Genomic DNA, 72089 nt, shown 5'->3' with positions numbered 1-72089 from the left:
TTGCCATGTTTTTTCAGCAATCTGACTCGGTAGACTTCGCATAAAATTACAAAATATAAAACTTTCGATTTATTTAGAATTTTGGGCTTGCACCCAACCTTAAATACATAGGTAGTGTTTGTTGGATCAATAATAATAATGATAACGATTAATCAAAAGTTATGATTATTAACAAAGTAATAATGTATTAATAATACAGGTTTATAAAATCTGGACCAATGGTATAGAAAGAAATGACATGGTTCATAGACACACATCTACATTTTGGTTGTTTGAATTTATATTTTTTGCTAAGAGTTAACAAAATCCCCCCCCCCCTCCCTTTTTCAAGTCTCATTGTTGTAAAAATAAAATATGACAGTTAGTCAAAGAAGACAATTAAGAGCCTCAAGATGTGTTACATAACAATGACGCAAGTTGCTCCCATTTTTGGCCTACCAGGAAATGTGGGCTTGTTTCAATAGGCTCTGGGTGTGTCAATAAGACATTAAAATTGACTTCCAAAATCCAGAATAACAAAAATGAATGCAATTGAGGGACTGTCCCAAATCCTTAGACTTTAACCCAATCGAGAATATAAATAAATAAATTTAAAAAATTACACTTTTTGGGAGGAAAACCAAAAAGTGCCAGGGAATCTTGAAATATTTTACACCAGGCCTATCTTGGAATTGCTATCAAATTAGATTCAGCGTAACACGGATGAGAACAAGCTCTCAGAATTGAATATTAGTTCAGTGAAAGTCAAAACAAATAGACAAAAAAATAAGTAAACAGAGGGACTTTTATTCTTCTTTAAAAAACAGTTGACGCTAGTTTTTATGACTTGGCCAACTTTGACACAAATCAAACTGACAGTCAGTGGTGTGACATTGAATTCCTCTTTCTGAAGCTAAACCGTGAAATGCATTTAAATTGTAAAACATATAAAAATAAATCTTCACTCTGGAGCAAAACTTGTTTTTCTCACTTTACTTAGAATTAGAATTACACAGTGTCCTTAGTGCTTTCAAATGGATGAACATTTAAAAAATTGTTTTTCGGGAAGGCTTTGCTATCATTTTGAATTGAATTGATTTGTCTTCATTGTCATTGTCGTGAACATTGTCTGCAATGAGATTGGACATGACACTCCAGGGTAAACACGTGATAAAGACTTAAAATAAGACAGAAAAATGTCTGCAAAAATATTTACAAAGTAGTGCTTAGGGATTGGCCAAAGTTCTAATAATAATGCAATGAAAAAATATTGCATCGTGACAATAGTGGAATTACGTAGTGCGTCAACATTTAGCTCCAAAAAAAATTCAAAATAAGCTTAAAAATAAGTTATGATTACTCATATTACAATTCAACCGGCGAAATATATAAGAACGTGAGCTAGGACAAGAGATACAATGTGGAGCTAATCTGTTTTCTCTTTCCATTCTGTTGAACTGTATCTGAATTTCTGATCTTCTGTTCTGATTGAAATTTGTAACGCGTCTGCAGTGGATTTCTAAACACGTTTTGTACCTGTGTTTTTAAGATGAAATGGACTTTTGAATAAACTTGTTTTTACTGTGCTGACGATTGGCCCGCAATGTCTAAAGAAACTCAAGAGAAAATAACGAATGAAACAACAACTTGCAGTTTTAAATATGACTGGATGTCGCCAAAGCCAGGCTCCACTTGCAAAGAACTCACTGTAGAGGCATTTGCTGTCTACCATTAATCAACCAGAGAAGATTGAGGGAGCCCCCCCAGTCGCTCAAAAAGGTTTTCTAAACTAAACTTCTATATAAATCTCGATTAGTGTGTATGTTCTTGTGTGTGTGTGGTTGTTTAGTGTGTGTGTGTTTGTATGTGACTTATAAGCTCCAAAACAGCTCAACTGATTCTTCAAAAAAATGTACACAGTTGTACTTCGTGCCTCCGTGAGTGTCTTTAGGTAGGTTTTGTGCCAAAACACCCCTATAAATACCAACAAAATCAATAAACATCTGCTTCCGTGTGGTCCGCTTCTGCGAAGTCTCTAATGCCTTCCTATTGGCCAGTTTGAGTACTGAAGCTCCCGACCACCGACTATTCCAAGCAGCCGAATCCAATCTTCTATCCGCTTGGCAATGCCGGGCCATTTTGCTTGTTTGACATAACATAAAAATAACAGGATGTGCTGTCTAAGGTCGTACAAGAAATAATAAAGATTTTAAAAAGCACTTAGATGTCTTCGCAAAAGTTTTGAAGAAGTTTCATCTCATTTCTATAATAGATATGAAATTCATTAACCAAGTTCTTGTATTCAGGTAAACATTTTCATTAAATGATGGACGAGTTGCCTTGAGTTAAATATAGAGTAAATATTCATTCAAATGTTTTACTTTTCTCTTTTTTCTTATTTCTTTTTTATTTTTTACAAATGCACAGTTTATAAACACTATATTAGATTAATTAAATCTCAGTGAAGGAAAAATATAGAGAAAAAAACTGTTAATAATTGTTTGATAATCAAATCTTACAACCCTGAATCATAATTAAATTGTGAGCCTCTGAAAAGACCCCCAACCCTCCAGCTTTGGCACCTTTTTTACTAGTCTGACCTCCGCGACAATGGTTTTTCTACCATGTTGCCTTGAGTTTTAATTAGTTTAACACCCCTGTTGTACATTAAATTAAAGTCAAATATTTTGACTCTCAACGTTAAAATCAGAACATCTTTAGAAGTAACAATGACATTTTAGTCAAGGCCAGAGTTTCATGAAATTAGATAATTTTCACCTCTTTTAGGCCAAAAAATAATATGTTGAAAGAAAACCTTATGCATTTTCTAATACGGTGATACAGTATTGATATAGTTTAGCAACAAATGTGCATAAAATACTATAAAATTGGATGTTGTGCATTTTTGTGCATGTAATTCTGTTTTTTCCAATCATGTCGAATTACAATGTGGCTTTCACACTCAAAATCTGACTACGCTGGTGTCAGTTTGAACAGAATAGTCATCTTAAAGGGACAGTGTTCCATATTCAGTTCCTCCTAATGGTACAACAACCTTTCATCCGGAAATAGACCCCATTGATTTGAAAACTAGGCAAAAATACATAAACTTTTATCCCAAGAGATTGGTATTTCTTTTACACTGTGGAATCCTTGATTAAGTCGGCACCATGTTTGTCCAGCTTCCTGCCGCCATGCTGTCCCGTGTGTCACTGGCCCTCGCTCTTAAAACAGTGCTATGTATTGGTCAAATATTGATATTATACACTGGAGCTTTAATAATGATTAAAAATGTATTATTTGAATACTATCAGGGCAGCACGGCGGCACAGTGGTTAGCGCGTGTGCGGCACAGTTCTACGGTCTTGGGAACTTCCTGTGTGGGTTCAAATCCAGCTACCGGACTTCCTGTGCGGAGTTTGTATGTTCTCCCCGTGCTTGCGTGGGTTTCCTCCGGGCACCACATTCCAAAGACATGCATTTCAGGTGGATTGGCCGGTCCAAATTTTCCCTAGGTGTGAATGAGCGAGCGAGTTGTCTGTCCCTGTGTGCCCTGCGATTGGCTGGCAACCAGTTCAGGGTGTCCCCTGCCCACTGTCCTATGATTACTGGGATGGGCTCCAGCACCCCCCGCGACCCTACTGAGGATAAGCGGTGCAGCTAATGAGATGAGATGAGATGAGATGAATACTATCAGTAGAACAAATTGCTAACACATCTCAGTAGCTATGTTTGGAAAACTGGTCTGGAGAGGGAAGACACACCACGGGAAGGGGTGCTCCGACAGTCCAGGTGGTTAATGGATCCGTGAACAGCTCGGCCACCAATTAGAAAGACGGCAATGTAGTCAATTAATATCACACCAAAGTGTCACCGTTAAACTGTTTTAAGCTACCGGATGCGTTTTCCGTTACTGTAAAACTGGATTTTCTGCAACCCTGACAGACTTTTCAGCAGCAACTGGCTCCCACTCCTAATCTTTCCCCATCTTCCGTAAAGTTTCACTTAAAAGAAAATAAAACAACATCTGGACTCCGCTGTGACCCTTCCCACTTTCTCTCCAAGCACATTGCCACCGCTCAGGAACACCGACATCATTTGATTGCACAGGGATTCCCAGAAGCGTTACAAGATGATAAAAAGAAGATAAACATGATTTAAGAGCTTTCTATCAGCCGGCCTCGAGATAAGTTCACCTCTGGCACCGTTTATTAGCTTTTCAAACGCAAAGCATGGATTGAATGTTCCTTTGTCATCATGCCGCCCACCCAAAAAAGCACCAAACTTAATTCTGTGAATATCTGTGCACAACCAGGAAGTGACACAAAGCCATTCATGAATAAAGACACAACCCATACAGTCTTCTGAGTATTCGAACCCACTAGCGTATTTAATAAATCTTAAAGAGTGAGGGGACTTTTTTTCCCTGTGAATATCATTTAAAATTATTATTTTTCTTCTTCAGTAAATTACAAATCAGGCTAAAAAATATGTACAGTTACATATTAGAGTGGTGTTTTTCAACAATTGTACTGTGAGACCTTGTCTAGTGTGATACAGGAAATTGCCTAATTTTATCCTTGCAAAAAGGCACACCGTTGTTCTTTGCTTTCTTCCAGTGATCAGCCAAGTAGTTGTAACATGCATCCATATCACAGTGTTCATTTTACCTCTGAAAAGTGATGGGTCCCGGGGACTCGCATGCTCAAAAATCTATGGGTCCCAACAGAGATCTATGGGTCCCCAAAATTTCGTGTTATCGAGGTTGAAATTGTAAATTGGTGACAAATGTATAATAAAAATATATATATATAATCATCACGGTTTATTGGTAATACAAATCAGTTATCAATTCAAGATTTTTCAGTTCATATATTCTTTGTGGTTTGCTGTCCCGCCACAGTTGTAATGCCTTCTCAAGGTCCAATCCATTATCATCCTCCTCATAGCGTAACCAGGAATATAATTTAGTCCATTTTGGCAGAAAAGTCCTTTTCTTGCTAGGAGTATTCTTTTGTTTATTTTCTTTTGTCGAATCGTTCGCTTGAACACACGTGTTTTCTATGCTTCTGCGATCTTTCAAAGAATTTCTATACCTGTCAACCACTCCTAACCCTTACAAAATATTGTATTTTCCCTTACAAAATGATCTTACACCATATTTTCTTCAAACTTGTTTATTTATGTAGTTTAACATGTTATATTGTACATGTGTTTCGTTATATCATATATATTTTTAATTAACATTTTGTTGTGAGATACTGAGTTGCTCGACATGAATGAGGTTTATCATAAAAAAGGTTCAAAAATGAAGTAGCTTGGACGTTTACCGTAGAAGGAAAAAATACATACAAATATACTTAAGTAGAATAATACATCTTCTTATTCAAATTATTAATTCATTTTCTGCATCAAATTATTGTTGGTAATATACCGATTAAAGGGATAACCACAAACCTGTCTTTTTTTTCATTTTCTACTTTTCTACTTCCTTTTTTTCTTAACTTCTTTATACAACATAATTCGTAATATCAATCATCAAAGCAGGTGAGCCGTTTGAGAGCCGGCTCTCTTTAATGAGTTGAGACAAAAAAGCCGGTTCTCTAGAAAAAAAGACTGACTTCCTATCACTACACAACTCGAACTTGTTTGACTTGATTGATTTGCAGTTTCGTGATAGTCGGTGTATACCGGATGGTACCCATAATTGACAAATTTGGGTTTTTCAGTACGGATTTTCTTGTACGTCGTACACGTTTTAAAATGCATAATAAACGTACTTTGTACAGCAAAAACGTACAGGTTGACAGGTATAGAAATTCATACCTGCCGGTTTTTCGTGCCGGAATTATTGCCGTTGTTATCACTTTCTGCATTATGTTTCGACTTATTACTGACATTGAAGAAATTACCATTTTTGTGTTGATTTTCACCTTCCCTCGACGACAACCACCACAACAATGACGTGATCTCGAAGCGCCGAGATCGGCGTGCAGACGAAAACTCGAACCGCAAGACCAAAACAACAATGGCGGATCTGCCTGACGAAAAGTTTGGAGTGCGGTAAATCTTTGTTAAAAAAAGTAATCGGGTAATAATGACAATTTTGTGTCAAAAAAGTTGCGTCCCGGGGACGCACGTTGATTTGAGACTATGCTTCCCCAGAGAAAATGATGCGTCTAGGACGCAGGGACACGGGCAAACGAGAACACGATATCAGTAGGAGGCAGCAGATTAGAAATAAGTTTACATCTGGCATCATTTATTAGCTTTTCGAAGACAAAGCATGGACTTGATGTTCGACATACACAACAAGGAAGTGACAAAAAGCCATTTGTGAAATGCTGACGCGACCTAAACAGTGTTACGAGTATTAAAACCCTTTAGCCAATTTGAGAATTCATATCGGGAATTTTTTTCCTGTGATCATGATTTAGATTCAGTGTTTTTTCTCCCTCTGTAAGCTACAAAGTAGGCCAAGGTTAAATATTAGAGCATCGTGGTCAAGTCATGTTTGTTTTTAGAGCCCTAATTACAAGAAGTCTCAAAGGGCTGTACAGACTAAAGACTATTATTGCACCATAATCTATGGTGAGACTACAATGCTTTATATTTTTATTTGAGCAGTAGGAACGAAGTTTTTATCAAAATGGAATATTACTTCTGGGCTTTATTGTTTATACGGTTGGTTGGTTGAATGGATGGATCCCTTAACCCCTAGGTGTTATGATTACTGATGTGACTCTCCTTTGGCGCCAACTGCCGTGGGTTCTGATTGGCTTCCATTCAGTATTTGTAACCAGTCCTGTCTGTCCCCTTTTGTCAGTCCATCTGCGAACCTCAGTAAACACTAGGCAAGCCTCTTTCGACCCTGACTCCCACCTATCCCGTTTTTTGCTCCCGTCAGTCCCCGGCTGCGACCCGTTTTTTTATCCTGACTGCGTCTCTCCCGTCCCAGCTTTCGACCTATTTTTCTCCCGGACTACGTCTTTTCTCCTATTTTGGCTTACGACTCGCTTCAGATCCCGACAACGTTTTTGCTCTCCTGTCCCAGCTGCTGACCCGCTTTTTCCGTCCCCGACACTGCCATCGCTCGCCACGGAAGATCCGCTTCCGCGTTCGGAGCACAATCCAAGTATCAGAGCGACTTGCTTCCCGTGTCCAGCGAACACCGGATCGTGGGCGCAACCCTTTCTCTTTCTTCCAATAAAATTTGTGAGAAACGCAATGCAAGTGGGTCCTGTCTCCGTTCTGGCCCTGACACTAGGGTCACAGGGGGCACAATTTCCTGTGGTGTGTCTTGGGCAAGTATAGCCTGGTGGCCCTCATCCTTCTCCAGGCCAACATGATTATGCTACTTATCTTATTATATATTTTAGATAGATAGATAGATACTTTATTCATTCCCATAGGGAAATTCACACTTCCAGCAGTATCCTTGTGTTGAAAATAAAACAATAATAAAGTAAAAGGAATATAACACATAAATACCCAATGTAACGTGTTAATATAGAGTATTTAAATAGTGCTACAAAAAAAATCACACTGGGTAATATGCAATGTGGTGGTGTGGTTTAATGTGGGCTTTTACGCCCCCGGGTGGAGTTAAAGAGCCTCATGGCATGAGGAAGAAATGATCTCAGTCTGTCCGTGGAACAAGACTGTGACAGCAGTGATGGTTTTGACGTTCAATTACTATTTTAATGTGTTTTTAGTACTCAGAAAGATGTTTCTTATAGCTATTTAGGGTTAACTTGATTTATTTTAAGAACCTGGGAAAGAATGTATTAGTTTTCAGTTACTCTGTATTGGGAACATTTACTCAAGTTATGGGCAATTCAAGATATAAGCATTATCCAGGAACAAGGTTATCTCGTATTTTAGGTATCACTGTATGACATTTCTTTTAGACATTTTTAGGATAATTTATTCCTCGATTAAAATTACGATATGGACGTACTGGTGTGTAGTACTGTACATCGAAAAACAAGGGTGACCAGATGATGAAGGTGCTGTATCTGTTGGGGATCGGGAGGCTTCTCCTGCTGCTGGTATCCATGAAGGGCAGTACTGTCTGTTTCACGTGGCGGAACGAACCCATACCCATAAAAGACGGCCTGGAGAAGGATGGGTGTGGCCAGGCTGTACTCGGGGCAGCAGTAGCTCCGGGACCAGGTTTGATTCCCGGCTCCTGCGAGGTAAATGTCAAAGTTTTAAAAAAAAAGAAAGGTTTAGAAAACGGATTTTTTTTTTAAACCGTCAATATTTCAAAATTAACTTTTTCACCAATGTTACTGGGAATCATGGGGCTCAGGAGGTAGAGCTTCTCTTGGGACAAAAGAGGTCTCAGGTTTGATTCCGGGGTTTTCCAAGTTAAAAGTCGAGGTTTCCTTGGGCAAACCATTAAAGCCCTAATGCCTCGGATAAGCAGGTAGGTGCCATGCATGGATGTCGCCGCTATTGGTGTGTGAGTGTCTGTGTGAATGGGTAAGTGTGAAGCACATTGTATAACGCTTTGGGAGATCTTCAGTGACTTGAAAAGCGCTATATGAATGTAGACCATTACCATTACAACGCATATTACAAGCAAGCACTATGCACAAATGCTTTAATGAGGTTTTAAGTTTAAATTTTACTTGCAGTCATTGTTGATTTGTTTTCCTTTGCTGTGTCTTAGAAGAATGGATATAAGAAATTATTAATATTTATTTTTTTACAATAAACTACCTTCAATAAAGAGCAATTGGTCAAGACATGTGCTTTTAATGTGTCACAAAAGCAAACAACATACTGTTATCACCACGTTTATTTTTTCAACTAAAATATGAAAGCCACAAATGATGCAATGTGATACTCAAAATCTCTTATCTGTAGAATGGTATGATGCTGTGCTTTGAAAAATAACAGCGTCCAGATGATGAAGGTGCTGTATCTGACTCAAATCAGGATGTTCCTCCTACCTGTGAGGGAGAAAACTCCTACCCCAAGAATGCCATAGAGAGGAATATGCACCACCACAGGAAGTAGTGCCCCTACGACCCTGCTGGTTAATTAGAGCAAGATTTTTCAACCAGTGTACCGCAAAACACAAAACACAGAATATTCATAATATCTGGAACAATGGTAAAGAAAAAGATGCAATGGTAAATGGACTGTACTTATGTAACACTTTACTACACACTCGGGCTGTCCAAAGTTCTTTACAATACACTTCACACTTTACCCATTCACACACACACACACACCAACAGCATATTGGAGGTATTAGGGGTTCAGTGTCTTGCCCAATGACACTTCAACATCAACTTGACTTAACTTGGAGGAGCCGGGAATCAAACCTGCAACCTCTTTGGTCCTAATCAACCACTTTACCTCCTGAGCCTCTGTCACCCCAGATGATTCAAAAACATTTACAACTCGGGTGTATGATAGAGGTAAACTACATCTTTCTTTGCAAAGAGTTTATAAAATGCATCGCCTTCCTATCCAAAGTCCCATTTTGGGAAATTGCCCCATTTTCTATTTGCAAAAAAGCCCGCCATTGTCCGTATCTTTGCTTTCTTCTATTGAGCAACCATAAAATTCATCCATATCAGTAGGGGGCAGCAGATTACGTTTTTTCTTTTTATGTACTATTTATCTGCTCATGACGTATTACAGGAAAATATGGATAACGTATTATGTTGATGTAACTGGTTAAGATTGTGCTGAAAAAAAATGTATCAAATTAATTAAGTAAAAATCTGGCACATACTGTCTTTTCCAAACTATAAATTAAAAAAAAAATCTTGCCATAAATTTAAGAATTTGCCTTATTGACTAGAAATACAGTAAATAAAATCAGGAATGCATAATTACAAGCTAATTCTTCTATATATGTTAAGATTTTTGAGTTTTTCCTTGCCCTGATGTAGGTTTTAGATCAAGGGATGGTGTAATTGTAGTCTGTGGTTTGCAATAGTCTGTGGTCTGTAAAGCCCTTTGAGACTCTTTGTGATTAAGGGCAATACAAGTAAACATGACTTGACATGACTTAATGATATGTTAACTCTGTATGAATTAATCAAGTTAATTCAGTTGTGAAACCAGATTTCACAATGCTTATGTTCTATGAAATGTGTGTTTTTCTCAACCCTTGCTTTTACTGTGATTACGTTTTTTACGCCTAAATTATTTTGTTGCCTAAATAAATTTTTTAAAAATCTATTATTTTATCATTATTGAGTGTTCGCGTGTCAAATGATTTCTTGTATATATCATGTGTATGGTTTATACTGGCTGAATAAGTTAATACAATACAATAAAATACAAAGAAATTGACTATAGTTTTATAATCCATTGTGGTCATTGTGGCTCAGGAGGTAACGCTCTACAGGTCATTCATTTAGCTGAATTCTGCCGTAATCTGGGATTATGTCATATTTTTCGCCTGTTTTACTAGTTTCACTATACAGTAGTATTTTTCAGGCAGGGCTTTCCTCTTGCCACTCTTCCATAAAGGGTGGATGTATGCAAAATACGACTAATAGTTGTGTTATGCACAAAATGTTCGACCTTAGCTGTTTATACCCGCAGGTCATCCAATGAGACCACGCACCTCTTGGTTGCTTCTCTGATTAGTTTTTACTTGTTTGGGCCAAAGTTTAGATGGACTGCTAGGTCTAGGTAGGTTTGCAGTGATTTTATGCTCTCTCCATTTTAATTTTCATTATTGCTTGCAAAATGCTCTAAGATATGTGCAAATACTGCAAAATATTCTGGCGTACTTTTCCAGCTTTGAAGATTTCCACCACTTTACCCAGACCTGCCTGGTGTCATCTTTGGTCTTCATAATGCTGTCTTTTCTTTTGGGGGCAATACTATCGTCAGACACTTTATATAATTTTCAATATTGCTCGGGCTGAAAATGGCACCCGAGCTCTGAGTTGGATATCACGGATGCACCCTTGAAACATTAAAAAACACTCAACTACCTCACTCTTATTTTGCTTCCCAAAAGCTACTAAACTCTTCCATTCGGCACAGTTTAGATTATTGTTGCGGGCTGTACACAAACAGATATTCATGAACACATCAGCTGTAAAAGTGTCAAACTCCCCGATCCGGCTTCCCTCCTGGCAAAACTTGCTCCAAAAGAATTATTTTCCCTCGAAGATTCATTGTAAGTGCCCGGTCTACCGCGTAAATCATTGTCCCGCTTTTCCCTGTTAGTTCTTACCAACGAATGACTGTCAACGTTCTCAGAATCTGCTCTTGTGTATTCTGAACACGGTAAAAGAAAAATGACAGTTCATATTGTGAACCCAGCCGGCAGCGGATTCAGTAACAGGACCTTCTTAAACCCTGCCAGAAAAACGCCTCAGGGGAAAAAGAATTCCTCGGAATAGGTTATCTCACATACACACATTTATGAGGTGAGCTTGAACCGAGCTCAAAAACTACTATTTATTTACCTTACTCAACGTGTAGTAATTTGCGTAACAGGAACCCAAATGCTTTCGGGACGTTTTTTTGGTGTCGCATATTCTAGCACTAGAAAACATATTTGCTTTACTGCATCCGGAGAGACAAAAGTCCACAGGCCTTCTGAGAACAGAGCTCGCTTGAGGATTTCTAGGAAAGCATTCCCATTGAGCGGTACTGTATCAGTGCACTGTGCTGCAAATGGCAATGATTAGAACTCTTAAATAATAACATATGTCGGAGTGTGGACAATCCAACATATACATGTGAGCAGGAATATTTGGAAAAGTTCTAACATGAAGGATGTTCCAAAAGGGAGTCCTTTGAAAAAAACAGAAATGTCTTGTTTTTTTTAGCAACAAGTGAATACATTTAAAAGTATCCGTGTAGTTTTCGGAAATCTGTATACAAGAAAAAAGCTTTAAAGCAGGGGTCATCAAACCTTTTGAAGCTGAGAGTTGCTTTTTTTTTGTTAATTAGTGTGAAGGGCTACCAGTTTCATATGCATTCATAAAAAGACAAATTATGATGTTAGTACTGTTTTATTATGTTATTAGTAGGTTGTTACTATTAGAGTTAAATAGGCGCAGTTAACCTCTAAAACATGTCAACTAAAAATCAAATTTCCTGGAAAATCACAATGCCCCAGTATTGTTGAGCATTTTCAGAACCGGTCGGCAGGCCAATCAGCTGACCTTAGGGGGCACCCTGTTCCCACGGGCACTACATTAAAGACCCCTGCATTAAAGGGACAGTGTGATTCATTTGACCACCTGATAAACCTCAGCTGAATGATGTAATGCAACCAAAAATGAGAGCTAAAAAGCACGAAGAAAAAAACAGATTATGGAGACCAAACACACCCTTTACTTCTCTTTTTCTGACCTGCCTTTTTGAGGCTCTTGGGTACCTGTAGAAACAACATGGCGCACAACTATGTCAGTTACCTTTAGGTGAGGCTCATGTTGTGTCAAATAAATAATGATTTTAGGACCTACAAATGTTTTTATAGACTGCATGTTGATACGATAGTTCATGTATTGTGTTTATTATTTAAATCAATATTGGTATGATGAATAAAGTTTTTATTTTACCACTAGGAGGTACTATATAATACACCCTGTCCCTTGAAGAAATGTGATTACCTTTTTAAAATTAAAGACTAAAATTGCCATTCTTAAACCTCTTAGTGATTCAACATTTTAGTTAGAACTGTCATAAAGTTTACATAATTTCAAACATTCTAGAAAACTACTTAATTGGTGAACGAAAGTTAAAAAATATTGGAGAAAAATGGTGCGTTTTTATCACTTATAGTCTCTGTATGTTTGTATTTTCCTAATCAGACTGGAATTGTATTCAAGAAATGGTTCCCTGTCATTGTGCCTTATTTCCTTGAAGTCTGATATGCATACTAGTGAAATGCTTTCTGACACACTGGGCAAAGGTTTTTTGTTCTTATACATTGGTCACTTACACTCCTAAAATGATCTCATAAACCTACGTTAAAAGCCTACAAACATCCAGTTCAAATGTTTTCAGACACATTGGTAAAAGGGTCGCATTTGTAGAAACTGGTCCAATACACTCACTTAGACTACTGACATGCTCTCATAAACCTATGTTAAAAGCCAACAAACATACAGGTCAAATGTTTTCAGAAATATTGGTCAAAGGTTTGCTTTTGAAGAAACTGGTCCAAAACACTCACTTAGACTACTGACATGCTCTCATAAACCTATGTTAAAAGCCAACAAACATACAGGTCAAATGTTTTCCGAAATATTGGTCAAAGGTTTGCATTTGAAGAAACTGGTCCAAAACGCTCACTTACATTACTGAAATGCTCTCATAAACATATGTTAAAAGCCTACAAACATCCAGTTCAAATGTTTTCAGACACATTGGTCAAAGGGTCGCATTTGGAGAAACTGTTCCAAAACGCTCACTTACACTACTGAAATGCTCTCATAAACCTATGTTAAAAGCCTACAAACATACAGGTCAAATGTTTTAGGCTCATTGGTCAAAGGGTCGCATTTGGAGAAACTGTTCCAAAACGCTCACTTACACTACTGAAATGCTCTCATTAACCTATGTTAAAAGCCTACAAACATACAGGTCAAATGTTTTAGGCACATTGGTCAAAGGGTCGCATTTGGAGAAACTGTTCCAAAACGCTCACTTACACTACTGAAATGCTCTCATTAACCTATGTTAAAAGCCTACAAACATACAGGTCAAATGTTTTAGGCACATTGGTCAAAGGGTCGCATTTGGAGAAACTGTTCCAAAACGCTGACTTACACTACTGAAATGCTCTCATAAACCTATGTTAAAAGCCTACAAACATACAGTTCAAATGTTTTCAGACACATCGGTCAAAAGTTCGCATTTGGAGAAACAGGTCCAAAACGCTCACTTACACTACTGAAATGCTCTCATAAACCTATGTTAAAAGCCTACATACATACAGTTCAAATGTTTTCAGACACATCGGTCAAAAGTTCGCATTTGGAGAAACTGGTCCAAAACGCTCACTTACACAACTGAAATGGTCTCTTAAACGTACTATGTCAAAAGCCACCAGTAGGTGCGGAAGTCTCTGACAATGTCTTTTCTTTCACTCTTATGCATGAGAGCATTTCAGGTGCAAGAGTGAGGGCCAATACTGATTTATGGCCCAGAACATATCTGCGCATGCACACCCAAACGCTTGTAATTTTTTAAGTAGGTTATTTACATTCCCAAAAGTGAGTAATGGATCGGGAAGTAGATTTGTAAAGAAAAAAAAAAGCTGGATTTACCTGTAATTCATGCAAGACACAGTAGGACAGTTACGGTATTGTGTTTCCCCGGCAAACACGTTTTTCACATCATAAGAATCATCTTAATTCTCTGAGTTCTTTCTCGCCTTCTTATTGTTTTTATCATTATCTAAAAAAAGGATTTTAACGGTCACAAAGTGCAACGCCGTTTACACAAAAATGATCTTGAATCTCCCCTTAAACAAATGTCTGAAAATGTGGGAAAAATAACATAGAGACAGTAAATAGTCTTGAAAATATTTTAAACTAAGATCATAGTTTAAAGTATTTGTATACTTTATTTTATTTTTAAAAGGTTGTGCATGGTGAGCAAGGCATTCCACCCGACTCAAGAGAATTTTCAATGAAGTGGTGCACGTCTGTGTTGTAATCCAGGGGGAATATGTAGTTGAGGAGTTCTCAGCAATTAAGCTACGATAGTTTTATTTTGAAGAACCCGGCCCATTGGGTGATTTAATCCATCCCGCCGTAAAATACTGAGTTTGTCAAAAAAGAAGCGAGTCTTTAGGTCATTCCTACCAAAAGTTATGATTTTTTTTAAATAAATGTAAATCTAATGCTTCTTCTGACTGCTAGAGGGCAGTAAAGGATTCCTCTCAGCTTTAGTAGACCAGGCCTAGTAGTTCGATCTGATGTAGTCTAATCTTATTGCCCGTGCACTGCTAAAACTTTTATTTTGTATTTCTTTTTTATGCATTTCAAGTCAGTATGACAATTAAGGCGGAAAAATATATTTTTCTGTATAGCGTGGTGGGTTGGTTCAGGTGTAAAACTGTATTCACTCTACTTTTAAAATAAACCAGGTAATACATTCAATGTCTAAAATGGAAATATTTCATCCCTGTTGTTTGTGAAAAAACATGTAATACGTACAGTGCCCCCTTGTTACTTCGTGCTTCAGTTATGGCTGGTTTACTGCTTCGTGAATTTCGAATTGAATAGTTTTCATTGTCATTGATATCAGAGCAATCTGCATTGTGTTCTGAGCAGACACCACACAGTAAATGCTATCACGGGGCAAGTAGCGAGCACTTTGTGTGTTGAGTGAGCGTGAGTTTGGTGGGCATGACTGTCTGTGTTCAGTGTCCTGTGTTTTTATTTGTAGATCTATAATTGTTATTTTGTTACAGTTGTCTACTCTCAGTTGGTAAGGATGTCATCTCGAGGTAAATTTGACCCCTGAGGGCTTAAATGAAGGTGCGACTTTGGGAATTTTCATATTTCGCGGGGGGTTCCTGTTCCTCATTAACCGCAATAACTGAGGGACTACTGTACTTAAAAAATATCCCATGTCATCCATGATTATATATAGGGTATGCTACTCAGTAGTCTCAATGATAAAGCATAATACTGAAAAACGACAGTAAGCTAAAAAGTTGACATTTGTGTACGAATCCGGCCCGCCATAGAACAAGGGATTGAATCCGGCCCGTGAGACAACACTCAGAGAAGTGCAAGAGAAAAACAAGCTGCAGGTTGAAATATGTCAACTTGATGTTGCCACAGCCAGGTTCCTCTCACAAAGACACTGTACTTGCATTCATTTATTTCTCTCTCTCTCTCTCTTTCTTTTTTTCTCTTTTCCACCCCTTTTCTCCCACTCTCTGTCTCTCTCGCTTTCACTCTCTGTGTCTCTATTTTACTCTTCCTTTGTTGCTCTTTGTCTCTTTCTCTCTGTGTTTTTTTAACTTCATTTGCTCTAACTTCCTTTTTTCCTTTTCTCTTTTTTTTTCTTTCTCTCTTCCTATCCTATGCACTTTCTTTTCTCTCCTTCTGTCTTTCTATTTCTCTTTGGATTTCTTTCTTCCTCTCCCTTTCCTTCCCCTTCTCTCACGACTTCTCTTTTTATCTCTTTTGTTTCTCACACTCTCTCCCTCTCTCCCTTTTTGTCTTTCTTTGCCCCATCCTCTCTTCTTTTCCCTCCCTCTTTCTCTTATTTCTTTATCTCTCTTTTTCTTTCTCTTTAATCTACTAGTCTGGCCCCCGACAGAATGTTTGTTCTATCGTGTGGCCCCCGAGTTAAAATGAGTTTGACACCCCTGCTCGAGATGGTGCTATTGCTAATCCGTAGCCACCGCAGGCCATCGACATGAATGTTGTTTCCGTGTCGTCTGGCTGTTACTTGGTAACGGTAGACCATCACCAAGCAATAACTAAAAACCAAGACCATAGCCCTAAGTTTTCAAAGCATCACATCATAAAACACAGTTTTTTTAAAGCTGACATAAAGTAGTATCCTTTTTGTTAACCAGAAAATATGTTCACATTTTTTATGCTGAGTTTGAATCATAGAATTAGAATTGAAAGGATTTACACAAAAACAGCTCAACATAGGCAAGGTCATTTAGTGCATGATCAAATTTTATATAGCCTCTGTGTATGATTTCTACATTTCTATAAATCTGTGTTTGTGTGTGGAATGTGGGAGGAAACCCCAGAAGAACATGCAGTTTCCAAATCGGAAGGTCGAGCAAGAGATTCCAACCTTCAACCGTGAGTACTGACTGATCTGTCACACTTCTAGCATAAATCAAAGCATTTTCTCAGACGTGCTTTTGGATTTTGTTTGATTCACTCGAGAGAACTAACTAGGAATGTAAAAAGGTTCTTTTCTGTCGTTTTTTTGTATAACAGCTCGACAAATCATAAGTAGGGTAAGGGGCAAGGTCATTGAGTGCAAGATCTGCCTCATGTTCTGTTCCCTGGCCAACAAAAGACTGAATATACGAGTTCCAAAAGAAGTCGCCCTGCGCTTTTCTATTTGAATGAAACATTTTTGTCCATGGCAAATACTAATAGTTTAGTTTTACTTCAAACAATCCATCGACAGGGTTGGGTAGGGTTACTTTAACTTGATTACTTTCAATTACTTTTGGATTACTTCAATACCAAATATGCAAATAAAAGATAAAAGAAACTAAATATGAATAAAATTATGACTCACAACACATGGTAAGCTTTCTTTACTGGCTTTGATCTCTTTGATCTCCAGCAAAACTAACATAAAATGCGACAGAAACAAAATGAAAAGAAATCCAAACAGCTTGCCAACATCATTTTTGCCGTTCCATGTATACCGATACTCCCCAAGCCTGCACAAATCTTAATAATTTTATTCATATTTAGTTTCTTTAATCTTTTATTAGCATATTTGGTATTGGAGTAATCCAAAAGTAATTGAAAGTAATCAAGTTAAAGTAACCCTACCCAACTCTGTCCATCGAATATTCACTAACACTAGTCAAGTCAAGTCATGTTTATTAATCACAAAGAATCTCAAAACCACAGATTTTTGCAAACCTCAGACTATTATTACACCATCCCCTGATCTAAAACCTACATGAGGGCAAGGAAAAACTCAAAAACCTCAACAGGAGGTAAATGAATAAACCCTGAGGAGGGACCTCACACGAGGTAATCCCGCTTCCTGGGTGACCAGGCTGCACTGGATGTTGCAATAACAAACAATACACAGATATTGTCAACATCAATACTACCCCCTTAACGCGTTAGAGTACCGCTTTTGTCCCCCTAAGAACAGCAATCGATTTAAAAAACAAAAACAGATTATTTCAAATTCAAAGAACAAAACAATCTTCACCCCAGACGAGTATTTGGAATATACTGGAGGCGGATTGTGCTTTAGGGTTAGGGTTAGGGTATAGTACACGATAACACCTACCACTTGACTTGATTGTCAAAAGGTTGGCATAAAGGTTTCAACTACTGTATAAAATGTCACCGTGTCAAATACTAATAGTTCACTATTACTTCAAATATTCATTCATTCATTATTATCCTCAGTAGGGTCGCGGGGGTGCTGGAGCCCATCCCAGTTATCTTTGAGCAGTGGGCAGGGGACACCCTGGACTGGTTGCCAGCCAGTCGCAGGGCACTTACTTGAAACAATTCGTCGCTATACTTCGATGGAAAAACTTTTGGGGGATTAATAATTTTACATGAACAACAGACTTTTACAAAGTATTTTCTATTTGAAAGTATGTGATTTTAATCATCGAAACTTAATGCAACAATGGCTGGTTTCAGATTTTAGATCACGCGTGCCGAACCCATGGCCGAACCCAACATACTTGACTGGAGAAAGGCACAAAAAAAAAACTTGCTGCATCACGTTAAACAATGACTTGCAGTTTTAAATATATCCACTGGATGTCACCAAAGCCTGGCACAATTTGCAAAGCACCCACTATTGCTGTATTTGGTGACTACTATTAATCAACCAGAGAACATCCCGATGTTATTTTACGGAAAATAAAAGTCACAGATGCGCTTTATAAGGCAAAAGAAAAAATACAAAATTTAAAAAAAAAATAGCAGAAGTTTAAAGAAGCTTTTGTTCCATTTTATAATAGATATGCAATATACCAAGAAAATTCCTGAACACAGGTTGACATTTTTATATTAAAAAAAAAATCATAAATAGATAAAAAGCAGATAGATTTTTAAATCATTAAATCAATCACTCAAACGAGTTTTCTTGAGTTAAATAATCAGTAGTGGAAATGAATTCAATTCTTGATTTTCTTCTTTTTTTAACCAAAGAAAAGTTGATAAACATTTCAAGAGATTCTATCTCAGATAAGGACAAACAACATTGTGGAGGAAAAACTGTCAATAATCGTATTTTTGATCAAATCTTAAATACCCGAAAAACAATTTAATTGTGAGCCTCCAAAAAGACCACCAGCCTTCCAGGACTAACACACTATTTAGACCCCGTGGGAATGTTTTTTCTACAATGTGGCCCCGGAGCTAAAAATTAGTTTGACACTGTTTTAGATGATGCAGGTTTTTGGTTGATTGCAAAATAGAATAGTATTTTTCGACTGTTTTGGTCGCGACCCCTACTTGTTATTTGCGCTCTCTAGTGGCTAAAATTTACCAGACAGATGATGGCAATCCGACGACGCTGTTGTAAATATCTCTTTCTTAGATCTGTTTTTGTTCCGGTCGGAAAATATTGCCAACCAGGTCTGTTTTTCCCGTGCCCAGGAAGTGTAGAAAAGAAACGCCCCTGCCGGGCACGAGAAGTGTCTTCAATGTCGAGGCGGTGAATTCCCAGAATGAAGCGCTCCTCACCGGGGGCGGTCCGGGGTGGGGGGCGGAGTCAACGCCAGCTTATTCCTGGAAAGCGTGTAGAGAGAAGCCAGCGCTGTTTCCCGGGAGCGCGCACGGCTTCAGCGAACGCAGCAGCCGGCGGGCGCTCACACAGAACAAGAGGAGGGGCGCACGCGCCCTCACGCACACGCGCTCGTAAAAAAAAACCCAATACAAACAAGTGTAAAACGGAAATATATAAATCGCTTTACCAAAGAATTGTCGTCCTTTTCCCCGTCAAAAGTCGCCTTGTAATCTATTGACGCGTGTTAGAAAAGACCACTTGTCGGCAGGGGGTGGGTCGATCCAAATATTGATATTATCGATATTAACCCTCGCGGGACGCAGGTCCATATAATAATAATAATAATAATAATAATAATTTCCTTGTATTGTCATTCTGTGTAACAATGTACACAGAACGAAATGTCGATTGCACCTGACCCGATGCAGCCGCAGCCAAGAGAGGGCGCCGCCGACCACTTTTTAAGTCTTAGGAATGACTCGGCCGGGGCGCGAACCCGAACCTCCCAGTCTCAAAGCGGGCGCCTTACCATCTATTATGTGCATTTTCGTGTTTTTTTAAATTACCAATCAAAGAGAGAGCATTGAAAAGTAATCATTTTGGTTGTGAAAACATGTAGTTGCTCAAAATGGCTTCGTGCTATGATTTATATGTGATTGCAACCACATGTTATAAACAAAACATGCTATCTACGTGATTTAGACGTATAGACATCGATTATAATCCAGAATATATTATATATGATAATCCTAGTGAATTACAATGTATCTCCCCATCCTTTCAGTTTCAGGGAGTAGACTCCTAACCCCCCAAAACGACCTGAATAAGGATGGGCCACGCTACATTACCCAATACACACCACAGAAAGTAGTAGCGTGGTGGGTTGGTTCAGGTGTAAAACTGCATTCACTCTACTGTTAAAATAAACCAGTTAACACATTCAATGTCAAACATGGAAATATTTTATCTCTATTGTTTGTGAAAAAATATGTTATACAGAATCCCCTTATTACTTTGCGCTTTGGTTATGGCTGGTTTGCTGCTTAGTGAATTTTAAATTGAATTGTTTTGATTGTCATTGATATAAAAGCAATGTGCACTGTGTTCTAAGCAGACACCACACAGTAAATGCTATCATGGGGCAAGTAGCGAGCACTTTGTTGGATGGGTGTGAGTTTGGTGGGCATGTCTGTGTTCAGTGTCCTGTGTTTTTATTCGTAGATCTATAATTGTTATTTTGTTACAGAATATTTGATATATAATAAACCTAGTGAAGTACAATGTATCTCCCCATCCTTTCTGTTTCATGTGAGGGAATAGACTCCTAACCCCCCAAAAGGACCTGAATAAGGAGGGGCGCCGCCACGCAGCACTTACCCAAAACACACCACAGAAAGTAATGCCTCTACATCCCAGCTGTAAACTGAGGGTTGTGTGACCTTTAGCAACTCAGATTTTACATACGTATTTTCATCTTTTACGGTAGGGTATCTGTCTGACTGCCAGTAAAAGATGGTGTTGATACTCAATGTTGTTCTGGCCTTGGAGAGTAGAATGTATTTTTGGGAAAAAGGTGCCAATAATGCCAAAAGAGCTGAGCCAGCTTTTGGGGGCATTTTTCACATCTAGGGTAACCTACTTGACTGCCTGTAAAAGATAATGGTCATATATAAACTCCTTCCTCCTTTTCTAGGGTGGACAGACACACAAACCAGAAACAGAAACACAAAAAATGCTGAGCCGACAAAACCAAAAGTGCTGAGTCAGCTTTTTTGTGGCATTTTTCACATCTACGGTAACCTATCTGACTTTTTGTTAAGGATGGTGGTCATTTATAAACTCCTTCCTCCTTTTCTCGGGTGGGAAGGCACACAAAAAGAAACTGAAAAACAAAAAATGCTGAGCCAACCAAACCAAAAGTGCTGAGTCAGCTTTTTTGTGGCATTTTCCACATCTACGGTAACCTATCTGACTTTTTGTGAAAGATGGTGGTCATTTATAAACTCCTTCCTCCTTTTCTCGGGTGGGAAGGCACACAAAAAGAAACCGAAAAACAAAAAATGCTGAGCCAACCAAACCAAAAGTGCTGAGTCAGTTTTATTGTGGCATTTTTCACATCTACGGTAACCCATCTGACTTTTTGTGAAAGATGGTGGTCATATATAAACTCCTTCCTCCTTTTCCAGGGTGGGTAGACACACAAAAAGAAACAGAAAAACAAAAAATGCTGAGTCAACAAAACCAAAACTGGTAATTCAGCTTTCTGGGCATTTTTCACATCTAAAGTAACTTACTTGACTGCCTGTGAAAGATAATGGTCATATCTAACGTCTTCCCCCTTATCTTGGGTTGGAAAGACACACAGACAAACAAAAATGTTGAGTCATGAAAAAATTAGTGAGTTTTGAGTCAGCTTTGTGGCATTTTTCACATCTAAGGTAACCAAATTGCCAGCCTGTGAAAACGGTTTTCATATCTTATCTCATTCCCCCTTTTCTTGGTCGTTCAGTTTAACAAACAAACGATACCGGACAAAAACATTATCACCATCCTTGCTTTGCTTGTGAGTTCTAATCAGTAGTGCAGATTAACTGTAACCAAAATCGGATATAATTTGAATGTTATAACGTATGTATAATCTAACGACACACAAACAACCTCATTATAGTCATAATGGAATGACAGTATCGATTTTAGGACACCCGCATCGATCAGGTTCAAGTTTTAGCTCAGCGTCGACAATATCGATATAGGCGTCGCTCCGCTCACCCTCTCTTGTCGGGATCGCGCCCGCGCGCACCCAGCGACCGGAGTCGGTGACGTCAGAGCTGCCGGTGCCGAGAGGCGTTCTCAGAATAGACTTCTAGGAAAGAGTCAAATTTAAAAAAGCCAAGCCTTTTCGCTGCGTCCTCTTCCAACATTACCAGCTCTCGATCTCCGCGACAACACACTCCACTTAAAAGCATCGTTGTTATCTCAATAAGAGTCATTTAATCAACGTCGTATTTTCATTCGCCTGCGTCGTAATCATCAGTAGGACAACCCCGCGCGTTGACCGAAAACATCGCCCTATTTTTTTTTTTTATTCTTTAACGAGATTTGTTCTTTTTAAATTGTTTTTGTCGTTTCGGAACGAAAGGAGTGAATACGACTGGATTTCCAGTACGGCTTGAAGAAGTAGTATGATTCTCTGTGTGCCAGGGTGAGTACATCTTGTCTTTGTTTGCGTTTATGTCAACAACAAATGACTGCCCCACGATTACGCGTAATGATCACGATACAAGGAATACCTTATGATAAATAATACGCTTTTCATTGAAATGAATATTTAATATGACGCGCCTACTGTATTTGGTATTTTGGTGATGTGTTTTGTGTTACTGCATTGAATAGATTTACAGAAAAATATTTTTGCGTGGGGGAAAAAAAACCCAACATAATCATTATTCACAATATTAATTTGAAATGTAAAAAAAAAAACTATTCAGCGGTTTATTTATAAATAATGTACCAAAGTGTGACTAACTGGTTGCACGCGCTCTATCCTGCAGATGCACAATAGCCTCCTCAGTTTTGAATTTACCTCGGGGTTCCACATTAAATCCAAGACTCTTTATCTTTTTAGACGTTTTGGTTATTGTGTTTTGTTTTATGAAGACTCAATTCACAAAAAAGCGAAATGAAAAAAAATGTATATATCCCATAGACGTAATTCTTAGACGTACTCAACATGTGGGGGTTGTCTTTTTTGGGTAATTTTGTTTTTCAAAAAATAAATTAATCGGGTGATTTAGATATTTGGAATCAATAAGAAAATAAACAAATACATGGAGAAATACACAATTATAATAATGAACATTGCATTATAGACGCACGGCACCGTGCGCCCGTTTTCTCAGCACATTTTCCGAGTTTCTAGTATATAAAGTAGATAGTACAAATCTGAAGTTTTCTACCATTATAATAAAAAACGAATAACTCTAGACGTTTGTTGCCTCCTGTTCATCCCCATTATTGTTGTATTCTTGGTAAAAGACAAAAGCTTAGGTAGAAAGTTTTAACTGATACCACTGTTGAATTCTAACCCCTGAATTTTCAAACTGTGGTCAGGATTTTTAAACTTCCTATTGTCTCTAGGTTGTTAAACCCATAAGAAAATCCCCTAAATGATATTTTATTTAAGCTTTTCCTAAATTGGTACCAACAGTAAAAAGGAGTTTTAAATCACATTTTCCTTTGGGCTGCATGAAAAAGTACAAAAATAGTCCTTAAAATGAGAATAACTCAAGGGTTAAGATATATATTTTTTCAAGTTGACTTCCATGAGTAAGATTAACTCGACTGTGTGTTTGTCAGAATCATTTCACTTAATGTAATTAAAGTATGATACTCATCCTGATAAAGTGTTGAATATCCAAAAGAGAATTCCAACTGATGTGAACAATTATTAGTTTTAATACAGGGGCCCCCAAACTTTTTCCTGTGTGGGCCACTTTACCTTTCCCTTCTCCGAAGAGGGGCCTGGGTCAATTTGGAACAGAAAACGTGTTACGATTGCAGGAGTGCCTGAATGCAAAAATGTATTCTTTTCCAGAAAAGTCACAATCAAATAGACATTCTGGATTCCTCGCAGAACAAACGTCAGAAAATAAAAAAAACACTATTTATGAAAGAAATAATAGCCAAATCACATTCTATTGGTTCTACACGGAAAAAAGTTTCTTAATTTCTTTATTGTTTACATGTTGCACTTACAATAACCTGGTCACTTACAATACAATACTTCTGACCATACAATACTTATAGAAGAATAGAATACAATTTATTGACTCTGTAAAATGCACAACTAAATGGGGATGAATAAAGTATCCATCTATCCATCTATCTATCTAAATTAACATCCATCTCTGATATCGACCAAAGATAGTGTGATAATGAGATAAAAACCAATGCCTTTTCTTATGAAAACTATATGACTGCTAGTCCAGTGGTATGAGTTGGGTGCTCTCACAGTTGTGACTTGGGATCAAATCCCAGAACACAAATGCACAGTCAGACCTTGAGTTGTTTGAGATAAAAAATGAAAATAAAAAAAAATGGCGTCGAAATGCTCTCTGGTATTGATCAGGGGGATGGACCAGATGTGGAGCCTTGTAGTTTAGGGATGACACACATAATATATGGTAAATATAAAGTGATACTCATTCTGCTAAAGTCTAGCAACATTTTGAATCCCCATCTAAATCTGTCTTCTCTATATGTGAATTGATCTAATCCATCTAAATCTATCTTTCTAATAATAACAATTTACAGCCGAACTAATTTTTGTGAAAATGTACCCGGTTGTACATTAGGCTTCTGCGAATGTCTTTAGCTACGTTTTGTGTAAAGGCACCCCCAAATAATACCAATACTATCTATAAACATCGGCTTTGGCCAAATTGGGTACTGCAGCTCTCAAGCTCAAACCACTCCAAGCAGCCAAATACAATATTCTATCAGCCCGGCAAAGCTTGGCCACGAAGGATTCAATAGAGGATTAAAGCTCTGGTGTAAACAACTGTCATGTTTAACTGCTATAATTACCGAATTAGAGTCATTATATCGAAATGGAATCGATTATTTAGACTCCTGGGAGTGGCCCCTTTGTTGCGTTTGCACTAAGAAGCCAACTAATACGTAAAGTGGCTTTGTTTGTGTTCGTTTACGAGTACAGGCTAATTAAAGCGTCATGTCATTTGCAGACCCCGAGGTCTTTTGCCCACTGCTCCAACCAGTGAGGGCCCCCAGGGGGGCATGCGGGCAGGGACGGTCGCTTCTGTGCCTTGCCTTCAGAGCAGCCCGTCATTATGGGATCCTACCAAGGATCTCCGGGCCATTGCCAGCAACTTCTGCTACCTGGAAACATCAGGTGCGTGCGAAATCCGTCCGCACACACTCTCCGATTTGTCAGAAGAGATACGTAATGGAAAGGAGTGTCGACTGTGCAAATTGCTGGAATGACTTCTTAACAACACGGGAGCCGTACACAATGAGGGATTTAAAACATCTACTCAGCCTGCATACAGCTATATGGTTGATTTTGAATACACCCACATACCATCAATTACTGTTAAGACACTCTTTGCTACATTTTTTTGGTCAAGTCACATTTATTTCTACATTGCCCGCATCACAAAAAGCCTCAAAGTACTGCACAGGCCAAGGATCAGTTGTTAATTTATGTTAAAATCCATCCTGTACATTTACTTTGAAAAAGCAACAATGTTTTACAACAGGGGTTTATTGACCTGGGGGCGGCCAGAGCTAAGGTCTGGGTGAGGTTGGGTCAAATCAGGTTTTCCACAAGAACTTCAGGTGAAAACATTCCACAAATATTGTTTTTCGTTTTAAATCCCTACACAAAATAGCCCTTTTTCTTTCTTTTTCCCTTTTTTCTTTCTTTTTTTTTCCTCAATCTTTCCTTCATTTCCTCTCATTTTTTTCCCTCTTTGTTTTTTTTTCTTTCTCTCTTTGTCTTCGTTTCTGTTTTCCCCCCTCCTGTCTTTCCATCTTCCCTCCCTTTTTCTGTCTTTTACCATCTTTCTGTATTCCCCCCTCTCACTCTTTCTGTCTTTTTTGTCTTACTTCCTTTTTCTTTCTTCCACAAAGGCTGGTGACAAAAATGAGAAGAAAAACGGTCAATTTGAGTCTCTGTAGTTTGTCTTCTTCCGTGTGATTTTTGAACACTCACATTTTCAATTTCAAGACAGAATACGACGACATCAAGTGGTTAAATAATACATTCTGATCCCTTCAACTTTTAGTTTAAGGTAGAGGCCAAAAACTTGTACCCCGAGGGCCGCAATTGGCCCCCGGGGTACAAGTTTGAGTCAGCATTGACGACTTAATAGCTGTCATTGACACCTTCAGGCCAAATTCAATTTAAGAATAAATTGAATACAATGAATATTCTTGCACTTTTGATCTATAAAAGTTAACATTAAGTTTCATCTAAGTAACGAGGGAAAAAAGCAATTTCTTATTTGTTTTCCCCTCCCTATTCTAAATACTGGCTCTTTGAGTAATACGTTTGTGAAATCTAAGTAAACACGCAACATCTAACCATTTTTTCATTTATGTTCCACTGAAAATGATCTTAGCCTTGTAAAAAGAAAACTAATCAAGTATTTCCTATTTTCTGAATTCAAGTAATAATTGGTTGTTACCTAACCACGGCATAACTGTCATGACGACCTAATTCAACAGCAACTGGAAAAGAGGTTTGCTTCTTAATTCGTATTCCACAACCAAATTGTTAATGTGGATTCTCAAAACATGTTAATCACATTTTTATGAGAAAATTTGGGTTGACCTCCTCTTCAAATTAATACATTACTTATCTTGTTCTTAACAGAACATATTTTTCTGAAATAAAGGATTTACGGTCAAGTAAAATTCAATTCCGTGATAAACAGCATGCCCAGCCAAGAAAATATAAAATGCTAATCTCAAAAAAGGTAAAAAAAAAACCATACACACTATAGCTATTTTATTAAAAACATGTTACAATATAAGAAATTTGAAATAATTATTACATTTGATCCTATTATATCATAAATATGCAGCGCAGTGTCAAGGAGAGTTCTTTAAAGGTACATTGTGCATTATATAGAGCCTCCTAAATGTAAAACTAATATCTTCATTAAGTATTAAAACTATTGATTTGAGTGCCGGTAGTTAGGAAAAATACATGTCCATTTTTCTAAATTATCATAGCCTGAAAAATTATGAATTATTTTACATTACATGTGGTTCACCTAAAGTGATCTAGCAAGATTGTCGGTCATCTTGCTGCTACGGAAAATACAGGAAATATCATATACACTTGCATTTTTAAAAATACTCATTTATTTTACATAACATGAGCCTCGCCTAAAGGGAGCTGAGATAATTGTCTGTCAGCTTTCTGCTATGGGTACCCCAAAAAACTCAAAACCTTGTTAAAGGCTGGGAAAAAAGATGAGGAGAAAAATGATGCAGTTTGGTCACTTTGAGTCTCTGGAGTTTGTATTTTTCTTTGTGCATTTTATCACTTGTTTTCGGTTGCACTGCACCAGTGTTTTTAAACCTTTTTAAGCCAAAGCACGTTGGAAAAATCCCGCGGAACACCACCAGTCGGTGCCGCTGCGTCTCTGGTGAAAGTAAATCCAAATGAAAGATAGCTTCCTCTAGACCGCACAGGCACACAAATTGGATAATTTCCCACGGCACAGTACGACAGTTATTTACTGTGCCGCAGAGTGGTTGAAAAACACTCCACAACACCGAGACAGCTAGCGATCAATTAAATACACACTGTCCCTTTACTTTGTAGACACACAACTTATACCTAAATTCATATATTCTCCTGTAATTATGTCAAAAAAGCTGTGCGTTTTTTTTAATATCTAAATATGTGTATAAAAATACGGAATAACTATTTCGATTGTGACTTTTTTTCCATAATATTGAACATTTTTGTAAAATTCTAAACTAACTTTCTAGAAAAATAAAAGCCAAATCTATTTCCCGAAACCATTTGGATTGGTTTGGTAAATACAGGGGGGGGGGATAAAAGTACTACACGAGAATGAATCTTTTGATGGAAACTTTATAAGAATTCTATCTATCTAATTCTATAGTAGTAGTAGTGAAAGAAGGTGTACTAATGATAAGTTTAAAGTTTAGTAGACACTCAAAAATGGATTTTAAACCTGCAAAGAGAACAGAGGAGCGAAACCTCAGATAAGAAAGTCCAACCTGTTCTAAGGTCCTCCACAAGTCCTTTATTTCTATTAAAACTTCGAAGTTACAAAAGCAGATCCGCCCCTAATGGTGTGGATATCAAAGAACAGCAACACGATTGGCCGATAGTGACATTCATGTAAACCAGTGGTCAGCTACCACCGTGCCGTGGACCGATACTGGCCGCGCAGAAAGTAGAAAAAAGTTGCCTTAGTTTTTGCTTATACCGTATATATTTGTGTATACAGACATTTTCCTCCGCCAAAAAGACCCTTAAAGTTTGGATGCACGTTAAACAAGAGGTTTTACCGGGGTGTATCACTGTATTTGAGGAATTAGTCAACATAATACTAATGACCACATTTTCTTGGTACTGGGTGCAAGGAGAATTGAACCCGGGTTGCGGCGGTGAAAGCGCCTAACCCTAACTTCTAGACCATTACGAATACAGATGTCGTAAGAAAAAGCATTTGATTTAATTTTATCATCACACTATTTTTCCTCACGGTGCCACGTTTTACACCGTTGTAATTTAGTATTATGGGAAAGAGTTCAACCAAAACAGCGGTGTACAACATGGTACCGTGGGTAAAAATAGTTTAATGACAAGATAAAATCAAATTCCTTTTTCTATCCTTAGTGGTCTTGTAAATACACAGTGGAGTTAGGCTTATTATTATAATTTGCTATTAATATTATTGGGCTGGGTCACGAGTGGTATAGAAAAGGTTGATGTCAACTAGTCCAAACAACAAACAGCAGGGCACAATAACATACTCACCAACACTACCACTTTATGTGTTAGACAAGTTTATTTAGTTTTTTTAATATGTATCCTGGAGACGGTTAGTGTTTCGTGCGTAAAAATAGAGTCTGCAAAAAAATCGGCTAGTATTTGATGTCAAAAGGTTGGCACATATGCAAAAATAGTCAAAATAACTGGGATCCTGTGCAATTTGTTTTGCAGGTGTTGGATATTAAAAACAGACAAAATGAATCAACTAACAAGAGTTTTTTTTCTTGTGCAGGTTGGTACTGGGGAGCTATAAGTGCGGCCCAGGCGCACAGTGCACTCCAAGAGGCCTCTGAAGGGGCTTTCCTGGTACGGGACAGCAGCCACCCTCTCTACATGCTTACCCTCTCAGTCAAGACGGCCCGAGGTCCCACCAGCATTCGCATCCAGTACAGTTGCACGCGCTTTTTACTGGACTGCAGCTCGCCGGCCCGGCCAAGCCTGTCATCCTTCCCCAATGTTCCCAGCCTGGTTCAGCACTACATGGGATCAGAGAGGAGAGCACAAAACGAGGAGGGGGACACAGGGGCCAAGGAGGCCTCTTCCAAAGTGACAATCCAAGAGGCGTCGGCCTCGGTGGTGCTAAAATTAAAACGGCCGGTGTACAAAACGCAATGCACGCCCACGCTGCAGCACCTCACCCGTCTCGTCATCAACCGGCATTCGGAACGTCACGACCAGCTACCACTCCCAAAGCCTCTGCTGACTTTCTTACAAGAATACCCTTTCAAGGTATGAGGCTGGTCTCCATTGCAGAGGGGGACAAGCACATAAACAGGTCCTTTTTCCCCCCTCTTTTCGTGGAAATGACATTTGCTGCTCTTGGAACTTTGGACACAGGGTCACTATTTTTTTTTTTAAACATGTATAAAGTGAGCGTGCAGGACATGTGCACGCTTGTTTGTGTGTGTGAATCACATTTGGACTGAATTTCTTAATATGTACGTACAGTGATTCCATTTACACACCTTTGCTGTTTTTTTTCTCAGTAAAACTCTTTTTCTACCTTTAATAGTGTTTTTTTCTCATCTCTTACCTTGCTCAACCATTTCAAAAAATGATATATAAAACTTGTTCTCTACCTGGTTTCAAAGGGGGACATTGTTAAATAAAACATTTGCTATGATGAATGTTACCAGCTCAGTAGCCTAGATGGTAAGGCGCCCGCTTTGAGACTGGGAGGTCGGTGGTTCGCGCCCCGGCCGAGTCATTCCTAAGACTTAAAAAGTGGTCGGCGGCGCCCTCTGTTGGCTGCGGCTGCATCGGCTCGCTACAACGGGTCAGGTGCAATCGACATTTCGTTCTGTGTACATTGTTACACAGAATGACAATACAAGGAAATTATTATTATATTATTATGTTATAGTTTTGCAGTGCAAAACAAGAGCTTCATGAAACAAAACAGTTATTAAATATACTACACTACGTTGTGAGCAGATAATTAATAATAAAAGAACAAAGTCATAATACATTTTTTAGATCCCCCTATTGGTATCAAAATAAACAACAATATTGATGTAAATAAAAAGCAAAAATGATTAAGTGATGATTAATGTGCATTTAAAAAAAATTCTTAGCTAATAAATACTTGTTTATTCTAAATAACATGAAGCTCACATAGAGGAAAGTGGCATTATTGCTCACAATCTTGCAGCTACGGGTACCCAAAAACCTGAAAAAAGGGCAAGGCAAAAAAAAAAATAAAAAAATAAGAAAAATGGTGTGGTTTGGTCGCTCTGAGTCTAATCTTAGTGATCGGTAGCACTCATTTTTGGTTTAATTACACAAAAAAGAGCGACATCTAATGGTCGAATGTTACAGTGTTCTTTTAAGAAACGTAAAAATTACTTGATAAGCTTTTTTCACGTTTTTAATACTTGAATCATTTACGTAGCAATATTATAATTTTTGGTACTTGTAAGAATCCAGGTACCATTTGATTATTTTCAACTTTTCAGTACATTACAAAAGCTTTGCCTTTTAAGGAAACATTAAATAAACCAATATTTAAGTGGGCTTTTTACAATATTCAAACAGTTTTAATCCTACTCTGCTTCCATTTAGGGATACACAATGCCACATTTTGTCAGACTGAAAAAGAAACCCAACCTTTAATTATTTATTGATTGAAATCCGGCGGCTAGGTTAGAGCGGAGCCCGGCGGTGCAGAGGTCCAGGGCTCAATTCCAGCTATTGTAGCCTCCCCGTGCAGAGTTTGCACGTTCTCCCCGTGTCTACATGGGTTTCTTCCCACATCCCAAAAACATGCATGTCAGGTTAATTGGCCGGTCCATAATTGTCCCTAGGTGTGAATGAGCATGAGTGTACGTCTCAGTCAACCAGTTCAGGGTGTCCCCTGCCCACTGCCTGATAAGCGGCGCAGACAATGGATGGATGATTCAAATAATCTTACAATTAATATGTAAGAATAATCCAACAATTAAAAACCGAGTACATTTATAGAAATACCTAAAAATCCCATTTTAATAGTTCTGCTTTGAAATCCTGAAAAATAATCTCAAATTAATATTCATCTTGTTCTGGGGTGAGCCATAGTTGCAAGTACTAATACCAATATCTCATATCCCTGCCCAACCATTTTTAATATTATAAACTTCATATTCACATCATATAAATAGCTTTTTTTAATAAAGCCTATTCAACCACTGTGTGTGACAATGTTAGTCATGGATATAGTGCGTGGAAAATAAAACGGTCAAAACATTTACAGTAGGGAAAACAAAAACGATGATCTCTTTGGATCATTGTTAGTTTGACATTTGTTGGCATAAAATAATAATATTGTGTGAATATTTTATTTTTTGACAGACCATTATGCATTTTTGTAGATAAAAATTTTGGGAAATTTCAAAAAAAATCACACAGGGTTATAATTTCGATTGACACATTTGGGTGTCACTCGAAAATGTTTAAGGCCAATAGACCTTGATTATCAAGACAGTGACGCTCATAAATTGAAATTCCCTAGCATAATACTGAACTGGCATATTTTATATTTTTTTCCCTAATGAGAGGGTACATTGCCACAGTTTTTCTCTGTGAAATTGACCTCTTTTCATTAAAAAGCTATATTTCCCACAATCACTCAGGTACAAAAGTATACAGTACACATACACATTGGAGTAGTGTAATTCAACAATAGAAAATATTTTTGTCAAAAAAAATTTTAACTGACAAAAACCAAACCACACACTGCAAGAAACCCCTTAAAAATAAACAATATCTAGGAGTAAAATCAGTGGGACTTTGCTTCAACTACTAAAGAAAAGACAAAAATGTATTTTACTGAACATAAATTGGACTAAATTTTAGATTATATAGGTAAAATCTTGTATCTAAATACCTAACAAAAACAAAATGCCAATTCCTGGATTTATTTGCAAACATTGGAACTGTTCAAGTAAAATGTAGCACATTATCTGCCGATAAATGATCCAAAACTAACGAGATTGTTCTGTGCAAAACGAAAAAAGCAATGTTTTTGGTGAATGAAATTTGACAAAAAATATCATGGACAAAAACAAAACAATACAGGATTTTGATTAAACGCGATATAAAACTAAACCTATAAGAGGGCTGATAAAAGTAACGGGGCTAGAAGCTCCATGCTTCTCCCCAACCTTCAATTGATCGTTTAAATGAAACAACAACAAAAATGGTCACTTTTTATCCTTAAAAAGTAAATCCTGGGCATGCAATACCTAGGCCCGTTACAGCACTTCTCGCAAGAAGGTCCTTTTCCCAGTGTTAAGGATTACACTAAAACTCCGATAGATTTCCACGAAATCTTGTTAAACTTCAAACATGCGAATCCGCGTGACGCATTTGCTCATACACAGACGTTAACGCCAACATTGGTGTTGCTCCAAACAAAGGTTGTTTTGACTGTGGTAGCCAATAGGAGAACATTTGACCCTTTTGATTAGTTCAGGAATAAAAAAAGAGGGAACTTGCGGCCTTTGAGCTCGGAGTGTGCGCAAGATTGCACGAGGCAGTAAAGGCCACATTGTGCGTGCGAGTGTGTGCGCCTGCTTCTGAGTCAGCGAGTGGACGGGCAAAGGGGAGGACCGTTCATCAGGCGATTCACAGAACTACAAAACGCTTCCAGGGAGGAGGGTACGATTCCGCGAGAGAGGCTTCTAAGAAAAGCCTTGGTAATTACCTTCAGCTTTGAGCCGCTTTTGTACCATCGCACACACATTTTTCGGTGTTACTGTGGCACGAGACTCACGCGGATTAAAAACCGTGGCACTGATCTGTTAGTTTGATTCTTGCTGCAAATATAAAGAGAATGCGGTGCGATTAAAGCGAACGTGTTGTTCGGCAGATGGAGGGTGGAGGGGGCGAGGTAATAAGATCTGACTTTGTCATCCCAGGTGCGGCTTGCGGTCGTCTGACTCGTCTTTCTGAAGGATGCAAAATCGTGGCCTGGGAAAACACAGACAAATAAGAGTCATCCTTTACGGATTTAGACTTCGGATGTGAAGGCAGCACGGGGCATTACACGCACTTTGTGTCCAATTTTGAAACAAAGTTAAGATTTTCTCGGTTCAGGGAATTTAATAGACAGTCATGGGCTGACTTTACTTTATTTTCTGGGCTATAAGGCACACCCGAAAAACTCTATTTCGCCAGAAATTTGAACGTGCACCTCAGAATCTGGTGCACCTTTAATACTGACAAAATTGAAAATGCTTATTTGTGCAGTCATTGATCAAATCTATACATGTTATCGGTAACCCTAAATACATATTTATGGAAGCAATGGTGCAGAAACCAAGTAGCAATGGTAAGAACACAGATTCATAACCACCTGGATGCTATAGATATGGATGGTTGTTCAGAATTGCATAATATTGAATGCAATGGGAATCAAACCTGAATCACAGGGGGAGTCCACTAGTCTAGTCCACTAGACTATGAGGGATCCAAACATCACGTTAAAAGCCATTGGGTCTTATCTCATCATCACAGAATTTGTTGGCCTGGAGAGGGATGGGCGCCACTAGGCTGTACTTTTCCAAGACACACCACAGGAAATGGTGCCTCTACCACCCTAGGGGTAAGGGATCCAGACAAAAGACAGACCAGACACCACATAGTTTGGATTAAGATAATTGTTTCACTTTTTCTTAGCTCAAACTAAGCATTGAATAAGCGTTTATTAAAATATTTCAGGATGACCAAATTACTTCCCACATTGCTGTTCTTGTCGTACATTTCAGAATTACCAAATTACTTCACACAATGTCCTATCGTCTTTCATTTCAAAATCCCGTGCGCTTCATAAGGGCTTTGCAAGTCAGCTGTACAATGGATCAGTTTTATGTCTGACAATATGTTTGCGACCCGGACCAATAGTAACATCAACAATTTGGTTTTGTGACTACAAAATAGTGTGATTATAAGAAAAGACCCATTGCCTTTTCATGTATTTTCTGGTAGATAAGATCTGTCACTTCACGCTACGATCTTGATTGAATCCCCATTCATTGCATCCAGTGTTATGCAATTGTGATCAGTGATATTCCGGTTGATCAATCAAAGCACACATTAGCTTTTTTTTAGCCCTTGCATTAGTTTTAATTTTATGCGCCTTACAGCCCTGTGTGCCTTATATATGAAAAAATGTCACAAAAGACAATTTTTGAGGATGCACCAAATAATCCAGTGCAGAAAATACTGTACGATCTGTGGACGGACCTGGTGGTGAAGTCGTGATGGGTCTCTACTAATCTCAGACGCTCCGTGTTGACCTCCACCCAATGCTGAATAAGATGGGGGTGTCTGGGTTCCACCTCCAAGTAAACACAGCTGTTGTTTATGCAGGGGGGAAAGCACAGTATCAATTTAAATGCAATTACGATGGCACGAGGTTTTCACAAGCAGTTTTTGGGCAGAGAACACGAGCACATGTCTTTCTAAAAAGGCAGAGGGGGAAAGCTGCAATATGGGGTTCGAGGAAAATAATTTGTGTCTGGCCATCACCTGCCATCTGATAGAACACGTGGAGCCAGGGTTAGAATGTTGCGGATCACATCCAAGCCATCGGGTCCCCCATCCAAGGCGACGTGATCCTCAAACCTGCCATCAAATGAAAACCTTCATTCATTACCTTTTCCAGGGCCATGGCTTATCAGGACCCTGGACAGAATGAAGCGGAAGGCATTGTGGGAAGTAATGAAGTCATTCTGAACTGAATGAATCGAAGGGCATTGTGAGGATTTGTTTTTCCTGAATATATTAATGCATGGCCGCACATTTTCAAAACGTCTGTCACTTATTATGCTTAGTTTGAGCTGAAAAAAAATGTGAAATACAATTTAATAGCATCTTGTATTCATTTGTTTTCTCTATTATCCAACATATCTGGTGCCGACTAAAAATAGTGTGATAATGATATGAGACGTACAGCCTTTTCATTGGTCGTCTGGATTCCTATATCTAATGGTTAGAATTAAGGAAAATCCTCACCGTGACCCCGGTTTGATCCCCATGGCCACCAATTGAGTCTGCATTTGAGGTGCACTGGATTATGAGGGGCAGCTTCAACATTTTGGCCAATGTAGGGTTTTTGGATATGGTACAAGCTATGCTGAGAGACTGGCCTAAGTTGTAAGTGCGAGTGTAATTTATTTCGCCCTCTCTTTTGTGTTTGAATTTTGTAGTTTTTACACTCTAGCATTTCTCTTCATTTCATTTCATTTTCAGTGTTTTCTCAAGAAGGGGGCCTCTGCACTTGTAGGGTGTGGTTAGCTGGCTGATAAGAGCAGGGCTTTAAACTCCTTTCTGCGGCCATCTGCTTCTACCCCAATTAGTGTAGATGAGCCTCCCTTAGGTCCCCGTCCACACATGGTTGATCCATGCCTTGCCATCTTTTCTTACAAAATCCTTGTGTGTGCTTGTGTACATGGCCTTCTGGGAAGGGGGTCACTACACAAATACATTTTGATTTGAAGAATTGAGCTGTGATTTAATGGCAACAAGTTCATGCTATCCCTTTCTTGCAGCCTGAGGAATGACAAGTGGCTCGAAAAACAAACTGTAGAATTAAAATAGAATCATCAACCATGACTTAACAAGATATTAGCCAGACTTGGTTTGGCACAGAATGTGGTTGTAGCCCTCAGATGTATTATAGTTCCATGTAAAGTTTAATGTTCTCGATTCCTGGTATCGTATTTCCACTTATTCCTATAAATCCCCATTCAAGCCCCAGGAAATGATTACATCCATTCAGCCATCCTTTCCTTTAAATGGCAAGCCAATAAAATAAAATGGGTGCTTTTGAGAGCCCCAATTAAAATCTTTTGACTTCTAGTCTGGTTTATTTTTTTCGTGGTATTGTTTTTTTCAATACCGCATATCCCATAATTTTATTCACTTGAACCTAAAAGATGTCAAAAACGATCTAGCTGAGCTAGTCAAGCATTCAAACCATTTACACATCATCACAAGGACACATCGGGCTTGTTGAGAATACAGATGATCCTGGTTTTGATTCAAGTCGTCCCCTTCCGTTTTCCCTTTATCTTAACCTATTCCATCAATTGAGGGCTAAAGAGCCCTAAAAATACTTCAAAATAGAGAAAGATAAGCAATTATTCACAAACTGTAAGGATTGGTTTAAATCTTTGGTAGGTGCATGTTGTGGTAACAAAAAGTGTACTCAACTCCACCTTACAGTACTTATCATAGACAGTTTTTCATTTAGAAATACATTAAAAGCATATGTACGAACCAATATATTTCTGTGTTCTGTCCTGAGATTTAAATGAGTTTTTTAATCATACACAACTACGCCATTCACAGCTAAATAAATTAATACATTTTCAAAATACCTGTAGATAAATATACTTTGTTTGGATTAATGTATGCAGGACACATTAAAAAGTCTGCATAAACTCTACTAAGGAAGTTTCGGTTCTTATTCCAATTTGAAATTATTTGTACATCATCAAAATACTTCCTATTTCTCAAAGGTCTTTACACAATGTCATCTAGTTCCATTTATTTCATGCTCTCAGTTTGCTACCTCAAAATCTCCGGTTCCAATGAAGACAAATCTTCTGAGAAGATGTAAGGAGGGTTACTGACTAATGCAGACACATTACTGCACAGTTCCAGAACAGTCTCTGCATCTGGCAACATATAACAAAAAAGAATTGATTTCCGTTAGGGGACAAATATCACAGTCTTGATTAATATTCAGTTACCTTTAATGACATCCACTTGATAAACCTTCAGTCTATCTTGAAGTCCTAAGCTGTTGAAATAATTAATTGAAATGAATAATTGACACAAGCACGCTTGCCAGAAACACACAGACTAATTCTAGTTACCTTGACGCATTTTCTCTCGTCAGTTCCACAGCCTCTAAACTTTGGTCAAGCGCAACAGCTTTGAGCTGAAAACACAGTTACTGTTTATTGTGTACACAGAACCCATAGAACTGTAATATTTCAGGTAATTGCTATTAAATTGTATTATAAACTGTATGAGCATGATATAAAAAAAGGCATCGTCAAGCTACATTAAAAAGTTAAGGCTGTAACTAACAATTATTTTAATAATTGAGGAATCGGTATTCTTTTGATTAATCGGATTTAAAAAAAAAAAACACATTTTAAAGTTTTAGACGAATAGAAAAAAAAGTACACGACATAACAGAATATTCTATAATATAAAACAATAAAAGTTTTTGACAAATAACTTAAGAATAGATAAAAATACATACAAATGTATGCTTTACACATACAAATGCGTAATATACTCTTTTCTTACCACCTCATTCAAATATCATACTACATTTGGACTCATCACACAAAACAAGAGCAAAGAAACTGCAGTAAATTAAATTTTCTATGTGTAATAACAAAATTTGTATCTGACAGAAAAATATCAAAGATGTAAACCCACTTTTAAGACTGTTGTCAAAGATTAATTTTTGGGGATAAAATATTTAAATATGAGTGGGCAGCACGGTGGCGACGTGGTAAGCGCGTGTGCGGCACAGTTCTGAGGTCATGAGATCGAACCTTACTGTTTGGAGTTTGCATGTTCTCCCTGTGTTTGCGCGGGTTTCCTCCCACATTACAAAAACATGCATGTCAGGTTAATTGGTCGATCCAAATTGTCCCTAGGTGTGAATGAGCGAGTGAATTGTCTGTCTTTGTGTGCCCTGCAACCGGCTGGCAACCAGTTCAGGGTGTCCCCTGCCCACTGCCCGATGATAGCTGGGATGGGCTCCAGCACCCCCGCAACCCTACTGAGGATAAGCGGTGAAGATAATGGATGGAATTAAATATGATCAAAATTCCCACTGTGTAAATAATACACAATATGTTTAAATGGTTGCCCCTTGTGTTGAGATAAACATATTATCGTTATTACTTTTCTTTTTACTTTATACAATTTATTATTTTGATATTTTGCTCTCTGTTTTCTGCAGCTCGTTCCTTTCACTTGTTAACGTTGTAGTGTGTGACTGTTTAATGCAAATTGTTTTTTTAATGATGCAATATTCAATAGAAAAATATTTTAAATAAAAGTAAAATACTTTTATAGAAACGGTCTTATGGCGTTTTCTGCCGGCCAAAAGTTGTAATACAACTTTACAACTTCACAACAAGTTCTAATGTACTTACTTGCATTGATTAACGTGATTAGTGGCTCATAAATTGTGCCACACTATGAATCAACAAGGTAATTAGGTGCTAACAATTTTAAAAATCTATTTTAATCGATTTTATCGGTTCGTTGTTGCAGCCCTATAAGTGGCCGAATAAATATTTTTGGTTTAGATCGTCACAATAGTTCTACTGTAAATTATGTTAAATCGTGGGGAGAAAAAAACTGAAAAACAAAGTTGTTATTGGCTCATTATCAAAACGTAATCCAATGTCAATGGTTAATTACAAAAATCTCTCAAATCTCACTAGGATGTATTGTAGTTCTCACAAAAATGTTGGGCCACAGAAACCAGAGGCAACAATTTAGTGGGCATCCTAGTTTGAAATTTGAAATGCATGTGCTTCTGTTTGAAGAAAATAATATCATCTCTCATCTCATTAGCTACACCGCTTATCCTCAGTAGGGTCGCGGGGGTGCTGGAGCCCATCCCAGCAATCATCGGGCAGTGGGCAGGGGACACCCTGAACTGGTTGCCAGCCAATCGCAGGGCACACGGGGACAGACAACTCACTCGCTCATTCACACCTAGGGACAATTTGGACCGGCCAATTCACCTGAAATGCATGTTTTTGGAATGTGGGAGGAAACCGGAGTGCCCGGAGGAAACCCACGCAAGCACGGGGAGAACATACAAACTCCGCACAGGAAGAAAATAATATCATGTACAAATATATTTTAAATGTGCAATTATCAAAGTTGAAAGAAACAAAAAAATGTGCGTGATGGATGGCTCTTCATTGAAAGTGAAAACACAAAACAGAAATGTCAAATTTAAATTACTTGTTGGCAAATGTGGGTCTCTGGAGTGCCTGACTTGATGGGAACATAAAAAGATGAATTACACCAAGTAAATCCATTCTGGGCAGCTCAGTTCTGCTTCGGTTTTCACGTAGGAGCCAAAGTCTAACAATAGCAATAATCATGACAAAACAAAAGGCCAAGGAGATCTATACAATTTCGGGGATCATCAAACAGTAATACAAATGTTAGCGTCTGCAAAGCAACACATGCTCCATTTTTTTTGCAAGCTTTGCAGCGTGAAGCTGAGGTGTATGTGTGCTAGGTAATTCACTACACTGATGACAAAAGTGAAATTTTGCTGCTTGGCGATAAAATGCTGCATCCACAAGTGACATTAGATATAAGGCCTAACTCTAGGTGTGAATAATTTGCCACAAAACAAATCATAAAATGCTGGTTACTGTAAATAAATAAATGCCTTACAATAAAAGAAGACTCAAATACTCACCTGAGGCAGATTCTTGAGCAGACTGAGAGAAATAGCACCGGAGCCGCATCCCACCTCCAAACATGTAAGGGAGCCAGACTTCCCTTGCAAGTCCGTCAGGACCAGTTCTACCAACTCCTGCATCAACATACACATTATGCAGCATTTTTCTGATTGCACTGCACTGTAGACGTTGATTGTTGATTGATTTTGATTTAGTCAAGGGCTAGGATTATGATTGATAAATACGTTCTTCTTTTAGTAAATTAAATGAGTTCTCATGGCAGACTAATGCTTGAAAATATGTTTGTACACTAGACAGACCCCCCCCCCCCAAAAAAAATATAGAAAAAAAACAATACTTATCAATTACCTCAAAACTTAATCTAAATAAAAGATCATAGTATAAATATAAAAACACAGTAGACCCCTGAGATATGGCATCCTCGCCTTTCAACGTCTTTACTTAACATTGTGGAATACTATGTTTTTTGGAGTCCTCTTTATGGCATTTTCAAATGATTTGCATGGCCCAAAAACTAAAAAAAAAATTCAAACTTTGTGGCATTCTTGCAAATGACAAAGATGCTTGTCTTAGTCGGCGTCATAATAAATCCTGACCTTCTATCGGTTTGCGTCACAGTATCATGGAAATACAGATATGCTGTTGGCTGAACTACCTCCCACAATGACTTTCTCTTTATTCAATTCAGATTCTCGAGTGCTTTGCAAAGGACTTTGCGGGTTACCCATACAATACTGCGCTTTTTTTTCTGTATTTATTAGCTACAGGTCCTAAAGCTTGCAGTGATGCTAATAATGTAGTGTCCCAGGGGGGCTACTAAACATAGAATATATCGTAGTTACTGTGGGCACCTAAAAAAATCCTAAATTGGATGCAAAAATTAGAGATTAGTTTGCAATACATATCTTTAAAATGAATGAATTCTTTAGGTAAGAACCGATTGGAATTCAAAACCACTCCATCAAGTTATCAGACGCCACATAACAAATGGTGATCAACTTTGGAGGTTCCACTTTATCCCAAATTTGAGGTCATGATTAAAAATAAATGTTCTCACTCAATATCAAATTCGTCAAAAAACCTCAGTTTCTGGTCGTGGGATGAACACGGGAGGCCTCATCTTCAAAGTCAGATCTCTGAAGTCCCACTCCTCGATCACATACTGCACGGGCATCCTGAAAACATCCCAGTAAGCCAATGCTAATTGATTTAAATATATTTACTGAAAAACTAAAAACCTGGAGAGGCGTTTTTTGCAGAGCATCCATATTTTATGGGTTTCCTCTTGGGTAAGAAGTGTAGACAACTTCTCCAGCTTGACACCTCCTATCTGGCAGTTAGACAACTGAGTCACATAACATCAGCGGATAAATCAAAGTGTAGTTGAGTAAACTCACAGTTTTAGCTCCAAGCACGTGGGCAATGATGTGCTGACTGGAGAGTTCTGGATCAGTCACACCTTTTTCTTTAAAGTGTCTCATCCAAATATCTGCGGCTTGCTGTGCATTAATTCTGAATGAGGGTGGAACCTGGGAACTGCATGGACGCAGAGTAAAGGAGCCTGAAAATGGCTAAAAACAAAAGAAAAGGTTAAACAATGTAAAGAATTTGCCCCACTTGTTAAAGCAAGCAATGGTTATAGATCTCAATGTATATTTGACACAAAAACGGGGACAGCATGCATTTTTTTTTACCACAAGATGTTGCTGTATTGTTTCATGCAACCCGAAAAAGAAGTGCTTAAAAGCACCAAGAAAATACAAACTGCAGACTTTTGCCCAACCTTTTTGAGTTTTTTAGGGAACCTGTAGCAGCAAGATGGCAGCCAATTAACTCAGCTCCCTTTAGGTGAGGCCCATATTATGCAAAATACATGTAAAATAGTTTCTGACCTACAAGCATTTTAAAAATGCATGTGTCCATGATAGTTCATGTATTGTTGCTTATTTCTCAAAGACATAGTGTGTATTATTTGGCTACTAGATGTCACTGTGTTGTGTTCTGCAATCAAAAACAATTGCTTAAAAGCACAAAGTAGAATACAATGTACGGAGAATCATAGTGACCAAAACGCACAATTTTTTTTCTCATTTTTTGTCTATCCTTTCACCAGGTTATTGGGTAGCCGTAGCACAAGATGACTGACATTTATGTTAGCTCCTTTTGGTGAGGCTCATGTTAAGGTCAAATAAATGCAAATTTCTTGACATACAAGTACAGTAATCCCTTATTATAATGTTGTTGACTTTTTGCAGTTTTTCTTCTTCACGGTATTGGACCGTGGATTGTGGTTTGCATTCTGATTGGCTAAACTGTCTCCCCATTGATTATTATTTGTTGCTACAGTGGGTACTTACAATAATAAACGGTTAAACAGTACTTTTATTTGTTAAACAATGGAAAATGGTTTGTTTTATGGCTTCAGTAAATAATAGAGTATGTCCTTGTATAATAATTGTAAAAAGGTTTCTATTTCACTGAATTTTCCTGTCACTGGTTCTTTTTGGAATGTAACCCCTGTGATAAATGAGGGATTTGTGTATTCCAATATGTACACCTTTATACGATAGTTCTTGTAATTTTGTCTACAATTTCAATCTATATTGTTTCTTAGTGAATGACGTTTTGCTCCACTAAGAGGTGCTAAATAATACACACTAGGGGTCATCCCGTTTTTTTTTCCTAGGGCACCTTCATAAAGGACCCCCAAAAATGATCATCACCAATAATAATAATAATTTAAGTAATAACAGTAAAATACTTCACGTTTACAATAATAATGTTAAATTATTACGTATTTTTAATGACTATTTCTGTGTAAAAACATACATTTTACAGAGCAGGTAAACTTTGTGATATTAGGTAAAAATAATCGAGCGAAGTAAATGAGTATGTAATAGATTTAAATAGAAAAACTGATCTGTTTTAAAAACCGACAAAATGCATGAATTATGATAAGCTTTGTGAACTGAAACACAAACAAAAAAAATGTGATTATTTTCTAACTGAACATTCATTTTGAGTTTTTCCTTGCTCCCATAAAGGTCTTAGATCAGGGGGTGGTGTAATATTAGTCTGTAGTTTGCAATAATCTGTGGTCTGTGCAGCCCTTTGAGACTCATTGTGATCAGGGTTGGGTAGGGTTACTTTAACTGGAATACTTTCAATTACTTTTGAATTACTCCAATACCAAATATGCTAATAAAAGACAAAAGAAACTAAAAATGAATAAAATGACTAAATTTTGTGCAGGCTTGGGGAGTAACGGAATAAATGGAACGGCAAAAATGATGTTGGCAAGCTGTTTGTAATTATTCTCATTTTGTTTCTGTCGCATTTTATGTTAGTTTTGCCGGAGATCAAAGGGATCAAAGCCAGGAGAGAAAGCTTTCCACGTGTTGGGAGTCATCATTTTATTCATATTTAGTTTATTTTGTCTTTTATTAGCATGTTTGGTATTGGAGTAATCCAAAAGTAATTGAAAGTAATCCAGTTAAAGTAACCCTACCCAACCCCGATTGTGATTAAGGGCTACACAAATAAACATAACTTGACTTGACTTAAATATATGAAAGTGAATACGGATATAGGCTTATGACAACAGAGGTGACATAAAACAAATGATGCAAAACGCTATAGGTCACATTTTGCGATTTTAAAATGTATATGAAACGCATTTGGAGTAACTCTATGAAAAGCATTTACAGTTTAAACTGTCTCACACAAACCAGGAGTCTTTTTTCGAGTACCGACATGAGAAAAAGACAACGACTTAGTGAATGAAAACATTATAACTGATGAATTTCATTTGCGATAGACACACTTACCTTTGGCCCCACATCTCTGCCAACCCAAAAAATATAACCTCTGCTTAATGACTTCCTCAACATGTTTCATAGAACACATTTAAACACATTAATGACATTTTTAGTTGTCTCGTGTGGAGTGTAATTTCGCCGGCGTCAGGAGGAAGTGTCGTTACCGCTAAACATGGCGCAGTATTAAACATTTTGATTTTTTTAAGTGACGTCACTTGAAGATATGCGCAAAACACTGCGCAGAAGTGGTTCTCTACAGTAGCGTTGCCTTTAAATGCAGTCGTGATATTTTTTGTACGCGTCTCAATGTATGCTTATCTGTTAAAAACTGAAATGTGTAGAGTGATAATAAAGTTGTATCACCAATTACAGTAAAATACAGATAATATTCGAATATGGGTGTAACTTTTACATTACTTTTTAAAATGAACGTGTATTTTACAAGCTGTCAGTAAAGGCACCATTTTTGTTTTTCCCGAGTGTCATGAGGTTTCAAAATGTTGTTTTGCATGCAGGAGCAATGATTGTTAATCTTAAATTAGAAACGGCACTTTTATTTCAGTAGTATATTGAAGCTGTTCTTCAGAAGTCGATAGATTTACCCGTTAACCCCCCAGTGTTAACTTGGCAGCTAGTTTTAAAAGGACGTGTGGAGCAAAGCAGCAGTTTTTACTCTTATTTTATGTTTGATGCATTAAGAGCATGGGCTCCCGAATAGAATGCATATTCTTTAGCGAGTTTCATCCCACATTAGGGCCTAAAATAACGTATCAGGTGAGTTGTTCTTGATTTGGTCAAACCCCCCTTATTTGTCTGCTGTGTAGTGTCGATAATCGTCAATGCAGCTGTTTTTTCCATCAATTTGTGTTAAATGACAGTTGTCGGTCTGTCTGTGAATGACTCTTATTTGTAAACAGTATCCCATTTTTACTGTACAGTTGCCTGTTTATGAAAACAAACACTTTTCCTGTGACGTGCAGTCAGGGTTGGGTAGGGTTACTTTAACTGGATTACTTTCAATTACTTATGGATTACTCCAATACCAAATATGCTAATAAAAGACAAAAGAAACTAAATATGAATAAAATTACTAAATTTTTGCAGGCTTGGGGAGTAACGGTATACATGGAACGGCAAAAATGATGTTGGCAAGCTGTTTAGATTTATTTTCATTTTGTTTCTGTTGCATTTTATGTTAGTTTTGCCGGAGATCAGAAAGATCAAAGCCAGGAGAGAAAGCTTACCACGTGTTGTGAGTCATCATTTTATTCATATTTAGTTTCTTTTGTTTTTTATTAGCATATTTGGTATTGGAGTAATCCAAAAGTAATTGAAAGTAATCAAGTCAAAGTAACCCTACGCAACCCTGTTCATAAACAATAAATGAACATACCTCTCATTCATGTTTTTTATTTACAGAGCAAAAAGCAATATATAAACTGTCTCAGAGAATAAAAACTTTGTATCAGCTTCCTTGAACTTCAAAATGTAGTCTATAAGCAGTTCTTTTTGAATAAATACATCAATTGATAAGTAATCCTCCAATAAGAAAAATAAAAATACACGCAACGAGAAGAATACTGGATTGCTTTAGTTTGCTAATACTATCACAAATTGTATTGTTTGAGGCTGAGATGGGTGTCATATCAGAATTTTGTCCAAACTATCGATTTTTGCCATAAGTCAAGGAAATTGCGTGCCTCACTCTGCATTTGCAAACGTTCAGCCTAATATTAGGTTACATACTAATTGTATTAATATCATTCATTAGGTAAAAAATCAGCGTTTTTGAAAAAAGTAAATACCCAAATTGTGAAGTTGGACGAAAACGAATTTTGACCATGAATAAATATAATCATTTAATACATTCTTAACTTTATATTTCCAGCCTCACGTGCCTCACCCAGACTGCACGTAATTGCAATTTGGCATACCCGTTAATATGCCAAAGTACTACAGGAAATGCCGTATTCAAAATTCAATAGCATTGTCTGATTGTCTTCCTTCTTCTTCAACAGGTCCCAGAGGAGTATATATCACGAGAGCTCTTTGACACAGTTCAAGTTTACATTATTACCAAACAGGAGTTGCAGAACAAATTAATAACTGTGTATGTTTTTTACACCGTATATCTATTAAATTGTTATGGCTTCCAACATCTCCTTATTCTCTCTGCAGCACTGCTATGGGAAAAAAGCTAATTGGGTGTCCAGTGTGTATCGAACACAAGAAGTACAGTCGTAATGCTCTTCTGTTCAATCTTGGCTTTGTCTGTGATGCACAAACCAACACGTGTGCCCTTGAGCCAATTGTCAAGAAGCTGTCTGGATACCTCACAACGCTGGAGGTAATATTTTTTATGTATTTGTGCATATTGTTAGTAACGCTGATATATAGTGGGCATTATTGTACATTATTGTACAGATACATTTTAAGAAATTGTGAAAAATAGTTGCACTCCTGTGTGGGGTTTGCATGTTCTTCCCGTGCTTGCGTGGGTTTCCTCCGGTCACTCCGGTTTTCTCCCACATTCCAAACACATGCATGTCAGGTTAATTGGCCAATCCGAATCGTCCCTAGGTGTGAATTATCATGTGAATGGTTGTATGTCTCTGTGAACCCTGTGACTGGCTGGCAACCAGTTCAGGGTGTCCCCTGCCCACTGCCTGAAGATACCTGGGATGGGCTCCAGCAACCTCTACTGAGGACAAGCGGTGCAGATAATGGATGAATGGATAGTTCATTTGACACTTTTTGGAAATGCATACTTGTAATTCTATAATTAATATTTACAAAATATTATGTTTCCACTCTCTTTTGTGTATGGGTTTGTTGTGCCAAAGCTGGAAAGTGGATTTGTATCTACTGAGGAGAGCAAACAAAAACTCCTGCCTATCATGTCCACCTTGTTGGAGGAGCTGAATGCTACTGGAGCCTGCACCTTACCCATAGGTAGTATTTGCTTATCACATTCACTAAAATTACATTGTTTATTCTGACTGTGTATGCAAATTCACTTAGACGTCCCTCCTTTTTAAATAAACACAATTTTAAAAAGCACTGTCAGTTTTATGGTGTGTGTGATATGTGCACAAGATAGCACACGGAGGACTCTTTGAACCATTAAAATTAAATTTCTACTAATACAGATTCCAGTCACGATGTTTGACACAGTAACGTTGTTAATTATCATATCATATCATGTCGAATCATAACTATGGGCCATAAAATTCCAATTGTCTGTTATTTGTAGAAAAGGCCTCTGGAAATGTTTAATTAGTTATAGTCTGATTACTAAAACTGATTAACTGCTTGGAAAATCCCCTTAGAAGATATCTGGGACACTTCTTGTCATCACTCTACTTTTCAATGTTTTTTTTTTAAGATGAATCAAACACAATTCACTTGAAGCTGATTCCGCTAAAAAAGGATCCGCCAGTCGTCCAGGAATATGACGTTCCTGTTTTTACCCAGAGCAAAGATCACTTTATTAAGTCCCAGTGGGATCTCACCACGCAGCAGGTAAGTCATTGTTGACTACGTTATATGACGCGCCCCAAATTTAAACCTTTACAGTATGTCAACTTTCAATGAAATGTTATTTTACGTCACAATGAAAACTCAATATTAAAAAAAAAATACAAAAGGAAGGATATATGTCCTAAAATGAGCACTTCAAATCATTAGACTTAATCACTCGTAATTTTTTTTAGCGTTAAGAAAAGAGGTGGGTTGAAAATATTTGCAGATGGGCCAGGCCATAGAGCAGGGGTGGCGAACACGTGGCTCGAGAGCCACATGCGGCTCTTGGCCAATAAGAATGCGGCTCTTCGCCTCATCATATTTTCTATATACTGTGGCTCTTTGCCTTGTTTCATGTTTAGTTTTTTTGTGTGTGTGTGTATTAAGGGGGGGGACACTTTCCTTGAAATCGACACAAGAACAATACTTGTTGTATTATAAGGAGAGGAATGTGTTATGGAAAATAATGTTTTTAATTGTGTGTGTTTGTGTGTGTCTGTCTGTCATAGCAGGTCAGTGCGTGGTGTGGCTCTTTGACTCTCACAGTTAAAAATTTCGGCTCTTTGTGTCAAACTTGTTCGCCACCCCTGCCATAGTGTCTCAATACCAATGCCTCAGCAGTGCATAAGGAAAACAGATAACGTATGCCTATCTAAATTTTCTGTTCCGCAAACATCCACATGTTGTGTATATAATTGTATATTTATTACTTACTATTTATTTCTAATTTACATAAATTGACCATTTCACCGATCTAGACCATTCCACACCTGGTCTTTCTTTCGCCGACAGATTCTGCCCTACATCGATGGTTTTCGACACGTGCAAAAAATTTCAGCCGAGGCCGATGTGGAGTTGAATATAGTTCGAATTGCTGTGCAGAATCTTCTGTGAGTAGTCCTTATTAAATACACCGATTTAAATTGACTTGTAGGAATTCTAAATTGTAGTATATATGTAATATCAGTGTCTGAAATTCATGACAAAAAGTTACCAGACACCAGGGTAACTTGGTGTGCATCTACTTTGGAAAAATGATATGCAATGCATGACCTTAAAACGCTCGGGAAAGTCCGGAAGCACAAAGTTATTCGATGCAGACTTCTGATTGGCTACCCAGTATGCAAATTGCCTAACAAACCGAAATTCCTAAATTTTCAAACTCAACGAAGATTTAGAAATCGGAATAAAGCAAATGTTTGATTTGAAAAAAAATTCAAAGTAAAAACGAAAGATTTTTTTTTTTTCTTGAAGAAGTTGTCGGCCAACCGGGCAGAGATGTTGTGTAAGTTGTACGCCCGACGTAAAAGATGCACGCCCCGGGCTTCCGGCAGACGTTATTTCAGACTCTGGTAATATGCTAGAAGTGTCAGGCTTCAAAATATGCCTTTTTGCCATTGTGATAGATAGAATTGTTTTGCCAAGGTAATTCATTGTAGTGTTATTTTATATACGTTTATATTAGTTTTATGAAATTTAGTGTAAGCAGTTGTAAGACCTTGTTTATTGCATTTTAATTGTTATGCATTGAATGTGCTCACCAAAGTTTAGAAATTGAAGCGTTGGAGAAGAACACTAAGAGAGGTTGGCATTAATAAGAATCCACAGCTCAAAGAATATAATTACGTGTGATTACTACTTAGAGTTAGGGGGCACACATAGTTTAATAGCATGAATATGTCAGTAACGTAGATTTTCCATGAAAAGGTAGTCGTGACTCATGTTATTCTGTACTTGTTTCAGCAACCTGTACAGTCTGATGTTTATAAATTCCCCTGTTTGTTTTTTACAGGTATTATGATATTGTGACCTTAGTGTCCATATTCCAGGTAATGTAAAAAATTAAGTTGTCATTTTACTAGGCTTTGAAGATGCATTTTATGTAGATTTTTTAAGACAGGACAAGAAAGTGGCCTGTTGATTTTTCTTTTTCTTTCACCAGTTCCTCTTTTGGTGACCTTATTTTGATGTTATTTGTCCATTTTCAGTACTCCAATGTGTACTGTACCACCCCCAAAGTGCAGAGCCTTATCGATGACAAACACATACAAGAGGAATGTCTAAACTACGTCACCAAGCAAGGTAAAATATTTGCAGATAGGCCAGGCCATAGAGCTTTTATTTTCTTTGTTATTGTATGTGTTTGTCTTGTTGTCGGTCACCCCTCTTGAGGCATATGACCAAGGTAGATAGATAGATAGATAGATAGATAGATAGATAGATAGATCTTGCTGCTAAGGCTGTCAGAGACCAGAACAAGCACTCGGATCCAATCGCGTCAGTTTTATAATTTATTTGGACAAGGGTCGGTGGAGCAGGCTTGGGACGTCGTCTCTTGGTGGCAGAAAGTCTCTTTGGACGAAATGGCAGCTCCGTGGTGAAACGCGTGGCGAGTAACGTAGCAGGTAAGTCGGTGGCCGGGGCGGGAGAGTAGGTCGTAAACTTTTAACAGAAAAGGGTCAGGCAACGAGAAGCAGGCTTGGAATACACAAAGGGAACGTGGGTACCTTGAATGTTGGAGGCTCACTCATGGAAACGAGGAGTTCACTCGAACGTCCATCTCTGGACGCTGACAGCTTAAGTAGAAAGCTTCCACCAATCAGGAAAGCGCGTTCCAGCACGCCAGCTGATTACCTCAGGTGGCTCCAGTTAGGTAATCACGACAAAGGCGACACAAAAATAACAAAGTAGTTGTGAAAGGCTGGACAAAAAAATTGAAGAAAAATTGTGTGGTTTGGCCACTTAAAATTCCCATAGTTTGTAATCTTCCTCGGGCTTTGTAACACTCATTTTTGTCTGCATTACACAATACAGCGACGTTATCAAGCAACTGAAACTTGCAATCCTAAACAAGGATTATAATATTAATGTACTTTTTCCACCAATATTGCCGTTACTACTAGGTCAGAAGCATCCAAGCGTGAGAGACGTGTTTCAGCTGTACTGCGGTCTGAGTCCAGGAACAACTGTCCGCGACCTTTGTTCCCGCTACTCGCAGCAACTACAGAGAGTTGATGAGAGGTCAGCAGCTATCCGGGGAGAAAACCTAGACACAGGATGATAACAAACAAGTTCAGATGAGGTTCAGTCACGTCGAGTGTTTCCTCTTTCAGGAGATTGATTCAGTTTGGCCTCATGAAGTCTCTCATCCGACGGCTACAGAAGTATCCTGTCAAGGTTATGCGAGACGAGAGGAGCAAGCCCCCCCGCCTCTACACGGGATGCCACAGCTACGACGAAATCTGCAGCAAGACAGGCACGGTTGAACCTTTTCAGTCAGTCAGATCAGCCGGTGTGCTAATTTCTTTGCTTTTATTTTGCAGGAGTCAACTACAAGGACCTGGATGAGCGTTTGGAAAACGACCCTAATATTGTTGTGTGCTGGAAGTGACGCTTCATGTACCCATTCGATGAAATACTCAACCATTGGTTTACCAAATAAACAGTATTCCAATCAAAGTTTTTCCTTTCTACAATTGTGGTATAAAACCTTTTGCAATATTCCTATTTTGGCTACTTTTTCAATGATAATTGTTGTGCATTATGGAATATTATTATCATTATTTAGTAATACTATCCCTTGGTTATCGCGGTCAATGGGGACCAGAACCTCCCGCGAAAAGTAAAAATCTGCTAAATAGCGTCACACCATCTTAATAGCCTCCTGGTGTCAAGCTTACCTTGAGATGACGTCCATAATCGACTGAGAGTATAGGACTCTTACCAAATAACAACCACAGTTCTACTTATAAAAACATGGACCACAGAATTGCAGTTCAATGAATGGTCTCTATTGTCATCATAGAAAAATAAAACGAAATTGTAAGCATTCTCTTTTCAATGTACAAATCCATTGAAGAAGCGGCTGGCGAACTGCACGCTACCATCGAGTAACCTTGTCTTCAGCCAGGTCTCTGCGAGGATTAGAATACATGCTTTATGCTCATATTTGCAGTTTTTTGTGAGCATGAAAATGGTGAAAGTAAGAAAAGGCCTGTTTGAAATGCAGACTAAATGCCAACCCAAGCCCCAGAAAAGATGAAAAAAATGTATATTCGAGTGTTTCTAAGATATGCACGTTCTTGAGGAATGAGCTGACTTAGGCTGCAATTATGACTTTAAACCTCGAGATGGCAGCAGAGAGTAACCAAGTTTCAAATTCCTCTAGAGGGGCAGTGTGTGATATTGTCTCATAGTAACATAAAAAAAACTTTCCTTCAGTAAAAAAGAAAAACTATTTGATTACTAGGCAAAAATACATGAACTATCATACCAATGTTAGTTTTTACTTAAAAAAAAAATCATTGGTCGTGAAATTTGTATTTCTTTTACATATTGGAATCCCTTCTTTGCTCGCTGCCATGTTTGTCTGCCGTGTTGTCCCTTCGTTTTGGCACTGGTTTTCGTTCACGTTAGACAACAGTGCCATCTCGTGGTCAAATATTACACACTGGGGCCATCTCCAGGCAGTGGGATGGGGACACCCTAAAATCACTGCCAACCAGTCACAAGACACATAGTGAGACCAACATTTCACTCTCTCATTAACACCTAGGGACAATTTAGAGCTGCCTATCAACCTGCATCTTTTGGGAATGTGGGAGGAAACCGGAGTGCCCGGAGGAAACTTAAACAGGCATGCGGGGAACATGCAAACTCTGCATGGGGAAGTCAGTAGCTGGAATTGAACCCTGGAATTTTATACGGTGGGTCTGCGCATTGTGTGTACTTCACCGGGTAAAAATGGGGGCTGAAAAGTTTATGCATCGTTCATGCATCAGTTTGGTGTTCTTCCAATAAAAAGCAAAGTGCCCTTGTGTTTATGGAAAGCATTGTTTAGATATTGGAGGTATCACAAATCCTAAATAACAAAAAACAAACACCGAAGTGGAAGTTCTGCTTGAAATGCATCTTTTCACAAAAATACGTTTTTCTCTGAAGTTTTCTTAGAAACGAGTATTTTCAAGAAACTTAACAATATTCAACTGCTGTTTGCCAAACAATGGTAAAAGCTAGGAATATGTTTTTTTCTAATGAAAGATGAGGGGTTAAGCTTTCTTTTGATATGTCCTATGAGTGTATAGCTACAGAACTTAATTTTCTGTTAGCCTTCAGCAACAGGCCAACGTGGGAAAATTTGCTTGGCTCTTCCAATTTGAGAGAAACGTCAGGCATTGAATAAGTATAATAAACATAATAATTTTAAGTTTGAGGGAATTAAATAAAAACATATTTTTCCAAAATGTTTGACGGACGGCGTTCCTCGAAATGTTTTCATGAAATAAAGTGTGTCTTGGCTTAAAAAAAGACCAGTCGAATGTGTCGTGAGTCTGCCCATCTTTATGACGTCTGGCGCCACTTAGGGGCGTCACGGAGATACTGCACGGTCGTGGACACTTCTGCTGCCATGACGACCATCAGAACGCACTGGGACAAAAGACCGACAAAAGTTAGCTGAAACTTGGAGGAAAGAGCGACAACTATTAGCCGAAAGTAAAGTTGATCACTTATTCTTTACAGGTTGATAACAAATGGAGGGCTCGGTGCTTTTGCCGATGGAGGCAGAAGCTTTCATTGAAAGTCTGGAGATGATTCCACTCAAAGACGTGGGTTCCAAAAGGTAAATTAGCGTCGAATTGTTTCAAATTTCTCAATGAAGATTGCACCCTGCACATTTGTTGGAAAAAAGATCCACAGATCCTATGTAGGCTAAATGTTAAACCCTGATCAACATTGCGTCCCTGGGATTCTGCTTACATGCCAACCCAGGACCGGGCCAAGCCTTCATGGGGCCCTAAGCAAAATTAGATTTGGGGCCCCCTATTACTTGATAATTTGCATTTGTACTAGAACCCATTTCATGTCTTACTCCAGTGGTGGGCAACTATTTGGAGTCAGGGGCCGCATGTGACATGTTATACTTCTTTTCAAATAGATTAGTTTCATCAAATTGGTTTTGAAACGACCACAATTAGAGCAAGATAGTATACTAGGTCCCTGTTTTAAGCACTTCATTTGTTATTTAGTTTTGAAGTATTACTGTAGTTTTTTTTAGTTTTTTACTGCTTCAGAAGTCTAATTTTTATTGAAGTTTTGCAGTTTTTTATCATGTTACTGTAGTTTTATTTTTGTACTATTTTTGTAGTATTTCTGAAGTAATTTTGATGTAGTATTTCTTCAGTAGTATTTTTCTAGTATTGCAGTAGTACTTTTGTTGTATTTTAAAAGTAGATTTTTTTGGGTATTTATTTTCGTAGTATTTTTGTATTATTAAGATTCATAATTATAGTGTTATAGTACATTTTAGTATTACTGTGGTATTATTATTTTCTAGTATTTTTGTACTACGTCTGTTGTATTTTGTAGTATTTCCATATAAGAATGTTTGTTGTATACCTTGTAGTGTTTCTTTACTACTTTTGTAGTACATTGTTACTGTAGTTTTATTTTTGTAGTATTTTTGTGATATATCCATAGGAGATTTTTTTGGTATATTTGCTGTATTTCTGTTGTAAATCTCTTGTAGTAGTATTTTTGTAGTAATATTTCTCTAGTAGTTTTTTTTATTTTGTAGTATTATGTATTGGTATTTTTTACTATTTCAGTAGAAGTATAATTGATGTATTTCCAAACCAGTATTTTAGTAGTATTTTTGTAATATTACTGTTGTTGTCTTTTTCTAGTATTTTGGGAGAAAATAATTATGTAGTAGTATTTTGTAATGTTTTACTGTAGTAGTAATTCCATACTATTTTTTTATTTTCAGAATGAAAGCAAAATAATATATGAGGTCTCTGTTCTTAAGCACTATATCTGATATTTAGTTTTGTAGTTATTGTGTTGTATTTTTGTTGTATTTCTGTAGAAGTATTTTTGAGTGGACACGCAAAGTGAAAAGGGGGACATTGTAGGCACCAAAAAAGTTAACTACTGTTGGGGGCCCCCTAGTGGTCGCGGGTCCCTGGGCTGGCTCTGGTTCCTGGGATTTTCATAGATGCCAACCTTTCGACATCAAAAAACAGTAGATTGGATCAATCACTCTTCTTTTATGTGCAAAACAATATTTTAGACCAGAATATTTAAATAACAAAAACCTGTGCTTGTTTAAAAGTACAGTGTGATTTATTGAGCGCCTCCTTTTGGTATAAAAAACTCCATTCATTAAAGAAAAACAATATTGATTTAAATAACATGTAAAAATACCCAAACTATCATATAAACATGATTATTCTTAAATACTCATAGGTGGAGAAATTTTCCTTTATTTTGCATATCATGAGCCTCACCTAAAGGTAGCCGACATGATTGTTTGCCATCTTGCTGCTGCGGGTACCCAAAAACCTCAAAAAAGGTGGGCACAACAATGAAAAGTAAAATGGCATGTTATAAGTCTCCGTAGCTTCTTTTCTTCTTTGTGCTTTTAGCAATTGTTTTCGGTTGCACCATACAGCGACATCTAGTGTTCAAATAATAGACACCGTCCCTTTAAAACCAGAAGTGGCAAACCAGAACAGAAATGCAATTTTGAGAGAGGTTAATTCCCTACAAAGACTTCAAAATGAAGCAATCATAGACTAAAATACAAGTCTCGATTCAAGTTAAGATTTTTGTTGTTTAAATTTGAAAAAGCGGGCGATTTTTTTTTAAAATCGGTAAGCACTTTTAGGGGAGAAAAGTGGTAGTCTAACTTTTAAAGCTGTATGTTGGTCCGTATGAGATTTTGCCATTACAGTACACATGTTTGCATCTGTTTTGGAGCAGCCGTTTTGACAGTTGCTGTCACATAAAAATTACTTTACATTTGTGCTCACTCAGGTGACATCCCATCTTGCCATATTATTCCTGGTGCTGGGCTGTGATTGGTTGTCACCTGGTTGGAACTTTGCAATAGTTTCCAGTTGACGCCCCGTCATGAACAAAAATGTTACTTTTAAATTCATATTGCATAAACACTGTAATCTAAATCAATGACACGTGGTGAAGTTGGAATCTGGTTAGGCACAGATGATTTACAAATACATGAAACTACATGTATTTCATAATTTGATTGGAAGAGCACTAAAACCCAAAACAAACTATAGCATAGAAAAACACCTTTATTGTCTTAATTTATAAAGTTTATGTGTTGCTTCTTTTGAAAGAAAGCGATAACAGATACATAAGCCTCTATTATGAGAAAAAGTTAACGCTGCAAGAAAAGTATTACTGGATCACCTGACTTGTTGTTAGCTACTACTAATTTCACTACAGTAATCCCTCGGTTATCGCGGTTAATGGCGACCGAGACCATCCGCGAAAACTGAAAATCCGCGAAGTAGCCGCGCCCCTTCAAAAATGCTTAAAAAAACGTATACAGGTATACAATATAAATTGATAAACTGAGCGCCACATAAGTGAGGTGGGAGGAGTTGAAGGAGGGGGGTGAGCGAAGCGGTAACTCACCATGACTAAGGATTGTGTCAGGACCTTCCCCTCCCCTTCACAATAAGAGTGTCCACACCGTGTCCTCAGTTGACATAAGCTCGCGCTTGCTCGAGTCAATAAATGCCTATATTCAGAAGGTAAGGTATATTTTTTAGACCCGCGAAGCTCTGAACCCGCAAAAGTGGAACCGCGAACTAGCGAGGTTCCACTGTAATTCTATATTTTGGGGCAGAGGCCAAATCACATACTCTGGTCTCACTATTGCCCTCTGCCATTAGGCAAGAGAATTGCGTGACTCTTTTTGCATCAGTAGACGCTCAGTCAGCATAGTAATATGCTACATATTAATTGTACTATTAATATTGGTTATGTAATGTGGAAATTCAGTGCTTAAAAAAAAGAAAATACATGAGATAAATCGTGAAGTTAAATGATATAAACTTTACCACTGAATAAATATGCCAGTTTAATATATTTCTGATTTTATATTTCCATGATAACAGGTGAGGCACAGCCTCACCATTCTCCCCTGACTACATGTGACTGATCGAAATGCTGATGTGAATGATGTTACTTAGATTAGTAACCATGTTATATAACATATGTTGCGAGACCCTTTAAAGTTTCAGAACATAATTGAGATGTATTTATAAATTGTTTTCTTTTAGGTGGTTCAGACAACATGAACACATTGAAAAACTCAATATGCAGGCAATACTAAGTGCTTCTGCCACACTGGACGAGTTCATAAAAGAGATGCTGGTGTCCCATGAAAAGGTGATGCACCAACTTTGTTTCCGCTTTATCGAGCAGCGTTAAGTAATGAATTATTCACTTGTATTTTTTCTAAATACCACCATATATACATTTTCATTTGCCTTTTTAAATGCAAGAATGTATTTTCTCCTTTGCAGATCTCGGTTCTGGTGCATGAGGTGATCCTGACGGAAGTATGGAAGCAAAAAATATTTCCTATCTTATGCCAACTGCAGGACTTCACACCAAAGAACACGTTTCCTCTTTATATGGTGGTGAGTGGATAGTCATTAACTTCCATCATAAATCTAAATTAGCAAACTACTCCTACATCTATAATAATAATAGCTTTTTCTAATAATGTATATTTTTAGTTGGTTTCAGTAGTGTTGAAGCAAAATAAAGAATGATCAAATTCTATAAATAAGGCAATACATTGATTTGATAATGTTTGCCTCGTTCTCTAGACAATGTGGGACGTTTTGCATGCCCTGTATTATTTGAATCCAGAATGGCAAATTAATTTTGGTCAGTTTACTGTTGTATTTATTATTGCATTAATTTCACATCTTCCTCCCAGATCCACCATGAAGCTACCATCATCAACTTGCTAGAGACCATCATGTTTCACAAGGTCAGTTTCCCTGTCATACATCTGTCTTATTTGATATTGAAATGAAATTATAATAAAACATGTCAAAACTTCAGGAAAAATATCATTCATTTATGTTTTTGTTACACTGGTTGTATTCAATCAATCACAGAACCAATCAATCAAAATGTATTTGTACAGTACTTTTCAGGCAACGAATATTAACATAAAAGTGCTTCAAGGTACAATAACAAAATAAAATCCCCCTGTCCCACCCAACAAACCGAAACACCAAACATTAAGCCCATGGCCTAACTGGGGGTGAGTTTCTGTGCCATGCAACCCTTCATCGGCAGAGAGGCCCAACAGCATTCACTGGTTTACCCCCTCTGCATAATATACGTCCATATCAGTCATTATTAACTGTCCTTCGCCATTCACATTTATCTCTAGCACACACTCTTGCATCCATTAAATTAACCGACCTCACATTCAGAGCACTTTTCACCCCATCCACCCAAACATATCTGGGCCTTCCTCTCATTCTATTTCCCACCCCTTCTGCACTACATACTCTCTTAGTCAAACGACCATCATTCATTCTTTCCATATGTCCAAACCATCTCAACATTTTCATAAACCCTCTCAGTAAGCCTTCCCTTCCATCATCGACCCAACTGCTGCTTCCACATCTCTCGCAACATTTTAAGATAGATAGATAGATAGATAGATAGATACTTTATTCATCCCCAAAGGGAAATTCACATTTCCAGCAGCATCCCTGAGCTGAGAACAATACAATAATAAAGCAAAAATAATACAATATACTAACACCCAGTGTGACATGCAAATGCCCACTGTAGCGTGTTATATAGAATATCTAAATAGTGCTACACAGAATACATATTGCAATAAAATTCGGTAATATGCAATGTAGGGGGTGTGGTTTAATGTGGGCTTAATGTGGGCTTTTACTCTACCGGGTAGAGTTAAAGAGCCTCATGGCATGAGGAAGAAAAGATCTCTTCAGTCTGTCCGTACAAGACAGTGACAGCAGTCTGTCGCTGAAACTGCTCTTCTGTCTGGAGATAATGCTGTGTAGTGGATGCGATGGATTGTCCATGATTGACCGCAGCTTTTCCAGTGCCCGGCTCTAAGCTACTGTTGTTAGGCTGTCCAGCTCTTTGCCCACAACAGAGCTCGCTTTCCTAGCCAGTTTATTGAGACGAGAGGCATCCTTCTTCTTGACGCTGCCTCCCCAACACGCTGTCGCATAGAAGAGGGCGCTTGCCACAACTGTCTCATAGAATATTTTCAGGAGCTTTTTGCAGATTTTGAAGGAGGCCAGCCTTCTGAGGAAGTAAAGTCGGCTTTGCCCTTTCCTACGTAGAGCTTCTGTGTTGGCAGTCCAGTCCAGTTTGTTGTCCAGCTGCACACCCAGGTATTTGTAGGTCTGGACAAATGCTACACATTCTCCTTTGATGGTTACAGGAACCGGGTGAGTTCTGGTTCTCCTGAAGTCCACCACCATCTCCCTGGTCTTGGTGGTGTTCAGGTGCAGGTGGTTTGCGTCGCTCCATCGGACAAAGTCCTGAATCAATTTCCTGTACTCCTCCTCCTGCCCATTTCTGATACATCCCATGATCGCAGTGTCGTCGGCAAACTTTTGCACATGGCAGTACTTAAAGTACTTAAGGAACAATGGTCCCCTTGCCCTTTTACCCTTCTACCAACAGCCTGCCATTCTTATCTTTCACACTCTTCTACCGACCTTTCTACCCCATCCCTTATCCACTTCACTTCCTTCCAAAATATCTCTTTATTTTCCTCAACACTTTCAGTCAACTTCCTCCCCCATCTATCATTCGCTGCCTTTTTTGCATCTCTTACAACTCACTTTAGATATATATTTTCTTTTATTTATCTCATATTTCCTGATCGTCACTCTGCAACCATTCCTCAAAAGCCTTTCTCTTTTCCACAATTACAGCTCTCTCATTCACATTCAACCACTCACTACCCTTTCTTACACCTCCACCAACCTTACACATTCCACAAACCTCACCTGCGCTGCGCTTTAAGTGTAGTGCAACTGGAAAAAAAATGCCCAGCCTTTCATAAATTAAATATAATACTAAAATCTACACGATGTTGTCAGGAAACGGGCAAGGAAGCAGGAAGTGTGAACTCAAAAGCGTAGACGATCTGTCACTTTAATTGGAAAATAAAAGTTGTCCAACACACAGGGACCAAAGACAAAACATAACAGGCTTAAAGGCAATCAAAATTACAAACAAGGCATTTACTCAGAACAAACAGGCATGAACAGGTTTTCCTCATAGTGAAGCAATGGTCTGGCAACGGGCAGTCCCAAAAGGAGCGCTTAAGTATCCCACACGCAATCAAGTCAATGTGTCTCAGCTGGTGTCAAGGGGCGGGACCAGCTGCGTGCCATGACGACCGTGCAGGACATGACAGATGTCCCTTTAAAACAATCTTATAACAGCTTCGTGAACATGACATCCATTGTTTCTTAAAATGTTTCAACAATGGTACACTTTAAATATGTATCTCACTTTCTACAAACCCTAACAGGATTAGCTATTTCTTTTACTCATCCCCCCCCCTCCCTTTTTAGGCCTATTTACATGTTTTATAGACAATTTAAATTGACTGTATTCACAAACAACTCCAATGGATTACATTTTGTGTAGGACTCATGCGATGCCAGCAATGACTGTGTTCTTGACCTGGTGGATTATTGCCATCGGAAACTCACCCATCTGGCTGCGAACACAGAAAAGGACGGTGGTCATAGAACTCCGAATGCGGCCATTGAGACGCTTCTGTCCTCGAAAGAGGTAAATGAAAGTAGGTTAGGTTAATATCTAAAAACAAAATCAAGATGATAATGAGTCAGTAATATCCCGTTTAAGGAGTTGCAGATTCAAGCAGACGAGCTGGATTTTAACATTTGCTTGAAGGCTTTGTCTGTGCTGCGCTACATCACTGATCACACTGACAGGTGATGTAAGATATTTTTGCTGTTTGATCGAAATTCAAAAACTCTCCTCAGGTTTATACAGTCTAGTTGATTAGAAACCAGTAGTAGGCCGTCAGGGCCTTGCATTCCTTCTCTGCTGGCCAAAATATATCTGAATCAGGTGAGGTTAGTTATATTTTGTCCACGAATACTTATTAGATAACTCATAATTCACTGTCAGCTTCCTTTTAGTACTTTACCTTGGTTGTGCTGCTCCCAGATGTGTGTTTTCATATTCAATCACATTCCAGCCATTACTTGTTGCCAGGCTCAGAAAACTTCCTGGAGGCCTTCAGAATTGTTTGTGAAGGCCTCCTGTAGCATAACACAGGTGTCAATAATGATGTTGGTTTAGCCAATCAGTTTTGAGTTGGCAAAATGAATGCCTCCTGGAAGGCCTTGGGAAACATTAGCAAGGGAATGGTAATGCACTACAGTCTAAAATCTATTATTCTGCTAAATTATAAAATCATTTATACACTGAAATTCAACTCATTTAAACTTTGAACTTTTTATACTAAGCAACTTTAATGTCAAGCAACTCAGAATCTCTGAAAAACACTATTGACTTTTTAGTGAAATGCATTATAATAATAAAATACTTGAATAAACTTTACATCTGTTATGTAAATCACTTCATCCCGAACAATGACAGGAATCGTAAATTAAAATATTTACAGCTGTAAAAAATTGCAACTGTTTTTATTTATAGTTTTGATACAATTCTTTGCATGTATTTATTTTTGTATTAATTTTGAAAGTTAATTTTTTATATTATATATATTTATATTATATTATATTTTAAATCCGAAGTTTTATTTTTGTAGTTACTTCTTACTTTTTATCCTCATTTAAGTTTTTCTTATGTAAGATTTTAGATTTTTAAAAATTGCTTTTATTTCTTTATTTTCTGTTTTCAGTATCAGTGCTATTAACCGAATGCTCTGCACGCATAACGTGCCCTGTTTACTGGTGCGCCTGATTGAGTGCAGCCCATGGAGTCGCTGCACAGATGGTAAGCCTTCCCAGCTTTGCTCTTTTAATTCCCGTAATAGTACTGTTCACTCTCCTAAGATGGTGCGTTTGAGAAATACATTAACGGCAAATGGCAGAAGGTACCTGTGGAAGACCGCCTGAAGATAACTAAACTGGACGGGCAGGTCTGGATTTCGCTGCACAATCTGCTCCTTAAAGAAGACTGCCAACGAAAATATGACTTCAACAGTTTCAATAAGAGTCAGCTTCTAAAGGTGGAGTTCTTTATATTTTTTACTGTGTATCTCTTTGACGGTGGTAGGCAAACTTTTCAGTTGAGTTGAACAGTTTGACAGAGGGGCTGGGCCAGTAGGAAACAAAGATTGATTTTTTGTATCAGCCAATGCATAATCTCAATCTGATAATTTGGTAATACATGAGGAATAAGCATATTCTTGGTTTACCCAATTGTTTTTATCTTATTGCTGCTCTTTCAAAATGAACTATCCTAAATACGGGGGAATATATTTGTTTCTTATTTGTTGTAAACATTCCATTCATCCAAAAATGAATTACAAAAATGCAGATAAGTATGATATTATAACGCCAACCATATTGATTTATGAATAAGAATGCAGACATCTACATATACATGTTATATTGTACTTTTTATTTTGCTATACATAGACCATTTAATCTTGTTTTGAAACACTCAAACTTAAAACAAAGTAATACAATATGTGCTTTTGCTAAGCATTCAATTTGATACCATGCATTAAATACCTTAAACAAGGGCGAGCCTAGATTTTATGCATAAAATTAGATATAAATATTGATTTAAAAAAAAAAAATAGCAAGTACAGAAAAATGTAGCCAGTTAGTCCTTGAGTGCAGTACATATTAAGACACATTGAGACACTGGAGACAAGAGTAAGATTTGAAAAGATCCAAATTGTAGATTGACACTTGTTTACTGAAAAATGAAAACAGATTCATGCAGATATTTTTGCATGTATTCTTTATCTTCAGGAAGCAAAAAAACAACACATTTCTGCATATTTTTCAGAAGTTGACTCCATCTTCATTAGGTGCCTGCTCCCACTGTGTCTATATTACACTGGCACTTTGGTAACACACACATGGCCTACCACAATAAATAAAAGCACAAAATCATGATCCATTATTCATCCATATGGTGTATTAAATCATTTTATGGCTGCATTATAATGTTTGAATGAAATGCAGTACTGATGAGTTTTTTTCTCATTTTATATGTTGTATGGTTTCATAGCAGAGGTGGGCAAACTGCGGTCGGACTTTTTAGTATGGCCTGACAAAGGAAAGAATAAAAATATAATGATAAAATATAGTCACACTAGTAACATGAGTGCATAACTTACCGTTTGGGGCCAAAGTGACAATTTTGCCTAAACCAGCGTCCTATAGAAAGCTGCACAAATATCCAAGTCAGTTAGGCAATCCTATTGAAGATGACAAAACAAACAGCAAACTCATGCTCTTGACTTAAAGACAGGCATTTTTTCTCTAAAGTCCTAAAAATTATTTTGGCAATTATGTTATTTAATGTGACGCTTTGTTAAAACACTGACTGTTGTTTTGGTGCCAATCTTTTTCCCAGTTTCTTTTCATGTAGGTCTCATGTATCTCATCCATCCATCCATTATCTGCACCGCTTATGCACAGTAGGATCGCGGGGGTGCTGGAGCCCATCCCAGCTATCTTCGGGCAGTGGGCAGGGGACACCCTGAACTGGTTGCCAGCCAGTCGCTGGGCACACAGGGACAGACAACTCACTCACTCATTCATACTTAGGGGGCGGCCAATAAAACTGACAGGCAAGTTTTTGGGATGTGGGAAGAAATCGCAGTGCCTGGAGGAAACCCACGCAAGCAAGGGGAGAACATGCAAACTCCACACAGGAGGGTTCGATCTCATGACCTCAGAACTGTGACGCACACGCGCTAACCACTGCGCTACCGTGCTGCCACATTGTATTAATTTTTTTTAAATTCTGCACATTTTACAAACATTTTGATGAACTTGTTTATTTTAAACAAACATCAAATGAAATATAAGTTGTAGAACCCTGCAAAAACAGTAATTGAGAAAAATGGGATAGGTCTTTTTTTCCTCAAATATTGGTATTGGATTCGTAGTCTGGCCCCTAGCCCAAATTTTTTCAACCCAATGCCACTCCAAAAGTTTGGACACCCCTGTTTTATAGCATGCTTTCAGACCATCTAATATGATTCAGGTAAAAAAAAATTATCTTATTTATGGCTTTCACTTTTCGGATAGAATTCTGAGTTAAACCTGGATACTGTTTTTTTTTTTGGTTTGCTTTGTCTGAATGGTTCTAAGTGAGACACTTCCTCCTATTATGCAGGCCTTTGTCCGGTTCCTGTCAATGACACAAGCAGAGATGTGTTGTACTACCTCCATCAACTTCCTAAATTCTATCTATCCGAATCAATTTTTCTATGATAATCTTCAAACTGATGGTCTTGCTTTACATGATTGTGTTCCTCAACCGTTTTCAGCTCCGCCGTTTCCTGACTGAGGTGGTGATCGACCAGCTACCTGTCTTGATCGAACTCCAGCGTTTTTTGGCTCATCTATCCGTGATTGACCCAGAGCCCCCCAAAAAAGAACTCGTGTTGGAACAGGTAAAGTTGTACAGTTTGGAAATAAATTTCTGCATTGCATTGCAGCAATGGCGATAGGTGGCATTTTGACCCCACTAGAATCAACAATGCAAAAAGTACAGCAAGGGGCCATTTGGGAGCCCACAAAAAGCACTATTCTCTTGCCTCATGACAGAGGGCGATAGTGAGACCAAGGATTCTGCAATAGAATATCAACTCCATATTTTTAGCTTTGTTTTTCAGTATTATATTACAACACATTTACATACTTGCCAACACTATCGCTTTAAACTTTAGATTACTGATTTTAGCCCCTTAAAAACACCTACCACTTTTTAAAAGAAAATCTACAGCTTTTTCAAATTCAGACAACAAAAATCTTGAGACTAGTATTTTCCAAACTAGTATTTCAGTCTATGTCTGCCGCGGGCTGTATGTTTGACATGCCTGCCTGACTGCATCATGTATTCAAGTACTGTAGTTTCACGACTATAAGGCGCACCTAAAAGCCTTTTTTTTTTTTCAAAAGCTGACCATGCCCCTTATAATACAGTGCGCCGTATATATGGATCAATATTGAGTCGCAAGGTTTCGCAACTAAGGCAAGCAGCCGCCGACTAGATTTCCCCCCCGTAGGCAAAGTAGTCCGCGGTGTATGCTGGGATATGTATACCGGCGTTTCCTTTCCCAACCAATGTGTCAATCATCATTTGAATCGGTCACTTTTGGCTAACGTTATTCGGAGTAAAGGAGGCGGGTCCTTATTAGCATTTACGTGCTCTCATAGGCTTAAGCGGGGCAAAACAAAGCCTGCAGTTAGCCGTAAAAGATGTGAATCACACGTTAGGTTGCTCCACGACCTGGCGAAAACATGTTTTACTACTGTAGTCTGTATTTGTAAACCGTAATTATGGGGCTAAACAGACAGCTAGCAACAAGCAATGTCCATCGATGCAGATGTTTCTCAGCGGATTTTTTCTTTTATTTGTCGGCATTATTGCGTGTTTTAGAATATCTTCATATTTTACACAGTTGGATTTACTACACTCACAGATGTAAGAGGACCATGGTTGCGTATTAGTATTAAATGTGATGACTGCAAGACCACTTTGGTGAGCTACCCCAGCTTTTCATTTTCCCTTTTTTTGTTTTAGACTGATATTGATGTTTCTGTGATGAGTCTATTTTTAAATTCAATTCAATTCAAAGTGTTTATTGTCATACGCACAGTAAAGAACTACGTTTCCCTGCACAATGCAATTCTTACTTCGATGTCCACACAGTTGCCATTGAAAAAGAAAATAGAAATTTCTTGAATCCCAAGAGTTTAAACTTCCTAATGATATGTGGAATGACGCATTTGATTGATTGGTGACATCGTACAGGCACCGTGTCCGCACGTGTCTGAGACACGAATGTGCTTCTTTGTGAGCTGTCGGAATGTTAAGGGGGTTAATAAGTTTGACTGAACTATCTGACTGTTCCCACTGTAGCACCTTATTGTCCGGTGCGCCTTGCGTATGGAAAATATAGGACAAAAAACTGTTTTGGGGGGATGTGCCTTAAAACCCGGTGCGCCTTACAGTCGTGAAAATACAGTACATAAAGAAAAAAGGCTCTTTGAAAAAAAACACATCAATGCTATGTTGTATCTCCTTCCATTTAAAATGTTGGACTGACTCTTCGCTTGTATTCCCATGGAGATCCCTGAAATGTGGAACTACATCATGAGGGAGAATTCAGAAAAGTGGCAGGCCATTGCCAAGTATCAAGTCAAAGAGACATTCAATGCTTCTGAAAAAGACTTGAGAAAACAGGCACAGAGGTAAAACAGAAAAAAAAAATGTTAATTTTTTTTATCATTTGGCATTAACTTCAGTAATTGGTTGTTTCAAACAGGTTGGCTCAGACGTACAATTTGGACGTGATGGAGAGTTTGCTTCCTGAGAAGCCGAAATGCAGCTTTTGTGGGGAGGAGGCTGCCAAGAGATGCTCTCGATGCCAAGGGGAATGGTACTGCAGCAGGTAAAGACATATGGTTGGGTAATTGAGAGCTGTCCTCTGATGTCATTCATGTAGGGCTGCAACTAACCAGTATTTTAACAGTCACTAGACACCGACTAGGAAAACGATTAGCAAAATAATGGGATACTTTTTTCTTCTTAAATTAAGTATGAAGTTGATTTAATTATGTTGCAAATGATGACAAACCAAAGAAAACGGTCAAAATGAAAACTACATATTTTATTGAAGACAAGCAGATTGGCACTGCGTTGCTGGGCATTCTACTTGGCCGTGGTTGTTAGGGTTGCTAGTACGCCGAGCCGAAAGTGACGCTTCCTAAAAAAGAGCCGGAATTCCCATCACTAATCACTTGTCTGAAAAGGACCCGGCGTAACTAACTCACGAGCCAAACAATCCCTCCTGCAGGGCACTCATATCCCTCTGGGGCTCAATACCAGCTGGCAGAAGTCCAATTAACCAATCGGCTGTGAAAGAAGCGCCACTCGGAGCGAATAACTGCGAAAAAAAAGACACCCCGCCACACCGGCTCTCACCACCAATGAGCGACGCCTTTACATCCCCTGGTTCGCTCCAATGGCCAATTGTAACACACTCGTAGCAGCAAACCATGGCCACCAAGTACAATGCCCGGCAATGCTGGGCCACGTGTTATGATTCGAAGAGTATAAGTATCCAAATGTGCTAGACACTCAAGAATTAGACTCAGACCAGGACGTTACAGGAAATGAGTTATTAAAATAATGATAACAAGTGTAACCGTGGATGGGGAAACCAAAGTCCGAAGTGATTTTTTGGGGATCCGATAAAGGGTTGGTGAACGTGAGGCCCAACTATTTGAGAATCAGTGCTCTAAACCAAGAAGAGGCAAATGAGTAGAAGTAGAACAGTACATCAAAAATATTATGTGCATTTTGTGAAGTACATTTACTGGTCAACTGCAAAGTCTGTAACAAAAGAACTTAATGATTCTCAACCGTTTGAAAACGGTTACAACAACCGATGTTTGTCGTTTTCAAGGTTTAAAAACTGATTTTTGTTCTTTGGACTGCATTCATTTAATTCCTCATACATTTGTCTGGCACAGTTTTGCATAACGCTCAAGCTCCCTCTCATATCAAGATATATGTGTATAAAATGTACAATGGCTTGAACATTACTTGAATCTTACCAAGGCCAGTCAGACTCCCTTTCGTTCAACTATCCAACTGTTCACTTTAAATGTTTGTACATCAACAAGGGACTTGCAAACTTTGCAGGTAGTCCTTTAATTTATTGTGTCCAGACTACAATACTCCCAAACTTGAGAATTTTTGGTACGCGTACTAGATGTTGACACTGCGTCATTTCTGTATCTATTTGGTGGGAACAAAACCATGATTGTTTGATAACCCAAAACTACGCCCTTGATTAAATAGCTTAATTGTTGGTCTCTTCTTCAATGCTTTTTAAATATATTTTTGTAGAGAATGTCAAGTCAAACACTGGCCAAAACACTCTAAAGCCTGCAAGCTGATGTCAGAGGCCAACAAGAGGAACCACGGTGACTTAACCAGTGACAACTCAGCCAGATGTACAGCAAACTGCTAACTGACCTGAGAGTTTGTGGTAGACGTGGACATCGCTTAATCGTTCTGAAAATGTTTGAGGTACTCTGAAGATAAAATTGAGGATTTTAATATCATTTTTTATGTGATTTGCCATTTGGTTTAATAAACCACTTTCCCCATCTTGTAAGAAAAAGTTCTTAGTGTGTTTGGTGTTGTTTCTGTGGAAACGTGATTATAGAATAGAATTATTCTATTTTTTTATATGTTTTTCCTTTTTTGTCATTTTTTCTTTTTTCCTGTTTTTTATGTTCTGCCTTTTCTCTTTTTTATATTTTTTTCCTATTTTTTCTCCCTTTTCCTCCTTTTCCTTTTTTCTTTATATGCAACAAATAAATACGTTTTTTTTCTTACCCAATATTAAAAAAAGACTCAATGTAAGGAGAGTTATTTTTCAAGTCTACAATTTAAAAAAAAAACACGTTTTTTTGTCTGTTGTGTCAAGACCGAAACGGAGACCGGACCCACTTGCGTTGCGTTTCTCACAAGTTTTATTGGAAGAAAGAGAAAGGGTTGTGCCCACGATCCGGTGATTGCTGGACACGGGAAGCAGGTCGCTCTGAACGCGGAAGCAGATCTTCCGTGTCGAGCAATGGAGGTGTCGGGAACGGAAAAACGGGTCGGTAGCCGGGGCAGGAGAGCAAAAACATGGTAGGGGTCGTAAGCGAGTCGTAAGCCAGGAAAGGAGAGTAGATGTGGTCGGGGACAACAAGAGGTCGAAAGCCGGGATGAGAGAGTAGACATGGTCAGGATCAAAAACGTGTCGAAGCCGGCGAACAGACGGGAGCAAAAATCGGTGGGAGTCAGGGTCCAAAAAGGCTTGCCTAGTGTCGTTCGCAGACGGACTGACAAAAGGGAACAGATGGAAGTGGGTTTAAATGGGGACAGGGAGCCAATCAGAATCTGAGGGAGTTGGCGCTTAAGGAGCGGGCACAGGTGATTCACATCGGTAATCATGACATGTTTTTTTTTTTTTTTTTTCAAACTGCTGGCTAGGGTGGTCCTTAATGGGGGTCGAAATTTTTTTTTTTTGAAATATTGGGCTCTGACCCCCCGCATATGTTCTTATATCGATAAAAACACACTGTGTGCAATTTTGAACAATTTGGATAATATTTAGAGGTAGCTCAACGACTTTGAAATTTCCCAAAATGGTAAAATTTTGGCAATTTTCGAGAAAAAACGGAAATCTTAACCCTATGTGTACGCCGTTTTAGAACATCCAATTTCAGTCCATTGCTTATAATTGTAACACAAGAAAAGTTACAAGTAACTTTGTACACTAGGTCTGATATAATGTGCGAAAAATCCTTATTTTTCATACCAAAATTTCAGAGGCCTTGAGCGACCTCTAAATATCCTTTGATTTTGATGAAACTTTGCCTAATTACGTTTTGTATATATTGGAACATATTCAAGGGGTCAGAGCATGAAATTTTAAAAGTCGAAAAATAAGGACCACCCTACTGCTGGCATAAAATAATTTAGCTATTTTAGTTTTTAGGTCACAGCAGCTCACAAGAAGAGTTTTTGTCTGAAAGAAAAACATTATTTCAGTGATCAAACCCATTAGATTTGAGAATGACTGCTTCGAGATCCCCTGTAAACTAAGCTCTACATCAGTGTTTTATAACTTATTTCAGTCAAGGCACACCGTTTTCCATGTAACATTTTCAAGGCACACTATGCACGGAAAATCCTCTTTGGTGTCTTTTTTTAAGCAAATTATGTTGCTTGAATTGCGGGTATAATATTTTTCTTTTTGGTCATCTCTGCTCAGGAGGTAACACAGTTCTATTTTTGGTAAATCTTTTTGAATTTTTCTATATTTTAAGATGTCTTTCAAGTTTTAAATCATCAAATTTATTTGTGAGCACTTTTCTGCCAATGAATTGCCATTCAGGGTGCTGTATACTAACATTCAGTGTAAAGTACGGCGATACAATCCCCCTGTCAGGACCAGAACGGAGACAGGACCCACTTGCGTTATGTTTCTCTCAGCTTTATTGGAGGAAAAGAAAGGGTTGCACCCACGATCCGGTGATCGCTGGTCGAGGGAAGTAGGTCGCCCTGAACGCGGAAGTGAGACTTCCGTGACGAGCGATGGCGGTGTCGGTAACGGAAAAAAACGGGTCGGTAGCCGGGCAGGAGATCAAAAAACGTGGTCGGGATCAGAAACGAGTCGAAAGCCAGGAAAGGAGAGGCGGGAGCAAAAACAGGTGTGAGTCAGGGTTGAAAAAAGCTTACCTAGAGTAAACTGAGGTTTGCAGACGGACTGACAACAGGTGACAGACGTGGGTTTAAATAGTGACGGAGCCAATCAGAGTCCGAGGCAGTTGGTGCCAAAGGAGCGAGCACAGGTGCATCACATCGATAATCATGACACCCCCTCCTTTTATCCCCACCCAACAACCCGAAACACCTAAAACACAGACACACGCAATGGTTCAAATAATATAAAAGCAAAATAAAATAATAAATAAAATATAACTACGGCAAGGCACAGCGTAATCACGTAAGGAAAGGGACCTGAGGGAGGCTTATCCACACTGACAGGGATGACGTTTTTGTTTTAAATTGGCAAAATGTTTTCTCCAAGTGGAACACATATTTTACTGTGTTTTAACTTTGGAATTCTTTTTTTTTGTAAAATAAAAAAATAATAAACAGCAACATTTTGGGTCGGCAAATAATAAACTGTAAAGTTATGTGGAAGTTTTTTATTTGTTTTTTGCAACTCAAAAGGTTCCTCATAAAAAAAAAATTAAATAAAATTAAAAAAGTTATTAAATAGATTTCCCCTCATGAGGGACATTGTTTTGGTGTGCACAGAGGGGACATGTCCACTCCAATATCGATCATTGTTTTGTTCCGGACAATATTATGTTATTATATTATTTTATTACATTATTATTATTATTATTATATTTTATCTTTTTTTGACCATTTCAAATTGTGTACGCCATATTGTTCATATATTTTTTTGCTAACTATTTAAACCAAAAGCCTTTTTTTCTTTTTACAAGTAAATAATACTCACTGTCCCTTTAAGTGCAGCCCTAACGTGTTATAGATTAATCTATTAGTGATTGATGTATTTTCATCTGAATTTTTAACACATTTTTATCTTTAATCTTGTTTTGTGTACGAAATTAGAAAAGAAAATATATTCAAAAAACAGGGCAATGTTTTATGCATTTTTTGTGGAAAACACGATTTGGCCCACCCAGACCCTAACCCCGTTGAATGCGTTTGAGACCCCTGCAATACACTGAAGTATATCAGTAGCCGTATCCTTAAGTCCTTCTGCTAGTTTCTCCTGACCTTACTTTAATAACCTGAAATTATAGCCTTCACTTTTAGATTTTAAGTGGCCCCCTGTGGCCAGCCACATGAAACATTTCTGGAAGCGCAACAGAATGATTTTGAGTTACCGTACAAATGCATTATGGTTGGCAAACAATTATGGTACGGTGTAAACGGTAAGATCTCGGGCCCGGGCCCAAACCCGACCCAAGTTTTGGGCTTAAAATGTCAATGATTATGTCGGACCGGCCGAGCTTGTCAGAACCAGAACAGACGGTAGACCCAAACGCGTAACGTTTCTCACCAAGCTTTATTGAGGAAGCGGAGAAGTCGCGTGCGGGAAAACAAACGCCAGCGATCCGGTACTCGCTGGGCAGGAAAAGCAGGAAGCCTCCGAGATCGGAGCTTGGTCGGAGGACGGAAACGAGTCGGGCAGCCGGGACGGACAATCGCAGCATGGTCAGTGGACGGAAACAAGTCGGGCAGCCGGGACGGGAGATTGGAGCATGGTCGGGAGGAGGGAAGCCAGGGGCAGACGAGCAGGATAAAGGATAGGACTGGACAGACAGGAGCCAGAGTCAAAAAGTGCTTGCCTTGCTTGTGCGAAGGTTCGCTGACAAGAAGAGAATGAGAGTGTTGAGTTTAAATAGGAGGGGAACCAATCAGGAGACGACTAGCAGCTGGAGCCAAACGAGCGGGCACAGGTAAGGGCAATGGGCAAATTATGACAGAGCTTCTTTCTCTCAACGTAAACAACCCCCCTCGCCTCATGGAGGATCTACACAGCATGCACTTTTACTCGAGTAATTATTTCGATAAAGAAAATGCTCACCAAATTATCAGTTCAACTCCAAATCACTATATCCAAAGACATTCTCATCCTCTCTGTTGGGGTAAAAGACGCGCCGCTTCCTCCTTCCCCTCACGTCACACGTAATTTCTGCTTTTTGCCAATAGTTTACGGGCTTTTTTTAGCCAAGTCTTTTACTATTTGCAGCTTGTAATCTGCAGAATTTGTTTTTCTTTTTGGTGTCATTTTGTTCAGTTTCACTTTCGTTCGCTGCACGTCGCCGAGATGCGCACTCCGGCGCCAAACTGTTCATTTAGGTGCTGCGCTTGTAGTGTACACTTGTTTTGAGGGACTCAGCCCCAAGTAAACCACAAGCTGCGTCGGTCAGCCGAAACTCACAGTTCGACCCTGAAATAAAATTTTGTGTTTACTTTGGCGGAAAATTAAAGTATCTAATTCATTTCGGGCTCGTTTATCAAATCAAGTTAATCCAGGTGTCAGGAACCTTTTTGACCCAAAGAGCCATAGAAGCAAAAAATGTTTTAAAAATAAATTGAGAGAGCCACGTCATATATTTTCAGACAAAATTGAAAAAAACTGCCAAACACGCTGTCTAGACAAAAGCTAAT

The 72089-nt window shown here is 38.3% G+C and overlaps 4 protein-coding genes across 5 annotated transcripts; 3 read left to right on the top strand and 1 right to left on the bottom strand.

Moving 5' to 3' along the window:
* The first annotated feature begins 22207 nt into the window (after positions 1–22207).
* cisha (cytokine inducible SH2-containing protein a) lies at positions 22208–29984 on the top strand. Its single transcript, XM_088338800.1, has 3 exons — positions 22208–22615; positions 25158–25324; positions 29208–29984. Exons 1-3 carry the CDS (start codon positions 22596–22598, stop codon positions 29708–29710), a joined length of 690 nt encoding a protein of 229 aa, XP_088194926.1. The 5' UTR covers positions 22208–22595; the 3' UTR covers positions 29711–29984.
* A 3229-nt stretch (positions 29985–33213) lies between these two features.
* hemk1 (HemK methyltransferase family member 1) lies at positions 33214–43940 on the bottom strand. 2 transcript variants are annotated; one of them, XR_015850640.1, is made up of 12 exons: positions 43767–43940; positions 41337–41510; positions 41178–41269; positions 41021–41114; positions 39936–40052; positions 37336–37400; positions 37210–37259; positions 37029–37134; positions 34982–35077; positions 34697–34807; positions 33872–34049; positions 33275–33421 (listed from the first exon to the last, which is right to left on the bottom strand). XR_015850640.1 is itself a non-coding variant. In XM_088337234.1 (11 exons), exons 1-11 carry the CDS (start codon positions 43827–43829, stop codon positions 33361–33363), a joined length of 1029 nt encoding a protein of 342 aa, XP_088193360.1. In that variant the 5' UTR covers positions 43830–43940; the 3' UTR covers positions 33214–33360. The 2 variants fall into 2 exon arrangements, 1 of the variants encoding a protein (XP_088193360.1); XM_088337234.1 differs by lacking the exon at positions 33872–34049 and having other exon boundaries at positions 33214–33421.
* A 134-nt stretch (positions 43941–44074) lies between these two features.
* Positions 44075–50738, top strand: nprl2 (NPR2 like, GATOR1 complex subunit). The gene is made up of 11 exons (XM_088337233.1): positions 44075–44531; positions 45776–45867; positions 45936–46104; positions 46601–46709; positions 47143–47279; positions 48072–48169; positions 49072–49108; positions 49268–49361; positions 50183–50300; positions 50393–50535; positions 50603–50738. Exons 1-11 carry the CDS (start codon positions 44460–44462, stop codon positions 50668–50670), a joined length of 1137 nt encoding a protein of 378 aa, XP_088193359.1. The 5' UTR covers positions 44075–44459; the 3' UTR covers positions 50671–50738.
* Positions 50739–52669: 1931 nt separating this feature from the next.
* On the top strand, positions 52670–67487 carry zmynd10 (zinc finger, MYND-type containing 10). Its single transcript, XM_088338785.1, has 12 exons — positions 52670–52899; positions 56372–56480; positions 56618–56734; positions 57040–57093; positions 59766–59912; positions 59988–60076; positions 61015–61109; positions 61169–61344; positions 63631–63756; positions 65439–65560; positions 65635–65760; positions 67224–67487. The coding sequence occupies exons 1-12, from the start codon at positions 52811–52813 to the stop codon at positions 67345–67347; spliced, it is 1374 nt and encodes a 457-aa protein (XP_088194911.1). The 5' UTR covers positions 52670–52810; the 3' UTR covers positions 67348–67487.
* Positions 67488–72089: the final 4602 nt, after the last annotated feature.

Source organism: Urocampus carinirostris, chromosome 6 (genome assembly GCF_059441175.1).
Source record: "Urocampus carinirostris isolate Australia breed hairy pipefish chromosome 6, RoL_Ucar_1.0, whole genome shotgun sequence".
Classification (NCBI taxonomy): Eukaryota; Metazoa; Chordata; class Actinopteri; order Syngnathiformes; family Syngnathidae; genus Urocampus; species Urocampus carinirostris.
The sequence above is the reverse complement of the archived record's forward strand: the minus strand, read 5'-3'. Positions and strand labels throughout refer to the sequence as shown.

Bases quoted from the DNA above. Each gene is read 5' to 3' on its own strand.
- cisha (XM_088338800.1), top strand. From the start codon at position 22,596: ATGATTCTCTGTGTGCCAGG. The intron at 22,616-25,157 runs GTGAGTACATCT...TGTCATTTGCAG, and splicing joins ATGATTCTCTGTGTGCCAGG to ACCCCGAGGTCTTTTGCCCA. The intron at 25,325-29,207 runs GTGCGTGCGAAA...TTTCTTGTGCAG, and splicing joins CTGCTACCTGGAAACATCAG to GTTGGTACTGGGGAGCTATA.
- hemk1 (XM_088337234.1), bottom strand. From the start codon at position 43,829: ATGTTGAGGAAGTCATTAAGCAGAGGTTATATTTTTTGGGTTGGCAGA. The intron at 37,401-39,935 runs GTGAGTATTTGA...CTGTGTTTTCAG, and splicing joins TGCTCAAGAATCTGCCTCAG to CTCAAAGCTGTTGCGCTTGA. The intron at 37,260-37,335 runs GTAACTAGAATT...TTATTTCAACAG, and splicing joins ACGAGAGAAAATGCGTCAAG to CTTAGGACTTCAAGATAGAC.
- nprl2 (XM_088337233.1), top strand. From the start codon at position 44,460: ATGGGCTCCCGAATAGAATGCATATTCTTTAGCGAGTTTCATCCCACA. The intron at 46,105-46,600 runs GTAATATTTTTT...GTTGTGCCAAAG, and splicing joins GATACCTCACAACGCTGGAG to CTGGAAAGTGGATTTGTATC. The intron at 46,710-47,142 runs GTAGTATTTGCT...TTTTTTTTTAAG, and splicing joins AGCCTGCACCTTACCCATAG to ATGAATCAAACACAATTCAC.
- zmynd10 (XM_088338785.1), top strand. From the start codon at position 52,811: ATGGAGGGCTCGGTGCTTTTGCCGATGGAGGCAGAAGCTTTCATTGAA. The intron at 52,900-56,371 runs GTAAATTAGCGT...GTTTTCTTTTAG, and splicing joins AAAGACGTGGGTTCCAAAAG to GTGGTTCAGACAACATGAAC. The intron at 65,761-67,223 runs GTAAAGACATAT...ATATTTTTGTAG, and splicing joins GGGGAATGGTACTGCAGCAG to AGAATGTCAAGTCAAACACT.